This window comes from Ochotona princeps, chromosome 6 (genome assembly GCF_030435755.1).
Source record: "Ochotona princeps isolate mOchPri1 chromosome 6, mOchPri1.hap1, whole genome shotgun sequence".
NCBI classification, from domain to species: Eukaryota; Metazoa; Chordata; class Mammalia; order Lagomorpha; family Ochotonidae; genus Ochotona; species Ochotona princeps.
The window spans coordinates 46169142-46241230 of record NC_080837.1 but is presented as its reverse complement, the minus strand read 5'-3'; the positions used below and the strand labels follow the sequence as shown (position 1 = coordinate 46241230).

At 40.7% G+C, this 72089-nt stretch overlaps 1 pseudogene and 6 gene segments (V, D, J or C); all 7 read right to left on the bottom strand.

Moving 5' to 3' along the window:
* Positions 1 to 21029: 21029 nt before the first annotated feature.
* On the bottom strand, positions 21030 to 22021 carry LOC131480490 (T cell receptor delta variable 1-like). The segment is given in 2 exon segments: positions 21030 to 21370; positions 21924 to 22021. Coding segments are annotated over 2 exon segments (426 nt in total).
* A 7470-nt stretch (positions 22022 to 29491) lies between these two features.
* LOC118759228 (T cell receptor alpha variable 23/delta variable 6-like) lies at positions 29492 to 30162 on the bottom strand. The segment is given in 2 exon segments: positions 29492 to 29901; positions 30060 to 30162. Coding segments are annotated over 2 exon segments (462 nt in total).
* A 9069-nt stretch (positions 30163 to 39231) lies between these two features.
* LOC131480578 (T cell receptor alpha variable 22-like) lies at positions 39232 to 39875 on the bottom strand. The segment is given in 2 exon segments: positions 39232 to 39602; positions 39780 to 39875. Coding segments are annotated over 2 exon segments (357 nt in total).
* A 3042-nt stretch (positions 39876 to 42917) lies between these two features.
* Positions 42918 to 44460, bottom strand: LOC131480562 (T cell receptor alpha variable 8-4-like). The segment is given in 2 exon segments: positions 42918 to 44192; positions 44293 to 44460. Coding segments are annotated over 2 exon segments (636 nt in total).
* Positions 44461 to 53860: 9400 nt separating this feature from the next.
* LOC131480574 (T cell receptor alpha variable 20-like) lies at positions 53861 to 54836 on the bottom strand. The segment is given in 2 exon segments: positions 53861 to 54565; positions 54719 to 54836. Coding segments are annotated over 2 exon segments (393 nt in total).
* Positions 54837 to 62678: 7842 nt separating this feature from the next.
* LOC105941788 (chromobox protein homolog 3-like) lies at positions 62679 to 63218 on the bottom strand (annotated as a pseudogene).
* Positions 63219 to 63937: 719 nt separating this feature from the next.
* Positions 63938 to 64592, bottom strand: LOC131480489 (T cell receptor alpha variable 18-like). The segment is given in 2 exon segments: positions 63938 to 64335; positions 64444 to 64592. Coding segments are annotated over 2 exon segments (441 nt in total).
* Between the last annotated feature and the right edge of the window lie 7497 nt (positions 64593 to 72089).

Sequence of the window (72089 nt, the reverse complement as noted above, 5' to 3'; positions counted from 1 at the left end):
TTATGTTTTTATTTTCTCAGCCACTGTCCAGGAAAAATACCTACTCACTTTTATCCAAGGCTTAGATTATATTTCATCATTCCAAAAATACCCAACTCAATTTCAGTTGATATATACAAGTCAATTAGTAACTTTGCATAATCTAAAATTCATTAGATGACTACCCTGCAAAGAGCTTAATTCTGACATCAAAGCCTTAACATTCTTGGATGTTAGCAGGTCCTACAAATTAATTAACTGGTGTATGTTCCTGGTTAATTCATCAAAGTGACTTTCTTACTGAGACTGATTTGTGTAAATAACTTACCTTTTCACTGATTCAATCCTTGGCTATATTGTAATTTAGTAAATAACCCATTTCAAATATAGCTTGCATTTTACTTCACGCAACCAATAAGCCTCATCCCATTAGGTATGCAATGCTTGGCTAATTTCATATTATTTGATAGAAAAGATATATTTGCTTTATATATCTAACAAGATAACTTAGAAAAAAATGTTTGAGTGGTATACTAAGCAAATCCACCCACACATTGTAGAAAAGAAAGCCTTCCTGAGATTCCAGAGTACATACGGATAGATCAAAGTCAGACGTCAGTTTAGTTTTCCTGGGGACCCACAGAGAGGCGGGGAAGGGAAATGGTAAAATCTGGCAAAGGATGAAACGCTTGTGTAGATGTTATGGAAGAAACCGAAAGAGAAGTAACCATAAATGAAGAATTGGGGCTTTGATTTCTCTCCTCTCTTTGGCATGGGGAGATCAAGGACTCCACCCTCTGTTATTAGACAAGACAGTAGACAGGTATGTTTGGGATGGCTGAAGAACTTATAAACTTTTGTGCCTTTCTCACAGGGAACCCTGGATAAGCCAAAATAAGTGTGACTGTAGGCCATGACCCAGACCCTGTTGGTAAAAGTCTTTAACTTCAGTGCATAAAAATCCGAGCTGAGAACTCCAACATCTTCTACGTTTATTCTGTCCAACTATCTAGATGAAAATTCTCTAAAGTTCAGAATGGTTGAGGGACTTACACTTCAGGAGCAGAATCATTTATGTGATTGTGAAAATAATCCAAGACAAACTCCGTTCTTTGCTCACCAACTGCTCACCCACATCAGTTTGACCATAGATGGCAACAATAAGTCTTGTGTATGTTTTGTGTGTGTGTGTGTGTGTGTGTGTGTGTGTGTGTGAGGGAATACATGAAGATATTATCCAGTGTGTAATAAATTACTTCTGTTAGGTTTGTATTCCAAATAAAAGAATTCTTTCCTTTTTTTTTTTTTTCCCAGCTTGTGGAACTCCAAGAATATTTTGCAAGCCCAGGAAATCTTCCTACTCAACACATAGCCATCCCATTACTGGGTCTGATGAATTCTCAGTGTATTGTCAAGAAACAATATAGTGACCCCTGCTCCTCTTACAGGCAGAAAAGCATCTCTTCTTTCTGCCAAAGCCACTCTGTCCTGTTTCTTACTACAAAACATCTTCCACCTCCACTACTTCCACAAGTCCTATTCATTTCTGAATAAAACTTGATTTTCCCAAACTAATCAGATGACATAGCTTTTGCTACCACATTGAGGCACATCCACCACCTTCTTGAACCACAAGGAGTAATACAATGTAAAATAATGTAGCAAAATAGATCTATATATACTAGCATATGCTAGTATTCATGTGGACACAATGAAAGAGATGATAATGACAGATTTTAATATCATCATCATCATCATCATCATCATCATTGCTTGGTCACTAGATCAAGGAAGCACTTCCAACTTGTGCTTCCTGGTCAATAAAGGCATCCCAGCCTTGGGGAAGGGTTTTGTGTGCATTTCCTGCCACTGCACTCCCAGGCTGCCATCCTTGCCTCATCATGCTTACATAGGAACAGTGACATCTGTCACACTCATGTCTCTCAGAGCATAGCCACACAAAGCAGCAGCATCTCCCAGGGAAGGCTCAAGCTGTTGGGCTTTCCGTCTGGAACAGTTGACAGACTGTGTCATTTGTTATGAAAATTCTGTATCTGAATCTTTTGGAAATGATGCTCTCAGTCCGAGATCAGCCTTTTGTGAGTTGCTGACCTGTGGCTGTAAGATTCTGAGTGGCTGCTGTGAGAGACTGTAGGATCTGAATAATGACTCCCAAGGCCAGAGAGGGTTGTGATAGTGCCACAATGAATCTCGTACCTGGAAGAGGAGCAGAGTTGGGTCCTGGCTTCCCATTCACACCAGAATGGAAGCCAATGAGACCCACGGAACTTGTTCCCAGGGCAGTCTATGATCTAGAACGACTCATATCCTAAAATCTGTCACTTGATTAGGGAAAAGAAAGGACAGCCCTTTGGGGGAAATGAGATGTTTCATGGAGTCACCTACTGGGGAAGGAATATTCCAGTGTCAGTGGTATCCTCCAGTGTGCAATGCTATGCTCTGTTTTTCTGAAGGCCTCAAATGTTCTTTGTTGCACCTGCAGTACAGAACCTCCACACCAACCTTGGGGTATTCTTGAGCATCCAGTCTCATTTGTTTCCCTGTCTGTTATTTTTTAGCTCAGAAGGCATCGTTTTTCCTCCTGATTTTTGCTTCTATCAATGGCTTTTTCTGAAGATTTTTTTTTCCTGACCTACCCCGTCAATGTGTTAAGGGTAATATATTGTACACATCAATCCTTTTCTAATCCCATATTAAAACCTGCCAGGAAACAGTCAACTGAAATAGATTTGAACAGCGGGAGAGAGAGGAGTCATGAGAAGCTATTCTAGACTGAGGTTTTTAGGAAAGGAAATTCAAACATTATAGGAACTAATCGCCAGAACCTCACTTCATGTATCAAGAGTCCCACTCACTGAGTAATGTAACAATCTACCCATCTGTCACTTTTTGTACCAATTGAATTGTGTAGCATTGTTGAGGATAAAGAGAAACTCTACATAGTTGATGCCATAGCAAAAAGAAAGATGTTGTGGCCCCAGTTAATAATCAGGGATGTGTCAGCACAGAAGAGAAATGAGTTTCCATTTCATCAGTACAAGGAGAAATAGCCATAAAGAACATGACATTTATAACCCTGCAGAGAGCTGTGGACCAGAGGCAGGACAACAAATCAATCGAAGGTTAGACAACATTGTACTGATTCTCATCTATTGGCAGTCGGCAGCCCCCCAGACCCAGCAGGCATCGGGGAGCATCTCCATCTGAACAGTTCACTGTGTGAAGAGATCCCTGTTCTGTGATTCCAGAGTACTTTCCCTGATTACTCTTTTCTAAGCTGCCTTTCCTCCCCCCACCCCAAAATTATTTTTATTGGAAAGACAAATTTACAGCAAGAACGAAGCACAGAGCAAAAGATCTTCCATCTGCTGGTTCACTCCTCACGTGGCCATAATGGCTGGAGCTGAGCAGATCTGAAGCCAGGAGCCAAGAGCTTCTTCCAGGTCTCCTACATGGGTGCAGGGTGCAGGGTCCCAAGGTTTTGGGTCATCCTCTACTGCTTTCCCAGGCCACAAACAGAGCTGGATGGGAAATGGAGTAGTCAGGACATGAACCAGCACCCATACGGAATCCTGGCGCATGTAAGGCTAGGGTTTAGCGATTAGGCTACCAAGCCAAGCTCAGCTGCCTTTTTTCTATTCTTCCCATTCTTGCATCTCCATATACATGAGGATACCTTAACTTAAATTGTATAATCATGGATTCAAAACTCAGTCTTTGCAATAAGCTCACAGGAGGTATTATTTTTCTGAGTTTCTATTTATCTTACAGAATTTATTAAGTGTTACATGGTGATAAAATTTGAGCTAAAGTGATAAAAGATATTTTGTTTTTTGCCCATGAGAACGAATTCTTATGAGAAGGTTATAATGATGACAGTGGAGCATAGATGATAAGACTGAAATGTTGGTAACTATTTTTTTTAATAATATATCGATAACAGAGATGTAAGTTGTATACACGCCTACCCAATGGGTAAGCCTACTCTCTTGGATGATTTTCTATTAATTTACTTATCAGGAATTATTTCAAATTTCCACAGTACTATAATTAAATTGTTTAATATGTGTGTGTGTAAAAGCTTATGTAATGCATGCTGTGTACACAGCCAGACAGATACCAACAATAAAAATGAAAGCGTATAGACAGAACAGCAAAGTAAGAGAAGAAGTGAACAGGTCAGAGAAAATATTTTCTTTGAGATTATGTTCATAAAATTGATTTTTCCTTTTTATTTTTAGCTTTCATATTAAAATTGATTTTTGAAAACTTTACTAGACTTAACATCTCAGAGAGCTTTTGAGCTGACAGAAAATCTGGCAGAAAGTATGTAGAATATCCATATACCACTGTATCTGCCCACAGGAAAAAAATGATTTCTAGATTTTCACAGATCAAATAGCATTCAGAAATGCCAACTTCTTTAATGCCAAATGAGATATTAGTATGTTGCTATATACTTATACAATATAATGTGTTGTCATATTGTTATGTTGGGATGTATTCAGTGAAAAATAAGGAAAAAAGAAAGCAAGTGACAATGAGGAAGGACAAAACACTTCTCACAACCACTCCCTTCTGTACTTGGGACATATCACAGGCTAGTTCCAGCTAATGCGTAGCCTAGCCTGAGTTGTGGTTGTTTTCTGAGCCTTAATCATTTATTTTTAGATTTGACCCACTACATGAACTGAAAACTAAAACTTACCTCTTCAAAGGATAAGGGAAAGCACAGTATCATTTTAAAAGCACACACACACACTTACTTATTTTTATTTGAAAGGCACAGTTAAAGAAAGATGGAGAGACAGGGAGAGAGAGAGAACACACACTTTCATCTATTGGTTCGCTCCCCAGTTGGCTGAAATAGCCAGAGCTGAGCTGATCTGAAGCCACGAGCTAGAAGGCTTGTCTAGGACTCTCATGTGGGTGCAAGGGCCTAATGACTGCAGTCATCCTCTGCTTTCCCAGGCCATAAGCAGAGAGCTGGATAGGAAGAGGAGCAGCAGGACACCGCTGGTGGCCATATGGGATGCTGGCATCACAGACAGAGGATTAGCATGTTATGCCACCACCCTGGCTCCTATATCAGCTTCTTTTTTAACAATTAGCAATGTCACACCTGATGTGAAAATATATAGTAGCATTCATTTTGTAACATATTTTCATATAGCTCAGCAGTCCTTTGGAACTTTTTAAAGAAGAGTTCTGCTCAAAACAATTTTTTTCTAGCAATTGAGGACGTGTGATTTTGCCACATTTTTTTAAAAAAAGATTTATTTATTTTTATTGGAACATCAGATATACAGAGAGGAGGCCAGACAGAGAGGAAGAGCTTTCCATTCGCTGATTCACTCCCCCAGTGGCTAGAGGGAGCTGAGTTGATCCGAAGTCAGAAGCCAGGACCGTCTTCCTAGTTTCCCGCGAGGGTGCAGGGTCCCAGGGCTTTGGGCTGTCGACTGCTTTCCCAGGCCACAAGCAGGGAGCTAGATGGGAAGTGGGGCCGCTGGGGTTAAAACCAGCGCCAATATGGGATTCCTGCACGTGCAAGGCGAGGACTTTAGTCAGTAGGCTATTGTGGCGGGCTCTGATTTCGCTACATTTTATGTGTCATATTGCCGTGGGAGCGGAAGTCACAACTCGCAGTCATGTAGGCCACTATAAGGATCCTACTCTGAGAGAAAGGGGAAACCATTGCAAGGACTTGATCGGAGGTGTGGTTAGTGCTACAAGCACGCCGGAAGTGAGGTGAGCAGGGAAGACCAAAAGAGGAGCACTGGTTACTCTGTTTTAGAGTCCTGATCCTCTGGAATGCAGTATGTCTAGATGCGAGAGTATCCACAAAAGGCTCTCTGTTCCGTTTCTTGTTAGCAGAGAAAGGAGTGTGATGAAGTTCACTGCTTCTCAGAGGCGGAGCACTTCCCTGACTCTGCTCCAGCCCGCTTGCTTCCATCATAGGAACCCTTACTAAAACAAAGCGGGCCTGTGTGCCTGTCTCTGAGCACTCAGGTGCCTAAGGGAGTTTGCGTTCAGCTCCCCCTGCTGTCTCAGGCACTGTGCCACTCACAGCACAGAAGTACTGGGCTTCATCGCTCCACTGGGCTGACAGCTTCCTCAGGTGAAAAGAGGTTTCGCTCTTCTTAAATTCCGCCTCAAAACCGTTGGTGCCTTTCACCAAGGGCTCCCCTGTCATATACTTGAGGAGAAACTGGAGGCTTTGGCCGGGATATTGCACGTACCAGAAGAGATAAGGAGTTCCTCTGTAGGTATAGTTGCACCTCAGCTGGAAAGCCGCTCCTTCAGGGACAGTGATGCGACTGTCCAGTTGAGTCACAGACTGAGCTCCGCTTCCTCCTGCAACATCAACACTGTGTCAGTGAGACTCGGGGACGGCCCACTCGCGAGGAGATGGCGTTTCTGCTTACACTCTGACTGGGATAACACTCTTGTGGAGACAGAGGCGGGAACACAAGGTTACTCACTCATTGTGAATGGCAGTGCCAGCAGCAGAATGGTCATCAAGATCATGCCTGGGCAGGGAGGAAACCAGGTCTCTCCTGGAAAGTCGCTCTGAGCAGAAAAGAAGATCGAAGGATGCTACAAGAGGGGACAGCACCCGATTGGAGAGTTTCATATGTAGGCAAGGCCCAAAGATGACTGGGGAGAGGTGCTTGCTTGTGGTGTTGAAGCTACTGTGAATGTGCACCCTGGTGAGTTGTGAGGTAAGAAGCTCATTGGAGATCTGAGGCTTTGTAGAAGCAATTGCCAGTCAGTGTAAGAATGCCCTCTGGAGGTCAAAGGAAGAAATAAATTGAATCAGGATTTCTGTGCACCATTCTTTTCCCACTCCTATGTAGATTTGAATTTCTTAGCCCTACAGTCTGGTCAGAATGTTTTCAAGGGTAAGCCAATGTAAATGCATTACTAAGTGAATGCATTATTTTATCCTGTGAAGTGAATTACATGATCATGTTTATAAATGAGGAAACTGAAGCATGAAAGAGATGAAGCAATTTGCCGAAGGTCATGGTAAATAACAAAAATAGTTTGTTTAATTTATGTAATTCAAGAATCCACATTATTAACCACCAATAAGTTTGTACATTTTGCACTGGAGCTATTTACTTACACAGAAATCCAACTCTTTATGAAGTTAAATAATTCGGGTCATGTTTAGTCCCTTTTGGGCAGTGTTATCCATGATGTAGTACAATTGCATAAGAATTGTCATATTGCAAGACAAATGCTTAAAGTAAAATTCATAAACAAATACTGACTAAAGAAAACCCTCAAAGAACTCAAATACTTGAAAGGATACAAAATAGGGACAATACAAAAGAAATCTCAAGAAGAGACAACTGGCAAATCATAAATGGCTGATATTTTTAAAGAGAAGAAAAAAGAGTTTAAAGAAGAAGTGACCCACAGAGTAAATAAACTAAATAAATATGTAGCATGATGATGACTTCCGTGTCTACTGGGTTTTTTAACAGCACGTAGATCATGACCTTGATCATGACCTTGACCTAAGTCTTTCTGGAAGAAACAAAGCTTTAGTGAAATGAATCCTGGGATAAGACAACAAAGACCAAAATTTGAGTACAGATCTATGGACTGTCTGAAGGAAAAGAAAGAGACACAGCGTGACCTCAATTGGTGTGTGGAGGTGATCATGGTAGTTCTCCAAAGGTTGGGGTATAGTCAGTGTTAGAGGAAACAGTTGATGAGCAGTGGGTCAGAGTTCTGAGGGTGCAAATCACAAGCAGAGAATCAAATTCGGTGGGGGGAGGAATTATTTCCTTGCTTAACAGAATGAAGAAAGAGTTGGTTTAGGTATAAATAATTAGGCAGAAATTTCAAAAGATCTGTTGCTTTCTAATGGAATCTTTTTGGTCCTGATAATTTGAAATTCAGTGTTTCCCAAGAGAGTAAATATAGCATTTGGATTAGAAAATCTGAAATATGTGGTAAGGTTTGAATAGCCCCTACAGAAAATAAAAGTGAGAGATCATTATTGAGGAAAAAAGAAGTTTTTCTGGAAATACGAATTGTCTAGCTAACACTGAAGATAACAACATACTTCTGTGGTGCCAGTACACACACCAATACGATTAGCTTAAACCCTGTTTATCAGATAAGATACACATTATAAGAAGGGAAACATTGATCCATGGTTGGTGATAATAAGATCACTGGTATGACAGATTAGATTAAGAATAAGGTTAATGAGAAAAGATATAATGCAGTATGCCATGACATTTAAGTGTTATAGATAAGAAAATGGAAAAGGCATCTGAAAAATAAGATAACAATAAAGGAATCAAGGGGCTAAAGACCACATAAAGTCAAGTAACAGGTGCAGTGAAAGTAACTGGATGTGAAATTTGAGACTGGATGCAAGGTTTCAACGGTGGAGCAAGAAGAGACTGGTGAATCTGGTGAATCACCTGGTATTTAGGCTATTGTGGAATCTTTAATGAGTCAGACGTTTCCATACTCGAGAAGGAGTGTTGCCTGTTTATGAAGATGTCAGTGGTGAAATGGAGAGGGAGAAGACGGTGAAGAGCTAGCTTTGGAAAGTGCAGAGATAACAACCTGTTATACTGGGAGCAAAGAGTATGCTGTTGCTACCTTGGAACTTGAGGCCTTTTAAACAAGGAAGTAGAGTGAGCACAGCAGAAGGGAAACAACACTGGACAGAAACTAACTACAAATAGAAACTGGTTATACAGAGTTGAATTTTAATCGGAGCACTTGGAAGGAATTTTTGCAGGAACTGTAAGATTAGAGAGAGGGATAGTTAGATGGTGGATTTGCACTGTCCTGCTAACATAATTCTGATCTTTCAGTTTTTAATGTTTTTAGATAAAAGTAGATGTTTTCTTCAGGCTTTTGCCAAATATATCTACCGTATATCATGTTGCGAACAATAAGATATGAGTATCATGAGCCTTTTATTGTCACGTATTACTCCACAAACTTTTCAACTTTTTAATTAAAAAAACACAATTATGCTCCATGTAACTACAAATTCAGAATCAGAATTTCTATATTTGAAACCCAGATATAGAAAAACAGGATATTACCACACTTCTCATCTGTAATAGAGGATCAATTCAAAGTCATGTTTTTTTAGCAGATATGTTGTTATCAAACAGCTCAGGCACAACAAAGGAAATCTAGTAGGGCATTACCTAAAACTTCATGCTATTTAATAGATTATATAATTAATATGAGTCATTGTACAATTATAAAGCTTTCAATGGAGTATAATATATGTAATAAAGCATGCATCTATTGTAAGGTATAACAATCTTGTAACCAGTACAAGATTAAGAAATCAAAGCCTTGAGAGCTTGCCTTGTGCAACAGCAAATAGACTTTTTGCCTGTGACATAAAGCATTCCATACGAACTCACATCTCACCTGCTCCACTTCCAATCCAGCTCCCTGCTATTGGCCTGGAAAAGCAGTGGACGGTGGCCCAAGTCCTTGAGCTCCTGAAAATATGTTGGGGATGTGGAAGAAGTTCTTGGTTTTGGCTGGCTCAATCTTGGCCTATTGTGACCATTTGTGGTGTGAACCAACAAATAAGCTATTCCTCTCTCAGTCTCTATCTGTGACTCGGACCTTCAAATAAATCTCAAACAAGCCTTTTATAAAAGAAAGTCTAAGTAGCACTTTCAAGCCTCTTTCTGCTGTCAGTCCCATTGAAGCATAAGGAGCTCTGCCCTGACTTCTAACATACATGTTAGCTGTGTCTCCTTTTGTACTTTATAAAAATGGGTTGTGTGTTGACCATTTGAATATCTTCTTTAGAGGAAAACCAGTTCCTGTCTTCTTTATTCTTGTTCTCTCTCCCTCTCCCTCTCCTTCTCTTTCTAACAAGGTGGGCCATTGGGCAGCAATGTCTGCTGCAAGGATTTTCTGTTCACCGACTACCCTTTTAACTCTCTAAATTGAAAATTCACGCCACTTTAAGAGTGATGCAGTTTGGATGTTCACAAGTTTCTGTACACAGCCTGAGAAACACTTTTCAAATACAAAGCAATGCAAAATACCTTTTCTTCTAAACACTGTATGTTTTCTTCTCACATTCAAATCTGCATAATATCTGAACTTCTGTTTCTGCATTTGTGATAAAGGTTGATGAATGTTCTCTATGTGATAATTTAATCAATACTGCTTATCAAATAGACATGATATACTCTTGGAAGAGAGTGCAACTACCTCAATACTAATTTTAGTGTAGTATTTTAATCACATCTCCCTTTTTTATTATTATTTTACTTCAATTTCCCCTATTTTTAGATTTTTGTCCTTTCTCAGTCACCATTTTTCCATAAGTCACATTTAGTATCTTCTAGATACTAAACATTTTTCAAAAGCTTTCTCCCCATTCTGTGCCCAGGAAATTTCCTTTCCTGTGTTCCACATTTGTTTTCACAAAATTCTTATCTCTTATCTACTTGACTGGAAAGTTAATTAGAAAGTGACTTGATGGGGCTAACATCATAGCACATCAGGCTAAGCCTTTGCCTGTAGTGCCAGCATTCCATACAGGTGTGGTTTCAAGTCCTTGTGGCTCCACTTCCAATCTAGCTTCTTGCTATTGGCCTGGGAAGACAGTAAAAGGGGGTCCAAGTTCTTGGGCCCCTGATCCCATGTGGGAGACCTGGAAGAAACTCCAGGCTCCTTGACTAAGCCCTGACTGTTGTGGCCACTTGGGAAGCAAATCAGCATATGGAGGATCTGTTTCGCCTTCCCTCTCTGTTTTATGCAATTCTGGAGAAACAAATTGGATATTCTCCTAGCTTTAGATCAGCCTCTCAAAAACACTTCACAGAGTTTGTGAAACATTAGAATTGTTATTATGTACTGCTGAGTAGGAAAAGGTAGAAGAAAATATGCTTTGAAAGGATAAATATGAATGTGAGAGTCAAGGCTTTAGTAGGAGAGAAGAAGAAATATTTTTAAAAATATATTAATGTATGTATTTGTGTTGCAACTTTGTAATCACCTTGGGAATTTCATAGTGGATGAAAAACTTACCTAATAGTCAAATTTCTTTTAGAAATCATCCCACGTGCTTATTCCCATCAATGCATTTCTTTAATTAGTACATGTTTTTCAGGTGTATAAGCATTTAATGCTGTTTTGTATTTGTTCTTGTGATATACTACATCCAGTTCCTATGTAATAAACTAATGGCACGGCAACAGCGTGGCACCTGCCTTGCATCAGTGTGGGCATCTAGCTTGCTCCTAAGTGAGTGGGCTCATGGGGGCTGAGGGTGCAGACTTGTAGGGGGCCTGGGGGATTACACTGGGGGGAGGTTGTGCAGGGATCTTGGGGCTGTGCCCACGCAGGCTGACTGAGCCTGGGAATCTCTCCATATGCTTGGTCCTGGGTGGATAGAGGGTTTGGAGAGGGGAGAGCCCTAGGTTAGCATGCTGGGCTAGTGTAATGGTGGACCAGGCTTGGGGAATTGTGAATGTGCCTGGATCTTGCTGGAAGGATGGGTAGGGTCCCAGGCCAGCATGGGTGCCAAGAGCTTGGGTCCCTTGTGGGTGCGCAGAGCTCCAGGCCAGCATGTACTGCAGTTCCCACTGGTGTACATGAGGGCTGAGTGTATGGTAGACTGAATTGGGCTGGGCTGCTGCATTCATTGGTTTGTGTAAGAGATGGGACTGGAGACAGAACAGACCTGACAACTGCAACCACTCCTGTGTGAGTAGACTGAGTGGGGGACAGACTGAGCTATACCCCATACTGGCTAGCACACACAAGAGTCAGGTCTGGGGTCACCTCAGATGAGGTTTCTTTGGGAACTCACTCAACTGAACCTCTGGGCTCAGAACTCCAGCCATGGAGAGAATCACGAGGTCTGTAGTTTGACCATGGAGTGCATGTGCTAGAACTGGGCTTCCTCAGTTGCTAAAACATTAATGGCATACCCAAATGCACATGGAAAATGTGGCAGTCCATTGGGACCTGCAGAGAACATCTAGCACCATAGCAGAGAATGGAGGGCAGAACAAATTGGCCAACCACACCAGCCAGGCATTGATAGCAAATATCTGGGCAAATGGAGACTCTAAGGTGGACTACGTCAGTCAATGGACCTTGGAAAATTTTCCACATTCTTGAGGAATTAATTAACAGCATCTCAGAACTATTGAAACCACTTGAGCAGAAACTTTGGAGCATGCTTCACATCGAGGACCCTGGAATGATTTCAGGATGCCATTCTCCATCCCTGGGTACTGACATTTTTAGGACACTGGGTAGTTTTTCCTCTTCTCTCCCATCTTTCCCTGAATACAGGAGGAAGAAAAAGAAACTTGAAAACAATGGTCTCATCCATTTTCCCCTAATCCTTGACCCTTCCCACCTTAATCAGTGGTCCCACTGATTTACTCCCCAAGCGGCCACAATGGCCAGAGCTGTGCCAAACCGAAGTCAGGAGCCTGGAACCTCTTCTAGTTCTCCCACGCAGGTGCAGGGCCATCCTTGACTGCTTTCCCAGGCCACAAGCAGAGAGCTGGATGGGAAGCGGGGCTGCCAGAATTAGAGCTGGCATCCGTATGGGATCCTGGCACATACAATGTGAGGACTTTAGCCACTAGGCCACGGCGCCAGGCCCTTAATATAATATGATATGATTTCATGTGTTAGTGCAAATTGATTATGAACGGTGTTTGGTCCAATTAGCTGAAGGAACTGCAATTGCTGACATGCTTGTTTATCAATGCTTGGATAAGCTGGAAATCACAATTTCCTGGGATCACATTTTCCCCTTACACGTGGCTTTCTGTTGATGCTGTGTTCCACAGGGTTTGGGTACAGACTGCAGGGGCCTGAGAAGCATTGTGTCACGGCACAGAGGTACGTGGCTGAGTCTTCCAGCTGGGGTCCTTTGATGTACATATAGCTGTGACGCTCCTTAGTATTCAGTGTGACTCTTACTCGTCCCGCCTGCTTTTCATCTCCATTTAAACTCATGGCAAACATGAGCTTGGGGCTTTCTGCAGGTTTCCATTTGTACCAATACAAGCCATAAAAAGAATCAAGAGTGAAGATGCAGGTGAAATTAGTGCTCTCTCCCTCCTGAACATGCAGGGACTGAGGTCTTTGCTCCACATTCAACATGCTGCTTGCTCCTGTTTAGAAAGATAGTGTCACACACAGAAATGTTCTCTCTGCATAGTTCATAGTTGCTTCACGGAATCGCCATCTGTGGCCTCCTCCCAACTCACTGCCTCTCAGACTACCCAGAGTGCCTTCAGTAATCCTTGGACTTACCACCAAGATGAAACCACAGAAGCAGCAATGAGGCTGCCCAAGGATCCTTGTTCATTTGTCCTGCCCTTGTCTCCTCAACAGGGGGACAACTCTGCCATCAGATCTGGGGTTATCTGCTGCTTCAGAGAACAGGACTCTACATGCATATCATTTCCTGACCAATCAGAAATAAGCTCCTGTAATTGTTCTAGAAACACGCCAACCAGTTCTGCCCTAGATTCAGTTTCCTGTGGTTCTCAGAAAAGGAGCAAAGCCCATTTTCTTGAAGTCACCTTCCCCAATATTTAGAAAATTTGGAGCACAGAGATTAATGATGATCTTCCCGAAGTGGACTGGCTGATCTTGGATGGCTATCACCAAGTTGATAGGGAACTGCAGGATAAGTGGATATCTGTAGTGTGTAGGCTCGGAATCTTCTATACAAACTTTCAAAAATCACTTGAAGATATCCAAATCCCTCAAATTACAAGTGTGAAAACCTTCCATGTGAAAAATGATCTCTGAACTTTGTGCACCTTATTCTAAACAAAGAGTTGTGTAATATAGATTCACTATCCCAGACATTAAGAAATTTATTCTCAAGGGCAATTAACTGGTAGGTAGAATACTAAAAGCATATACCTGTCTGGATCTGGAGTCTGCTATGCTACCTACAGTTTCAATGCTGAGTAATTATTGAAAGTGTTAAATATGTTCCAAAAACAATGAGTGTCTAAGCTGTGGTTATTCTTTATAATGGTCTCAAAGGGAAAGCAACACAAATGCTTGCCAGCTGGAATGAATTTATGAATACATATCCAGGCAATGAGCTACTATTTATCAGTTTAAAAAAATTAAATGTGAATCCATGCTACACCATGCATGGAGCTCAAAAGCATTCTGTTAAGGAAAAACAAACAGATAAATGAGATCATATACCAAATGATCCAACAGAAATAAATGTTTGGAGGAGGAGCCTCTACAGAGACAAGAGACCGACCCACCTGAGGTAAGAAGTAGGATTACTAAATAACTGTAATTGGGCACAAAAGATCTCTGTGATAAAAAAAAAAAGATCTCTATGATTAAAATGTTTAAAATTAGATCTGTTTACAGATTCACCAATAGTTCATTTACTAAGATCTTGCATTGTCAAGTTCAAAATGGTTGCATATTCACAGTTTGCAAGTGATAGCCCAATGATTTTTCAAAAAGTTAGTTATTTTATATTTATTTGTTGGCAAGGCAGAGTAAAGAGAGAAACAGAAAAAGAGAAAGATCTTCATTTTGCTTGTTTGCTCCCCAGAAGACTGCAGCAGTGACCTGAAATCAGACCAAAGTCAGAAGCCAGGAACTCCATCTGGGTCTTCCGTGTAGGTAACAGGGTCCCAAGTGCTTCTATGGCTTTCCTAGGCATATTTGCAGGGAGCTGGAAGGAAGTGAAGCAGCCAGAACTTGAACGGATACTCATATTGGATGTTTAACCTGCTACATCACAGCACTGGTTCCCAAATAAAGTTTTATTAAAGTAAATAAGAATTATATTCTGTCTTGCCTATATAAGAGTTATATGGGTTTAGTTTGATTGAACAGTGACTGTGTATTTAGAGTTTCCCTAGGAACTATGAGTGATTAAAAGTTACAAAAGTTGTAGTCTCTGTTCCCTGAGGACTCAAAATACAATTGGGGAAATAAGACATGTCAAGGGACAAATGAACAGTCTAGGACAGCATGAATTGAAGTGTTTCTGACTTACCTCTGAAAAATGGGTAGCATGAATTAGACTTCAAAATCCTCTTTTTAATGAATCAATAAAATAAAAAAGGGAAACATCATGAAGTAGGGGCTTAAAAAAGCCAAAACTCGGGGGAAAAAATGCCTTCCATATGCACTTAAATCACATGAAAAAGGAAACAGAATCAGAAGGCATTTCAACAGGCTGCATTCCAGCTCTCCTTTGCAAGAAAGAAGATGCAGTTATGGTTAACAAAGGCAGTCCTGAATGACTTTAAAATGTCTCCTCATCTAGAAGAGTTGGGGATGGGCTGCTGTACAAGCTGAAGCCACTCTGAATCAAGTGCTTATACTCTTCAGATCATCTCTTTCAGATACTCAGTGATGGACAGTGACAGACTGTTGGTTGTTGAGACTTGTTTCTGGTAAGAATACTGACCACACATCGTTTTTCCCAAGAGACTTTTGCATTTCCTTTTTGTCACTCATGAGTTGATTACTCAGTGGTGTGTTTTTTCATGGTGCTGTAATTTGTCGTTGTTGTTGTTGTTGTTGTTGTTGTGGCTGTTCTATCTCATACCAGTTGTTGACCTTGTTTCATGACTTCTCAATTGTGGAAATGTATAGTGATGGATTATTGGGGTCTATCATATACAGATGTGGGGGAATAATGGAACATGCATCCCTGCTTTCAGATGAAAGATAGATTCCCAATGAAACTGTTGGACATGTGTAGACAATGGATGCAGAACTGCCTGGCATTGTCTGTATAAACAACGTCAGGGTACACTTAAATAAGGGACTAATAGAACTATGATTCCTTATGAAGGACTACACTATGGTAGTAAAATGAGGAAAATCCGTCAGGAGGTTGGAGTTTGCGGGGGAATCCCAGCCTATACGAAATTGTACCACATAATTCAGAATTCAATATAAAAATATATTTGAAAAAAAGAATACTGATCACGGATAAGTCCACCTGTAGTTGTCCAGACCAAGAAGGGCATCCCTTCCACACCAGGGAGCATCTTACCAGGGCAGACACCTGTAAACTTAACCAGAAATAGAGGTTGATCCCATGAACCATGAGATAAGCTAGTGCTTGTTAGCAAAACGACGAGAAATGAAAGTATCTTATTAGAGTGTGCTGGATCCTCATTTCTTTCCTTCCCCCCACTTTGTCTATAGAACCATTCAACCTTCAACCACAATCTTCACCATTACTTTCTTTAGACCTTAAAGTGACAAGGGAAGATTATAAATGTACCCACACAGGGATGGGAAACAAAATCAATGAACTTCTCTGTTTTGAAAAAGGATGAGTATGTGTGTGCATCTTATTTTTGAATATATGAAAATACACAGGCATGGGATCTTGAAAGGCTTTTACAATATAAAGGACCAGCCAGAAGCATGCACTGACAGAGAAAATGTCTTCAAGTCCCTTCTCCCTCAACTTTCTAGTGTATAAATTTAGGAATTTTTTATAGATAAAAATGTTAGCGAGATTATTTAGCAATCTCTTTGCAATATAAATAAAGCAACAAAACGAGTCAGGTAGTTCTTTAACTTTAACATTTGCATGTCTGACTCTTAAGTAACTAATCAACAATTTTTGGTAAATAACATTAAGATTAGTCCAACTCAATTCTTCAATATTAGTATTTGAATTGCAGGGGCCATAGAAATAAATTTGCCTCTTTCTCACTCACTGATCAACCAGTAGCTATGCCTTCTATATGCAAGGTCTTGTTTCAAATATAGAAGATTCATTAGGCCAGAGGGCAACAAAGGGCCTACACTATACTTGGGAGGCAGAAAGTCAGTGATATTTTTGAAAGGTAATTTCAGGTGGGCAGAAGCATTAGGAAGACAATGTATCTCTGTATTGAAATGAGGAGTTAGTCCTATCAAAAGGGAAGGTATAGGGAGAAGGCTTCACTCTGAAATATACTTGGCCAATAAGGCATGTATTTCATATATACACTTTTTTTAAAAAAAGATGTATTCATTTTACTTAAAAGTTAGAGAGAGAGACAGAAAGACAGAACTCTTCTATCTGCTGGTTCACTACTCAAATGGTTGCAAATTGGAGCTGAGATGATCTGAAATTGGGAGCCAGAAGCTTCTTCCAGGTCTCCCACATGAGTACCTTCTTCTGCTTTTTCAGGCAATTAGCAGGGAGCTGGATAGGGAGGGGAGCAGTAGGGACTCAAACCAGCATCCATATGGGACACCAGCGGTTGCAAGGGGAGAATTATACGATTGAGCCATTGCACTAGGCCCCATATACACAGCTTTAAAAACATAATGATAATTCTCACACTCCCTCCATTGCCTTCCTCTCTTTCTCTTTTTAAAATTATTGCAATGGCATGCTTTCGATTTACTTTATAATCACAAGTTTAATCCTCCACTGAATAAAACATTCAGCAAGTAGTGAGCTGTGCTCCCACACCTCAGGAAACCACCATCAAGGCCAAGCAGCGGACACACTTTCACTTCCAGAAAGTCCTCTTAGTTTATGCAACAAGGCCACAGTTGTATTTCCATGACATCCTACCACTTCCCAGCCCAAATCACTGCAGGAATTATGTCTTTCATTTGAAATCAATCGCTTTTGCATCCACTAGGGTGATAGACTGAAGATTAGAGAGTCCTGCTGAATCCTCGCCAGTGTGACACTCCAAAGGGAGGCTTATGGACTTTGGTTCAACAATGGCAGCTCCTGTTGGGCTTTAGGTTTCACAATTTGACTCATGAACAGTGGAGGGCAGCAAAGAGGTCAGTTTAGGTATTACCAAACATGCTAGGACACCAGGTGGCAGTGCCTCTGCAAGGAACTGCTTCAGTTCTCCATTCCTGGAGACCTTCTACAGCTTGAACATAAAAGAAAACAGAAAGGTTTATAAAAAGACTTTACAAAACGGCAACACTTGGGTAAAGATGTGCAGGAGGTGTAGGGGCCCACTGAATAGTAGTGGGGAGGCAACATTACAGGCAGAGATCTAAGGTGACTGGCAAAGGGGTTTATGAAATCATGCTCATAACTTGGGGTGGGCATTATGGTGCAGAAGCCTACACTGCCACTGGAGAACTCCCACATTCCATATTTCAGCGTTTGATTTGAGTCCCAGCTGCAGCATTTCAGATCCAGCTTCCTGCTAATGTGCCTCTGGCCAGCAGCAGTAATGGCTCAAGTACTTGGGTGCCTGTCACTGGAGTTGGAGACCCAGGTGGAGTTCCTGGCTCCTAGCTTTGTTCTGCCTTAATCTTAGCTGTTGTGGGCATTTGGGGAATGAATGATCAGATAAAAAGATCTCTCTCTTCTCTCCCCCTCTACTCTCTCCTCTTCTCAACTCTGTTCTCTGATCTCATTCCACGTCAAATAAATAAAACTTGTACACAATTTAAAAGAAATAATGTCTTTTCTTCTAACTCTGTTTCTTCCTAACAATGTAGCATTAAATGTAGAAGAGATTCACTCACACATTCAGGAGTTTTAGCTGGATTATTGAGGATGTCCTCATCTATTTATCCTGCGGCAACTTGTACCTGGACTTGCTTCTTCTCTAGTTCTCGTTGCATTCCAGCTGAAACCAGCAATGTCACCACAATGGACATGTATTTCTGAAGTGATTCTTCAAGCTTTTGTCATTTTACTGGCAGCTTTTTAATTGATCTTTATGAACTCTGAACATGTTGTGAACTTAAAGTCCCCTTCCAGAAATCTATATTATAAATATTTTCCAGTCCATGTTTTTGCTTTCCATTTTCTTGAAAGTGATTTTTAACACAGATAATTTTTGTAAAAAGCCTGCTCCATGTTCATAGGAAGCTAACTTGGAGATTTTAATTGTTTTTAAATTACTTAAATGCTTTTCCCTCTTCAACTTCTATTGTTTCTGATAAAAAGGCAGGCACGATTCTTATGGCCCCAGTTTCCAGAACACAGTGTGTCAGCCTTTTCTGGCCATTTGTAAGGGCTTTTTTTTTTTTTTTTTGCTTATTTGTTTTTAGGTTTGTTCACTTAAATAGACACTCCAAATATGGATTTGCTTTCTGTGCCTATAATTCTTCTGCTGAAAACAGCAGTGGTTGGGTTCACCAAAGCCCTCATCCAAGCTATGGCATTTCATACAGCACAGCTCCTGAGCCAAGGAATTCCTTCTCCAGAAAATCAAGGGTGCAAGTGAATTACAGTGCTGGTTGTGCTTAATGGAAGAACTACTTATAAAAACCAGTGTAACCATGTGATCATTTGTACAAAACAAAAATTTTATAATAGTTATCTTATAATAGCTATGAATTTTTCACTTATGTATTACCAATTTAATAATTTTCCTCCATTGTCCTACATGCATAAGATGTGACAGAATAAGTTAGTTTTATATCTCATTATAACTCAATAGTTCAAGTTACTGTAACAATATGGAGGAATTCAATATGGGGGAGAGCTTAGGGAAGGGTTGGGGGAATCCCAGAGCCTATGACACTGTGTCATAAAACGAAATTTTAGAAGTAGTAAAAAAAAAATATTTCAAGTACAGAGTGTCAATGGGAACATGAGACTCAATTTAAAAATTTTTTTTAAAAATTACACCCAGATGGATAGATGAAATGTATCTCCTTTTTAGGGGATAGGGTTGCCCTGTGTCTTTTGGCTATTGGAGGAAGATTTGCATCATATTAGCAGGAAACATAGTCTTTCTATTGCGTTTATTTGGTATAAAGATATTCACATTTCAAGTTGACAAAAAGATACAGTGGTAAAGCAGCTGTCTAAAGATTTTCCAGAATTCGCTTTTCTGTATTGTTCTAGGTTAGCCTTTGGCATAAGAGAACTTGTACAGTAGTCTGCAGGCTGGTACAGGTGTCTAGGCACTGTGGAAACCCACACATGTTGCTATTGATACTCTGGTTCATCTTACTGTTTCCTCACAACCTCTGCACTGTCACCGGATCTGCTCCTTCAACTATTATTTGTCTTGAGCCAAATGTACCTATGGCATAATGGTAAATGACACTACGTCTTCTGACCCACCTACCATAGGAGATCGCAGGATATGGGGAACAGGGGTATTTTACATGTTCTTGTGGCTCATTTGTCCTCAGAGATTCCACTACATTCTTATAAGTCGATACTCTGTCCATGTTTTTGCCCAATGTTTCCTTTCTAGACACCTAACCGACTCGATCAATTTGGGCTCAATATAAGACAAAAAGACAATAGCTTTGCATTGATTGCCACCAGTTCCAGTGAGTGTATGAGATCTAACCCATGTTATTAATTTCTTATTCTGTCTCACTTTCAGCAGTTCTATATCTCTGATTATCTGACACAAGTTCTAAGTGAAAGGGCAAAGGAAACAATTTTGCTGTTCCAGACACCTAGACTGAGAAATGGCCACTTTGAATTCTTGTAGTGGGAAAGTAGATGTTGAAGCACAGTGAGTGAAGCCACTGCTTTGGGAAGGCCACACTCCTTGTCAGGGTGCTGGAGTGCCCTTTGGAGTCCAGGCTATCCCATGCTTCCTGCTAATGTGCTGTGGAGCAGAGAATGAGGATCAAAATACTTCAGCTCCTGGACCCATGTGGGAGATGTGGATGGAGTTCCTGGCTCCTGGATTCAGCTAGCCCAGAGCAGCATTATAAGCATTTGGGGGAGTGAGCTAACGGATGTGGTTCTTTTCTTGTTTGTTTGTTTCTCTCTATCTGCCTGTCACCTTGTGTTTAAATACATAAATCTCTTTCAAATTCTAAAGGAGGAAATTTTCTACTGTATTACTTAACATGCTTTTTGGTCTATTTTAAGAATTCAAGACATTGTGTTAGAAGGAAGTTGCTGCAAAACATGTTTCCAAATGAGACAGAAGGAGGTTTTACTGATTATTCAATCTTCTGATCTAATCTGCAGATGAAGCAACCGCAGCCACTTCTTTCTTGTCTGGGAGCTGCAGGTGTAGCTTTCTGCTGGGCTTCTGCACCGGGATCTTTTCTCTTAGATTGCCCTAGGGTTTTTGTTCAGCTTCTGCTATCACTTCAAACACTGTGTGTTCCCAGAGAGCACAGAAATACTTCGATGAATCATCCAGCTGTAGGGCTGAGATGGTGAGGGTGATGGATTTAGCACCTTTCTGGAAGTTGATAGAATAACGACTGCTCTTTGCATTCTGGCCCGTGGAACTCTGACGAATAAGAAAAATCATCTCTCCACTGAAAAGTTGCTTGTACCATAAAAGGTAGTATGTGTTCAGACCTGTATCATACTGACAGGACAGGGTGACTTCTGATCCCTCCGACTTGAATATGTCTGGCTGGGTTTGAGTCACTGTCTGGGTCACGCTGGATCCTGTGGAAACAAGCAGAAAACAGAACTGATCCTCTGTCGTGGTGAATAAAATATATATATATATATATATATATTTTTTTTTTAAAGATTTATTCATTTTATTACAGCCAGGTATACACAGAGGAGGAGAGACAGAGAGGAGGATCTTCCGTCCGATGATTCACTTCCCAAGTGAACCACAACGGGCCGATGTGCGCCGATCCGAAGCCGGGAACCAGGAACCTCTTCCAGGTCTCCCACGCGGGTGCAGGGTCCCAATGCATTGGGCCGTCCTCGACTGCCTTCCCAGGCCACAAGCAGGGAGCTGGATGGGAAGTGGAGCTTCCGGGATTAGAACCGGTGCCCATATGGGATCCCGGGGCTTTCAAGGCGAGGACTTCAGCCGCTAGGCCACGCCGCCAGGCCCAAATAATAAAATATTTTAAGAATGCAACTAATTTAGCATCCAAGCTCAATCCAAACTCCAGTCACAGTGGTCTCACTTTTTCCAATCCTCCAAGTCTCCTTAAGTGCCTGTGAGGTATTCTAGACCCACATTTGGAACCCTGCATACCAGAGCAGAGGAAAAGCATGAATACCCAGGCCAGGCTGGAGAGCGGCATGTGGCACATTTCCTCTTGCACACAAGTAGGTTTCATTCAGCCTCAGACTTCAGAGTTTCTGAGAGCCTAGCCACCTGTATATGTAGTTCCTAAATTATGCTGCTGCGGCTCAACAGGAAGTGGTGTTTGATTGGTCCATAAATCTTATGAGTAAGGAAAGTCTGGTTTACCACAAAGCTTTTCACATCCACTTGCCTTTTTCTGTGAACTAAGTTAAGCAGGGTCTAGGAAACAGGTTTGGAAAAGAAATTTAGTATTGAGAATTGGGGCTGCAGGGAACTAAAGATTGAACTAATTAGCATACATGAATATTTTCAGTGGCATAATTCGGTACCCATTTAGATTTATTATGGGATCTGGGTTTTCTTTGTATTCTACTTTCTATGAAATTATAGCTATAAATATTCCATTTGGCTTTATCACTTGAGCACAAGTTAATATCAAACAATCAAAAGACAAATAAATAACTGGAAAAGTAAGTATAGAAGCTCCCCAATTTCTGATAGCATTAATTCCTATAAACCTATTGAAAGTGATTGTGCAAGTTAAAATGCATCTTATACATATAACCTACCTACCATCTATCAAAACTTAATGTAGTGTACCTTAGAGATGCTCAGAACATGTACCTCAACTTACAACTGGGCAAACTCATCTAACACAAAGTCTATTTTCATAATAAGTTGTTGAATAGTTCATATAGAGTATGGAGTACCTGTATACAAATGATGCTCACGTATTGGGGATTTACCATCACAGTCAGGTGACTGAATAGGAGGTGTGGCTCTCCAGGGTTTCCTGAGAAAAGTCAAAATTCAAAATTTGAAGTATGACTTCTATATCACTTTTGTATCATTGCAAAGTTCAAAAATCATCCAGCTGAACCAATGTAAGCTAGGGACCTGCTATAGACAAATTCTTTAGAACAATTCCGTTTTTGCTATTTTGTTTTGTTTTCTTTGTTTTGTAGCTGGTTGAAATAACAGGTCAATAAATAGTGTGAGAAAGAGAGCCTAATTACTTGAGATACCTGCTCCTCTTCCCTATTCCACCTCTGAGGCCTGCAAGCAGCTTTACAATTGGTTGTTATCAAGAAGCAAACAGAGACCAGGAGTAGCCCTTGCAGCCTGGGGAGCACCTGGACAGCAGGATTTTCCCTCCGATTCAAGAGTTCTACTTTATACTTTCGACAGTTCACACAGCTCCACGGCCCCTTGGTGACATGCAACTCCTGCCTCTGAAAGGTGGGTTTTGGATGAGTAGAGAATTTTTTGCTTTCCTACAAGAGATAGAGTGGAAATCATGACCTCTCTTTCTTCCTACTCACCCATAAAACCATGGGAACTGGTAACCTCACAGGTGTCTGCCCAAACTGATCTTGCAAAAGGTCTCTGAGTTCTACAGTGTCGGTACTCGTGGCTGCAGGGTTGATGGCAGTTGCAATGAAGTTCTATTATTTATCATATAATTCTGGGATTACTTTTATTAGATGTCCTGGGAGGGTAGAAATCATGGGTCCTCTGCATTCAAATATTATGTTATGTTGTAGCCATAAGTATACATATATTTGGTGCAATTCTTATAGTCACTAGTAAGACAGGATCTCTATTTTTTTATTAGAGAAAATATGCAAAACTACGAATAGAATGAATGTTCTTCAAAATGGTAAAAAAAATTCCCCTCTATGGATATGAAATAAAAATTCTTTTGATTTCATGACTTAAATTTATCTTGATAAAGGAGTTTATGTTAAATTTTTAAATTCCTCCAAATGCATCTTGTTCGATTGCTCCATAAGGAAATTCAAATGGAAAATTATCCTCAAACACTTTCTTGTCCCTTGGTAGAAACTCTGAGCTCACATTACTGTCTGAGGCTAGAGATCACTGTTGAGGTTCCCAGCCTGTTCCCATTCTCCTTCTCTTTTAATCCTTGATTACCATTCTTCTCTGATGTTGATTACAAATTCCAGCATAAGATCTGCATTCTGTTTTCACTATCGAATATTTCAAACCAATGAAAGTTACTCTACTCATACATAAATACTACAACTTTTTAAAAACCAGTGAGTTCTACAGATGTTTAACATTTTTTTAAAATTTTTATTTTTAGGGCTGATTTTATTTATTTGAAAGGCAGAGTTACAGAAAAAGAAAGAGAGGGATATTTTGTCTTCTGGTTCACTCTCCCAAAAGGCTACAAGAGTCAGGGCTGGACCAATCCAAAGCCAAGAGCCAGGAGTTTCATCCAGGTTTCCCATGTGAGGACAGAGGTCCAAGGACTTGGGCCATCCTCTCTTGCTTTCCCAGGCACACTAGCAGACAGCTGGATTGGAAATGAGCAGCCAGACTTAAGTTGGTACCAATATAAGATGCCACGGTACCAATGCTTCTTTACCTTTTCAAATCAGAGAAAATGATGTAAAACAAACTTTGGTAATCAGGGCAAATTCATTTACTAACATCTTGTATACTCATCTTCCATTGTTTAAGAGCCTATTACTGTGGCTCTGTTCTATTTTCTATTTTTGAATATTGAGAAAGTATGTATTGTGAACTGAGGGAAACAGCCTCTGGGTTGTTTATGACAGATTGAATATTTTGCTTCCTGTGTTACTGACTTATTTATTTATTTTTATATTTTATGGGCAAAATTCACTCTGTGAAATAAATAGTCCTTAAGTACAGAGTTGGGGCTGTCATGATGACATAATAGGCTAATCCTCCACCTGCAAGCACCAGCATCTGGTTTGTGTCCCAGCTGCTCCACTTTCAATCTGAATCCCTGATTATGGCCTGGGAAGGCCGCAGAGGATGGCCAAAGTCTTTAGGTCTCAGCACCATCATGGGAAACCCACAAGAAGCTCCTAGCCCCCAGCTTTGGATCAGCTCAGCTCTGACTGCTGCAGTTATTTGCAGAGTGAGTAACACGTGAAAGACTTTTCTCTGTCTTTCCTCTCTCTATAAAAATCTACCTTTCAAATAAAAAATAAATCTTTTTGTTAAGTACAGCATTAGAGGAGTTTTAAAAAAAAAACAAACATCTTTATAATGCTTACCTACCCCTAAGAAACACAATATTTAACTCCCTGAAGATCCCTTGAGGGGGATCCCTGGTTAAGCCATGGATTCGAATGCCCAAGTCTCTCATCAGAGCCCTTGAGATGAAGTCTAGGCTCTGTCTCTGATTCTAGATTCCTGCTGCTGCAAACCCTTGGAAGCAGCAATTGCAACTCAAGTAGTTGGGATTCTGTCACCCACAAAGGAAACATGGAGTAAGTTCCTGGCTCCTAACTTTGATCCTCCAGCTGTTGTGGGCATTTGGGGAACGAACCAGCATATGGACATTCATGCATTCTCTCTCTCTTTCTCTCAAATAAAGATTGTTTCAAATGATTTAAAAAAAAATTTCATTGGGTCAGCATCATGTCATAGTAGGCTAATCCTCCACCTGTAGTGTCCATATCCCATATGAATGTGGGTTCTAGTTCCACTTGCTCTACTTTTAATCGAGTTCCCTACTAATGGCCTGGGAAAGCAATAGAAGATGGCCCAAGGCCTTGGGTGACTGTACCCATGTGGCGGACCTGAAAGAAACTCCTGGCTCTTGACTTTGAATCAGCCCAGATCTGGTCCTTGCAGATACTTGGAGATGAAATCAGCAGATGAAAGATATCTCTGTGTGTGTCTCTCTCTGTCTATAACTCTTTCAAGTAAAACAAATAATGGGAGATGGAAGAGATGGAAGATCCCTTTCTCCCCTCTCTTTCTGTCACTCGGCCTCTTAAATAAAAGAAAAAAAACAATAATTCTCATTCTCCAGCCACATAATTCACAATGATTATTGCCACTGTTCTGTTTCGTTTCATCACGGAGTTGTTTATTATTTTAGAATTTTACGTATATGAAATTAAACAGTTTGTACTCTTGACGCTGAGAAGATTGCTAGATATTATATAATTGATTTGTTTATATACCTACCATGGGTTCAGTAGAATTTATCATTGCTTAGCATTCCATTGAGTGCATAGGAGGACTTCAACACATTCGTTGAGAAATAAGATTTAAATATAAATATAAAAACACAAAATTTATTTCTCAACATAAGCTGCATTAACTTCCAGACACTTTCATAAACATTGATACGAGTCAATTAGTCCATTCCTTAAAAAAAAAAAAAAAGAAAGAAAGAAAGCAAAGAAAACAAGCAAGCAAGCAAAGCTGGCAGTAATGGGAATCTAGCCATGTCAATGCAATCTCTTTTACATTACTAATTCATGAAAAGTAAGCTCCCATCAAAGAATTTTTAAGATTAGGAAACAAAAAGTGGCTAGGAGCCAAATCAAGACTGGAAAGTGAATGTCTAATGATTTTTCATAAAACTCTTACTGGATGTCCTTTGCTTGGTTAGTAGAATGAGCAGGAGCATTGTCACGATGAAGAACAACTCTGGTAAACTTTTCTTGGGAGATTTTCTTGTAAAACATGGGCCAACTTTCTCAAAATACCTTTTCAATAAGCAAACTCTGTCATTCTTTAGTTGTCTTGAAAAGTCAAACAAAATGCCCTGAGTGTTGGAAAATTGTCCTCATGGCTCTTACTTATGAATAGTTTGCTTTTTTGTCCAATATGCTTGCTTGTCAAATATATATAATCATCTGTGTCTCTATTACAATATATAAACATATTTTATATATTATGTTTTATGTATATAAATATATATAACTTTATATAAAAACATATATAAATTGTATAATAGAGACCAGCATACTGGGAAGAGAAGATTTGTCACAATATGCATCTTATTTTCCAATAAAAGGAGGACTCCCAATGAAACTTTTAAATGTACCTTGACAACACTATACTAGACTATCTACCATTTCTATACCTACAATGCCATGATATACTACATAGCAGAATGTTGGACTTGTGACTGTTGCTGAAGGACTGTACTATTGTAACAGTATGGGAAAAACAATAGGGGAGTGATGGGGGAGTGGAGAGTGAAATCCCTGTGCCTATGGAACCATATCACTAAATAATAATAGTAATAACAATAATAAATTGAGAATAAAAAGATTTGTTTACATATTTGAAACTCAGAGAGATATTTTCTATTCACTGATTCACTCCTGAAGTAGCCACAGTGGCCGAGGCTGAGCAAGGCCAAAATCAGGAGCCAGGAGCTTCTCCCAGATCTCGCATGCCAGTGACAGGGGCTGAAACACGTGAGCTGTCTTCTGCTGCTTTCCCCAGGCCACTCAGAGGGAACTGGAAGCGGAGACCCTTGGCACTCTGTTGGATTCAAATTTCACGGGCGGCGGCTTTAGTTGCTGTGCCACAAAGCCAACTTGTTCTTGCTTGCTTTGACTCTCCCCCTTCCGTCTCTTGGTAGTCATTGTTCGATTGTGCTTTCTCTTTAGGATCCCACTGGTGAGGCCTTGTTTAACCTCCTGGTGCAGTTCTTCAAAGAAATGCTTCTGGATATTGTTTAAGAATTCCCCTGGAATCTTTCCCCAGTGTTTTCTGCATATCTGGTCACAACAACTTTGACAGTCATGGAGCAGAAAACTTGCTCAGTTTAACTTTTCACTCAGAACTGTGTAAGCCTAACAATATGAGCTGTCCATAATGTTCGCTGTTGTTGTTTCTGTCCTAACAGGGCATAAGCAAGATTTACTTTTTCCTCACAAATTGGTGTGGATGGTCTGCTACTACAGGTTTTATGTCCTAAATAGTCTCATCCCCTTTTAAAATGAGCTGTCCCTTTCCACTTATTTCTCTGGGGACATGGTTCTCATACATTTTTCATGAAGCATCAGTGATCTCAGCATTTTGCATACAAATGTCTCTGTGATTTTGATACTTGGTCTTACTTTTGTGTCGGGTGAATGTTTCTGTGACAGGAGCTCTTTCTAACAGATGTCTTATCTTCCTTTGCTCCAAACTAGATCCTTTTCAGATATGCAATTGCAACATAAAATGAGTGTATTTTGATGGAAAGCATTTTTGAAGTCCATACATATTTTTGGTACACTTTTCATGAACAATTTTCATGAACAATAATAAGATCTATTTAACCTCTTATCTACCAATATTTTTCTCTAGCTTACTGCCGTTAAGAATAAATCGGCTATGAATATGCTTGTCAATATAGGTTTTCATTTCACTTAGATAAATGAAAAAGAATTATGGGGTCACAGTAAGTGTGTGTTTACTGTTTTGAACAACTGACAAAGCGATTGTCTTGTTTACATCCTAATCATCACAGTCAGGAATATTGTTGGGGTCAGCTCTATAGCTTAATGGGTTAAACCTCCACCTGTGCGGTTGACATTTCATATGGACCCTGGTTCTGGACCCAGCTGCTCCATTTCTGATCCTGCTCTCTGCAGCAGCAGATGTTCCAAGTGCTTGGATCCCTGCACCTACATAAGAGACCTAGTGAAAACTGGGATCCTGACTTTGCTCTGACCCAGCCCCAGCCATTGAGGCCATTTCTAGAGAGATCCAGCAGGCAGAAGGGCTCTTTCTCTCTCATTCTCTCTTTCACTCACTCTCTCTTCCTGCTCCTCTCTTTGTGCTTTTCAAATAGTTAAAGTGTTTTTAAATTTTAAAATGTCAGGGCCTGGCGTGATAGCCTAACGGCTAAAGTCCTCTCCTTGAATGCCCCGGGATTCCATATGGGCACCAGTTCTAATCCCTGTGGCCCTGCTTCCCATCCAGCTCCCTGCATGTCTCCTGGGAAAGCAGTCGAGGATGGCCCAATTCTTTGGGACCCTGCACTGGTGTGGGAGACCCGGAAGAAGCTCCTGATTCCTGGCTTCAGATTGGCTCAGCTCCAGCCGTTGCGGCTGCTTAGGGAGTGAACCATCGGAGGGAAGATCTTCCTCTCTGTCTCTTCTCCTCTCTTTATATCTGCCTTTCCAATAAAAATTAAATAAATCTCTACAAAAATTTTAAAAAGACAAAATAATATGATTGCTGCATATGGTTACTTTTAATTTTTGAAATAGTTTAGATTGAGACAATTCATTCAGAATTCCTTTGCACATTTCATTTAGCTTTCTATATATGAGAGAATATTACATTTTCACAATTATATGCCATTACCTAAACCATGAAATTGATGTTGATACAGTGCACTTACTGAATGAGGGATCTTATATTCTGATTTGCTAAGTTTTGCATGCATTCTTTTCCTTTTTATTTTCTCTGAGATTCTACTACCTGTATGTTAGCACCACTGTAGTCAGGGTGACTGTTTCATTACCCTAAAGAAACTCGTTAAGTATACCTTCCCTTTCCATAATGGCCAGCAACTATTGACTCTTCCCTCATCCCTCTAATTTTTCCCGTTTGAAAATGTCACATAAAGGGAGTCTTGCATTGTAAGATGCTCAAGACTGATGTGTTTTCACTCAGCATTATGTCCTTGAGATTCACCCAAGTTGCTGTATCAATAGTTAATTACTCTAGTGTGGCTGTGTTTATTTGATCATGTAGAAATGAGGTGTACTCTAAGCCTCTGGCAGGATAAGCCCCCAGAGCAGAGATGGCTGAGGCCTGAGTGGCAGGTTTGTGTTCAGGCTGCAGGTGCCTAAAGAACACTGTGTGCTTGCCGCACACAAGTAGGTGGCTGAGTCTCCAGGTTGTGAAGCCTTTATATGCAAGGAGAACTGTTTGTCATTTTTGTTGAAAAAAGCTATGAATCTTCCCATTTCCTTCTTACTCTCAACAGAACGAATGGCTATCAAGAGTTCAGGGCCTTTTCCAGGGTATTGCCGGTACCATGGGAAGTAGTCAAATGCACTGTTCTCATATGTACAGTTCAGGATGGAAACCGCTCCTTCCTGGGATGTCAGAGAAGGAGGACTTTGTTTCACCTGCTGCTGGTCACTTTTCTTCCCCTGTTGGCCACTCACCCCTGCTGAGCAAAAAAAAAAAAAAAGGTCATTAGAGTCTCCTAATTTGTATTTCATTCTTAAAGTTTTTAACTACATGAATTTGAACCCAAATTTTCTCACTATCCACACTGCCACACACACACACGAATGACATATCCTGGGATTTTCCTCCACAGCTTACCGCCTTGTTGAAGCCATAGGATTAAAAATGATGCCCCCAGGAGTTTGTCCATGCCTCCTGTCACCAGACTCAGGTGGTGTTGTCTTCTCAGCCAGCTGGGACCGGGACTCCAGATTCACACCCGCTTTGCTTCTTGCAACAGGCTCCACCCTCAACACATGCTTTCACTCTGAGCTAATTCTGTCACAGGAAACACTTCACTGGTTTGTTACAACAGTCAAAAATGGATTCACTTGGAATAGAATAACCCCTCTTTAAACATGAATAAGGATCATGTCACAGTTTCTCTCTCTCAGACATTCCCTTCTTCTTCCTCGCATCTCCAAGAATAGTGAGAGCCACACACTGGGACGACTGAGTGTGTCAGTAGAACATGCCGGTTTTGTGACGAGGGGAGAGAGAGAATTCCTGAAACTGCAAGATCAGCATGAAGAGGGGCACTGCACTTTCATCACAAAACTAAGAAAGTTGTTAAGGATACACGATGGGCAAGCTGTCCTACAACAAAGTAAAACCACGCATTAGAAAATACAGAATATATGCTGCTTCATCCTACAGAAATTTAAATTGTATTATAATCTTCCAGATTCATCCATATTTTATATGACCATAGGAATTACTAGAAAATAATGAAATCAATTCTACAGTCCTAAATATTATATAATATATATAGAGAGAAATTGATGAGTAAATTAATATTCCTAATATAAGTTCAGCCTGGCCATCATGGACATTACAGGGAGTGAACGAGTAAATGGGGAGCTTTCTCCCTCACCTCTTTCTCTCTCCCTCTCTCTCTCTCTCTCTCTCTCTCTCTCTCTTTCTGTATATATGTATGTCTTTGCCTCTTGGGTGAGTATACAAATATTTTAAAGAGAATCTGGGCAAGAAATCATGTTTCTAGAATATGTGTCAAAGGAAAAAGTGGTTAATGCTGCTTCTGGGCCACGTTGGAGAGGAGTTTTGATGGTGTCTGAGATGCTTCATTGTACCTTAAGGCCTGAGTCGCTTTTCTAGCAAGAAGAATAATTTGGCCAAAGATTGGGTTGTGTAGAGGTGAAAATATAAATTTGGAATAGAGATGTTAAAGTGTCTTTGGAAATCACATGCATCATTCAAAGAAACATTTACTTCCAAAGTCATATTTTTCAATGCTGGTAGACCAGAATGAAAGCAAATATCATTATTTAGGTAGGTGGATAAATAGACTCTTAGCTATGTGGATTTCACACATATATATTTTCAGAGGAGATTATTATTGACTAGATTTTTTTTAAGTTTATCGCTGGCTACTTGCTTAGACACATTTCAGTCTTCTCTGAAGGAACATTGCCCTCTTGTGGTCACATCGAGAGGTTGCAGTGAACCGTTCTTGCTGCTTTTTAACATCGTTTCAGGCACTCCTGCACCAAGCGGAGCCCTGAAACAAGTAGCTAAGTCTTTCCCACGGAGTAGTAATTTCTCCAGACAGAAGGAGATGTTTCCATTGCTTGGGCAGGCTATGAAGCTTCTGTGGCTGTCTACTGACATGTGTCTCCAGTGGATTTGGAGGAAGTGGCTGGGATCCTGCACATAGGATCAGGGGTACTGAAACAGGAATATGTGCCACACTTGCCACAAGATGCCCTCAGAGGTGGACTTTGGTTCTCGGGATAAATGACTGTGTGGATTCTCCTTTCCATAGCAGCGACATCAGAAGCAGAAACCCCTTCAAGAATGAAGAAATGGGGCCGGTGCCATGGTCTAGTATGTTTGGCCTCTGTCGGCAGAGCTGGCATACCATATGATTACCTACTTGAGTCCTGGCTGCTCTACTTCTGATCCGGCTCCCTGCTAATGATCTGGGAAAGCAACGGAGAACGGCTTAAGTGCTTGGGCCTTTGCTTCCATGTGGAAGACCTAGAGAAAACTCCTGACTCCTTGGTTCAGATTGGCCCAACTCCTGCCATTGTGGCCATCTGGGGAGTGAATCAGCAGATGGAGTGTCTCTCTCACTCTGTCTCTCCTGGTCAATGTGATTATACCTTTCAAACAAAAATAAATATTTTTTTAAAAAGACAAAGTATGCTTGTCCCAAATACAGTCTTAGTTAAAATTTTTCTTTCTTTCTTTTCCACTGCTTGATATAATTATCATTTCTGCTTGTTGCCAACATAACGGGTGTGTAGTGGTTTCTTAGTGTGGAGCTAACTTGCTTAGCCCAGGTGATGTAGAAAAGGGGTCAGCAAATATTGTCCATTAAGAACTGAACAGTGAACACTTCAGCTTTGGGGGGCATTCCATCTCTGCTACAGTCATTCACCTCTGCCATTGCAACATGATTCAAGACAGCTGATAAAACAAAGAAATGAGCATTGATGTCAAAGATCGGTTTTAGAAAGGGGAGAAAATGGTTAGATGTGGCTCCAGAACCATGGATTTATTGACCCCCTGAAGTAGACTGTCCTTCCATATGCCTACTGGTCACACACATAGTGATGATAAAGAGTTTGCTCAAATATTTTACCTATTTTAGAATCGGGCCATTGATTTTCTTGTATTAAGTTGTAAGAGCTCTTTGCACATGTGTTTCACAAATCCAATGAAAGATATGTGTGTTTCAAATATTTCTCTCCTAATTGGCGGATTTGGGTTTTGGTTTTGTTTTGTTAAAGAAGTCCAAGACTTCTACACTGAAAATTTCAGAACAAAATTGAAAAAAAATCCATGACTAATGAATGGAAATTCAAGCTCATAAATTAGGAGACTCAATAGGGGCCAACGCTGCGGCATAGCGGATAAAGTCACTGCAAGGCAAGTAACTTGTATGTGTGCTGGTTTGAGTGCCAGCTGCTCCATTTTCCAACTACTGTACCTGGGAAGGGAGTAGAAAACGGCCCAACTGCATGAGCCCCTGCCGGCCACACGGGAGATCTAGGAGACTCCTGGTTTTAGCAAGGCTTAGCTCTGTCTGTTCTAGCCATTAGAGGAGGAAACCAAGGGATAGAAGAGTTCTATCTGTGTCTTCCCTTTCTCTGCAAAGCTCTTTCAAGTCAAATAAAAAAGTAAATCTTAAAAAAAAATAAAAGACTCAATGGTTAGCTTAAGATGGAAGTTCTCAAATTCTATAAACTCAAAACAGTATCACTCAAAACTCTGCAGGCTTTTTCTGTAGAAATTGATGAACTAATTCTAAAATGTACATGAAAATGCAAAGAACCTAGAATAACAAACCGATTTTTTTTTGTTAAAGAAAAGAGCCATTTTGGAGTACTCACACCCATGCATGACTTAAAGACTTACTGAAGAAACAGTGATAAAAATAGTTTGGTATTAGTGAATATAGGAACAAAAAGGAATAAAAATAAGGAACATGACAGATATTACATAAATAAACTCACATGTACACATTAAATTAATTTTCTAAAAAGAATTAAAGATACTTCGGTGAAGAAAAAAAAAACACTTTTGAGAAATGATCATTGATCATTTAAGGCCTGTAAGCACATATACAATCACTGGCCTTCACCTGGCCCATTTTCATTTGGATTGCATACTAAATCAAAATGGATTGCATACTAAATCAAAAGCTAAAACTCTCAAACTTCCAGAAGAAAGTATAATGAAAACCTTTGCATAACAAAGGTAAGTATACTTTTCTTAGAACAGAAAAAGCTTGATGAGACATGAGCATTTGTCTCATTGACACATTTGGTTTCATTAAATTAATGCAGAGTGAAACACTTTTTTTTCCACAAAAGATTTATTTACTTATTTTTAGTGGAAAGGCAAATCCACAGAAAGAAGGAGAGACAAAGATCTTTCATCCACTGGTTCACTCCACAACAGCCTCAATGGCTGGAGCTGAGCTGGTCTGAAGCCAGGAGCCAGGAGATTTTTTCAGATCTCCCACGTGGGTGCGGTGTCCCAAGGTTCTGGACCATCATCCACTGCTTTCCCAGGCCAGAAGCAAGGAGCTGAATGGGAAGTAAAGCAGCTGGGACACTAGCCAGCTTCCATAGGGGATTTTGGCACTTCCAAGGGGAGGATTAGCCAATTGAGCTATTGTGGCGGGCCCCACATATTCTCTTTTTCTCTGTGTTTTAAATAAATGAATCTTTGAAAAAGTCTTTATAGCTTATCCTATCTTCAATATTTTAGGTTAAATTCTGAATGATTAATTAAGAGTTTAACCAACTCTTGCAGGAACTGTCTGGAGTGTTTCTTACTCGTGTTTGTATTATGTTTATGAATAGCAACATCTTGCACCTACTGCTGCCTCTTCTGCAATTTCCAAGCCTCTTGGTGATAAGTACTTTATCCCTATACAGTCAGGGATACAGGGACGTTTAGCGTTCAGGACAGTGACTGTCCTGGAGTCAGCTGACTGTTGTGCTCATGGCCACCTCTCCAACCCAAACACCACCTTGTCTCTCCAAGCTTTGTGCAAAACTGTGAGCCCAGTATAGATGCTAGGTTTTGTAGTTTTTAAAGATTTATTTTATTTTTATTGGAAAGGCAGAGTTATGAGAGAAGGTGAGACAGAGAGAGCTTCCATCCACTGCTTCACTCTCTAAATGACAGGCCCACTGTGAAGCCAGGAGCCAGGAGCTTCTTCCAGGTCTCCCACACGCGTGCAGTGGCTCACGGCCAACCTCCAGCACAGGGACAATATTTTCTATGCCAATATAGAGTGTGCATTTGTTTAGTTATGTTGTTTTTTTTCTTTTCTTTTCTTTTTGCTTTGGTTGCTTTGCTTATATTTAATTTTAAATGAAATAACATTTGTGTTAAATTATTTTCTTGTTTTATGCTTAATACTTTTATTTTGAAGTATTCTGAAATGTCCATCAAATTGAAAATGAGCAAAATTCCCAAAAAGGTCCCCCCTTTCATAATTTTTATAAATGAAAATCTATTTTTATACCTGATATTTCAGCAGTGCCATCAATATAAAAACTTTTCCTTTGAAAGGAACAGAGTTATTATTTAGAGAATGCAGAATAGCTGTTACTTTGAATTTTATTATCAACTTTGATGTTCTAAATCTAAGAAAATGACTTATCTAATCAGTATTAAATTTGCATAACATGCCTCAAAGTAATAATTTTAATCTGATTAAGAGAACATTCTGTCAGTAAGTGATTTCTTTTCTTTCTTTTTTCTTTTGGTAACCAGAACACCTACATAGACGATAAGACATGTCTTTAAGACAAAACATAGTAGCTTCATATTCCCTCAAAAGTTTCAAACATCATTGGTATAATGGGGGTTGGGGAGATAAAAATAAAATTGACAGAGAATTTGGAATCATGTAGTGTGTGTGTGTGTGTGTGTAATATGGATATCTTAAATCATGTACAGTAAGCTATATACATATACACACATGTGCATATTTCTTTATATCTGTATGTATATATAGAACTAAATTAGAGTAGGACTCATATAGCTGCCGCCCAACATAAGTGCAAATATGGAAGTGAGCTAAACAAATCCACTTAGAAAATGAAGGTAACTCACCAAAGCTAGGAGAGAAAGTGGACAACAAAGCCCAGCAAGTATTGGTGGTGAATGCTATCCCTTCTTAACGTCAAATCTGTAAATAAAGCTGTGACCTTAATTTTTCTTGGGGAAAAAAGTAAAATACTTCAAGGGATTTTACTAATCTAGAGCAAAAACAATTCTATTTTTCTTAATAAAAATGAGTGCAATTGAACTTCAAACAGAGCCCCAGGTCAAGTGTTGGCATTGCCACACTAAAAATAAACAGAGCATCTGCAGAGACATTCACTACAGTTGTCAGCATTTCACTGGAGGTCAGCAGATCCATTCACCTTAAGCAGCTCTCTTGGGCCAGTAATGATATGATAGGATTCTTCTGTGATTTCCAGCCAAATATTACTTCTTTGAGGAAAGCTTATGCTTGGAGGAAAAAAAAATGTGTATACTTTATATATGTATGTGTATATACAAATTTGTATATGTATATGTAAGTGTGCATATATATATATTCTGGGTAAACATAGTTGTTAATGCATACTCATTGATACATATTGAAAGGGTCTTACTGTACTATGATACTGATAATAGGAAGAAAGTAAAATTACTTGGGACTGGTACAATAGCTCTACTAGCTAATCTTTAGCCTGCAAATGCTGGTATCAATTATGGGTGCTGGTTGGTGTCCCAGCTGGTTCACTTCCCATTCAACTCTCTGTTGAGAAAGCCTTGGGGCTCTGCACCCGTGTGAGAAATCCTGAAGAAGTTCCTGACTTCTGGCTTCAAATTGGCTCAGCTCCAGCCATTGTGACCATTTAGGAAGTAACCCAGCCGATGAAAGACTGCCTGCTCTTTATAAATCTGTGTTAATAATAATAATAGTAACTAAGAAAGTAACATTATTTGTAGGAATATGTGAAATTCTCCTTTTTACATATACATACTGATGCTTGGGAGACTGTTTAGAGAAGGAGTCCTACAATTAGAAAGAAGAATTGGCTAGTTAAAAATAGAAACTATACATACACATATATAGTCATTAGATGCAGGTGTAAATAATCACATAAAAACTTATGCTGGAATACTTGGTATCTTACATGAAACTAGAAGAAATAGTTCTGCTACAGAAACTTTTTAAAAGTGCCTCTTCTTGTTGCAATGAAGAATCTTATTGCTATATAGTGTGATACACAGCTGGTTTGGAATTCAATCACTTCACAGATGTGCAGAGCAATAAACATCACAAATCTGATTGGAACGAACTGCAAAGGTAAATTTATTTTCCCATAACTGTAAATGTTGATGATCTTGTAAGTTCTGATGCCATGTCAATGACTTCTTCTGATTCTGAGTTTCAAGTAAGAATGGAAACGTTGGGTGTTAGATTGCTGTGAGTTAGGGAAAAAAGTAGTAAGAAAAATTGTTCAAGATCAATTTCCCGGTAGACAATGCTCACTGATAGCTTTCAAAGGGTGAGACCACCATCCAGGGTCTGATCTAAAAGGGGAAGCTGAATTTCTTGCTACAATACTAAGGGAGAAGCATGGAAATTAGACACAATGAGCTCAACATAGATGAATATGTTTATGGGAAGCACAGGGTTGAGGAGAAGCACAGATTGCAGACGGCAAGGGTCATCTGAAGAGGATGCTCACAAGGCTGTCGAGTGGCTGGCACTCAGGGCTGCAATGACCGGGACAAGCCCTTGCCTGGTTGGCCAACTTTCAGAAGCCAAGGACTGACACTGATTGGCAAAGGCCTGTCCACTGAGCTGAGTTGTTACTCAACCAACCAGATGTACAACTACTTACAGGGTTATGAAGTTTTTTTCTAAGCTGGAAGGAATTTTGTCAAATTTCTTCCTCTCCCATGTGTGCCCCACTGCTCTGTTTAGTTAAATCTATAGAAGAAACATTCAAAGATTGTCCAGATCTCTCCTGCTATTTTTGACTGCTTATTATTTATTTATGTTTACATTTTTGTCTTTTTGAAATTTGAGTTTTTTGGGTTTTTTGTTTTGTTTTGTTTTGGTCATTGGTAAGTACAAGTTTATCGGGTTTTTATCTTTGGATTATTTGTGTAATTCATTGAGACAGTAATTACATGAAACTTTAAAAAAAATAAATGTGTTTATTTAAAAGACAGAATTAGGGTGTGGGAGAGAGACAGAGAGAAAGAAAATGAAAGATCTTCCATCCACGGGTTCACTCCACAATGGCCACACTGGTCAGAGATGAGTCAGTTCAAAGCCAGCACCCAGAACCCAGGAGCCTCTTCTGTGTCTCCCATGGGAATACAGAAGTCAAAACACTTAGGCCATCTTCTGTTGCTCTCCTATGCACATTATCAGGGAGCTGGATCATAAGTGGAGCAGCCAGGGCTTAAACCAGTGCCCATAGGGGTGCTGGCACTGCAGGTAGCAGCTTAACTCACTAAAGCACAGCACCAGCCCCTGCACAAGAGCTTTTAAAAATCCGACAGACAGTAAACCAAATGAGTAAATCATGAAGCATTATAAAATAATATCATAAAATGTATTGTAAGATAGTTTGATATTTCCTAGGACTGATTAACAACCCGTTTTTTAGTCTATTTTGGATAACTGGGTTGCTTTGCTCATTTATCTATCTTTGTACCTTTGTTTAAATTGCTTTTATTCACTGTAGACCTGACGCTCCTCTCTGATTTTTCCATTAAGCACCCTCTTCTGTGTAATGTCTTTTTAAGCCTCCAAATGTACCTGAGATACTCAACTAAGCTGAATCACTGTTGAATAACATTTTCATTACGTTATTTTTCTTCATCTTTTCTTCCTTTTATTTTCTGCCCTTTTGGAACCCAGCGTACTGTAGCTTAAATATTTATTTAGATTCTGCTGTCCCAGCAGCTACTTTGCTAGTTTCAACATTAGACATCTGTATTTCAGAAGATTAGGTAGATTTCTAAAATATTTATTCATTTATCTGTTTGAAAGACTGAGCGACAGAGAGGGACATACACTGACAAATACACACACAGAAAAGGGAGGTGTCTTGGGTTATGAGTTCACTACCCAAAACTTACAATCTCCAGGACTGGGCCAAGAGGGTGCTAGGATCCAAGAACAACATCGAGTTTTCCCAAATGTGTGGCAGGGACTCAACCACTTGAGTCATCAGCTGCCTTCCTAGGTGCATTAGCAGGAAACCAGATCCAAAGCAGAGCAGCCAGGACTCTAACCAGTGCTTTCACTTTTTGTGCCTAATGGTGATGCAAAGTGAGAATGAAGGAGCAGAAGCCAAATGTCAAAACTATGGGGCCAAAAAGCATCTGTGGTTAAAACTCAGCCAAGTGGGCGCTTGCACAGTGGCACGGCAGGCTAATCCCCCTCCCTGTTATGGGCATCCCATATGGGCCCTAGTACCCCGCTGCTCCACTTCTGGTCCAGCTCTTTGCTAACGTTTGGGGAAAGCAGCAGGAAGATGGCCCAAGTCCCTGGACCTATACGCACACAGAAGACTGGAGAGAAGCTCCTGGTTTCCGATTGTCCTCTTCTCTAGCAGTTGCAGCCATCTGGGGATTGAACCAGCAGATAAAAGATCATTCTCTATCTCTTTCTCTCTCTCTGTAAAATCTACCTTACAAATAACAATAAAATCTAAACAAAACAAGCAAGCAAACCCTTAACCAATGTAGGTCAGGATTACTGGGTATGCAAAGGCTTGTGGGCTAGCCTCTTGATATGCTTGAGATGGAGGGTTTGTCTAGAGGTTTGTGTAGGGGCGACAGGTGCTCAGGGAACACTGTGGCTGGCAGCACAAAGATAAGTGGCTGAGTCTGTGGTCTGGGAAGAGGAAATGTGCAATGAGCTGCGGCGTTCCTGAGTGACTGTGGTGGAGCTTAGTCTTCCATGCTGCTTTGTTCCCACAGGAACATAAAACAGGTTGACGAGGCGTCCGCCAGGAGTTTGACGAAACCACTGCACTGAGGTCACGGAGGCAGAGAAATTGCATTGCAGTGTGGAACTGGCGCCCTCTTGGTTACTCAGCGTTGGAGGCCTCTGCTCCACCTGGAACCCTGTCACACCTGGTCAAAAACAGAGGTAACAGTAACAGGCGCTGGTAGCTGTAAGACCCACACAACCTAGAAAATGCCCCCAGGCGTGGTGAGCACAAACTTGTGAGTTCCTTGCTTCCCTCCCGCCACAGCTCTGCAGCTGCTGAATGCGGTCCAGTTCCCTGGCTGAGGAGAAGCCCAACTTACAGCAGGTCAGGGCACACAGAAGCCCCAGCAGAGAGCCAAACAGCCTCTTCAGGACCCTTTGCATGGTGGCATGAGTTTGAGATGTAACCGAACTGTGGCGTGCTGGAGGAGGCCCTCCTCCGCCCCCCTCCGCATGCCAGACACTGCTGAACTCCAATCACCACTCCCAACAGGCAGCCCCTCCCACCAGCCTAAGACTGGCTGAGAATTGGGGTCAGGAGCTGAGGGACGTTTCCTCACCACGCGGGACCCAGGAAGATGTGTGAGAGGGGGCTCTGAGAAGGAAGAGGAGGCCCCTCCCCGAAGGAAACCATGCCTGAGTCTCCTCATCAGAGCCTGTGGCAGAAGGTCCACACTGCTGATCTCAGACAGCAGGCAGGCGCTCTGACCAGAGGGTCTTTGGTGAGCCTATAGACTTAGGTTATGTGCAGGTCATTGAAGGCCTAAGAACATGTTAATGTATTGCATACAGAATTCATTCCTATTGCTGCAATATGTAAAATCTGTGAAAGGGAATCCTCTGGAAAGGCCAAGATTTGTGGCAGAAATTGTTATAAGAAATAAAACCCTGTTAAGGCCTAATTGTGTGGAGAAAATTGGATTTATTTACCATGCCTGCGTATTACTTGGGCTGGACAACGCGTTTTGTGATTCGGATTCTTGGCCTGTCAGAGCTCACTGCGGCTCTGGCTTTTGGTCCAATCCAGTTCACCTGCTTTTCTGCGCAATTCCTCTACCTTTGTCTCCCTCTTTTCCTCCCAGTTTCCCTTGTCCGCAGGTTTTGGTTTCTGCATTCTTCTCCTTATGCTTCTTATTTTCTCTCTCCTGTTTTTTTCCCTTTTCTATTTGATGTACCCCCCCCCCTTATTTTGTAGATAGTGGGAAAAAATGGAAGGAATATTGAGTAAAAAGTACCACAAGCTTTGAAATAATTTTGAAATATGAAGTTCAGATTTTTCTGTTGCCCATAAAAATTTTATGTAGAAAAAGTTTAAGCATCAGGAAAGTCTGCTTGGTATTCTTTCAAATTCTCCAGCTTTTTTTTAAAACATGATTTTTCTTTTTCAGCCAAGAATCTTATGTCAAAAATACGAGAGAATAGTATATATAAAAATTATGATCACTATACATACATACACGTATACATGTAGATACATACATATGCATGACAGTGATAAGCGAAAACATTTTTGTATCTGAATCAGGGAAAAGTCCTCTGGCTCAACAATTGATGGGCCTTATTTTTGAAGGCAGGGATACTCACTGAAAGGAATATTCAACAAAAAGCGGGTTGCTGATGCAGCCACGGAGCTTCCCTCCTCCAACAAACAGCTGTTCTCCCGCTCAGCTCTTTGTTGTTCTTTGGGCCTCATCACACACAGAGAGTTTCACAAGCCTTTGAACCGCTCTTTGTAACTAACACACTCAAAGCAGTCCCTCATGGGAAGAAATGGATTGTGGTGCCTCCTGGCGAGCCAGCCCTCTGAGAAAGGCAACTTCTCCAGGCAGACACAGCCAACTCAGCCAGCTGTCCTTCTGCAGGTCTGCAGCTGCTCGTGACCTGATGGGCAGCAGCCCATTCAAGACCATGAGAACCTTTGTATGACAATATGCATTTTTAAGTTATGTACTTTTATGTAATGTTACATTAACAGTCCATAATTGTTACCCAGGAACTGAAAAAACAAGAAAAACAAAGATAAAACAAAACGAAAAAACAAAAAGAAACCCTCTGATGCGATTCAATCAAGCTAAGCAATATATTTAACGGTTTTCCAGCCCTGAGGAAATGCTAGTGAATTAGACACTACATCTTCCTTCAGGGAACTTGCAGCATATCGGGGAAGACAAACAACTTCATAAATGTAATAAAGGCCTGAAGGATGCCGTGATAAAAGCACTCAATAAACACAGCCTGAGAATGGAAATAACAACATCTCCTTCAAGCCTGTTACAGGGCATGACTGAGCAGAGGGTGTGATGCTGTATGTCTTTCCTCAGGATGACCACAGTGTACAGCAACAAAAACTGGGATGGGCGAGCTTTGGAAGGTGGCTTTTTAAATATGAGCAACTGAGAAAAAGATGAGCAAGGATGTGTACAGTACCATTCTTGTTGGGGTGGGCGTGTCACAAAGTGGATTAAGCCATTCCTTGAGACATTCTATATTGGCATTAAGTTTCAACTTTGCTTTCAATCCTACTTCCTGCTAATGCTCCTGGGAGGCAACAGATTTGGTCCCAGGCACTTCAAATTCCTGCCACCTGCAAAGAAATGTTCTTGAAGGAGTCCTGCCTCTTGGCTTCTGCATGGCATTTAGAGTGTTGAATTGGTGGATGGAAGATCTCTCTCTCTGAACACCTTCTCTGTCCTCTGACTCTTTCAAGTAAATAAATAAGTCTTATTAATAAAGAACAAAATAAAGATCAAAACCCTCTGCCACTCAGGCTGGGGATGGGGGGAATCTGTAACTTAAACAACTAATAATACTGTTCGTCCTCAGGAAAAAGCTCAACCACTTTGTGATTCTTGTCCTTGAAGCTCCATTTGAGTACCAGTACATCTTGGTGGGTTGTGATGCTGTTACCACAGCAGGCATGCTCTGATTTGGAATTTGGCAGCCCTAGTGCTGGAGAGGAACTTTAAGAAAGAGAAGGGAGTGCCAACTAGCCCAGTCCTCCTCTCAAATAGTGTGGGTTCATGGATGCTTACATAATTAAACAGTGGTTCCCAGGAGGGCAGAGGATCTGTTTGCTGGCATCTTTTGCATATGAAGTTGTGGTTTTGAAGCAGAATCTTGAACTTGAACAAGCAGAGTATTTTGAGCAGGTCTGCACAATGGCTGGATTTCTTTTTCTTTCTTTTTTTTTGCTATATTAATTATACTTTAAAATTGCATGTATTTATACATTGAGCCTGCATAAAAAGTGATGTTGATTATGTTGATTATTTACTTTAGCTTCCAAGTAGACATTGGAGTAAGAAAATTAGTGGCTTTATTTGGATAAAAGTACAATTAGCCTTAATATTTCAAAATAAAGTTCAATTTTATTTGATTGCATTTTATTAAAATTGTAGATTTGGGGGAAAGTTATGCTTTGTATTTTGATTTTCAGTTTTTATAGATTTTGAAAATGTTTTATAAGGAAAATGAATGTTTGGGGGAAATAAATGAAAGTGATTTCTTTTGTGATCTTGTCCCAGGCTGTATGCAATAATGATGGTATGTGAATGGATTTGGGTAGAAAGTGGAGACCCTTCTATTGTCCCTGAATTAGAAAGTAAAGTCACCCACAAACACTGAAGATGAGCTGAATTGTTCAAGTTCTCAAAAGCCTACTTTTGGCACTTTGAAGAAGAATGCAGGAAAATAAGTAATCATGATTACAGAATCACTAACTGATATTGGATATTCTACAGGTATTAGAGAAATTGGATTAGAAGGGAGAAAAAGGAGAAGTGAGATAACCTGGTGGGTCTGATTAAAAAAACTAAAAGGCCGTTCTGGCAGGACCTTGGGTTTGATTTGGAATGCTGCTGACTGGGGTCCGCTGCATCCAGGTCCTTCTCCTTCCCCATCATGTTGGTTTTGAGAGATAGACTTGCAGGCATGTCCAGGTTCCAGGTTTAGTTACTTCTCCCAATCTCAAACACCTCCAACACTTTTCCTCAGAGAATTTCAAATCACAGAAGTCAGGATGCTGAGTATAAACAACCTGTAGAAAATGCAGCCTGTTAGAAAAAATAAATGAAACACTTGTCTTGGATTTTCTGGTTGCTTGAGAGATGAGATTAATAATACAAATCAAGTCTCTGGTTTGCCTTACATCCTCTTGTAAGGTCAACTTCAAGCCATCTTCAAGCCACCACTACCTCCAAAGAAAAAGAAGCAAGAAAGAGCTTTCTGCAACTTGTTGAACGTCCCATAACTCATTCTAGGATCCTGACCCGTGAGATGCACTGCGCTTTGGAACAGGAGAGTCCTTTGCAAAAAGGCTGACATCAAACACACCAAAGCAAACAAGCTCCCTGCAGGATCACAGAGGATGAGATCCCTCAGTTGCGTGCGTGCCCACGGTGGTTTGGGTACAGCTCCCCCTGGAGTTCCTCGCACTGTGGTAGTCAGGGCACAGAAGTACTCAGCAGAATCGCTCCAGTGGGCAGAGGGCTTTCTCAGGTGGAAGGAGTTTTCGTTCTTCCTGAATTCAGCCTCAAAACCTTTCATGCCTGAAACCAGCTCGCTCCCTGACGTACTCCTCAAGAGAAACTGGAGACCTTGGCCGGCGTACCGCACGTACCAGAAGAGATAGGGCGGCAAAGAAGATGAATAGTTGCACTTCAGCTCCAGAGGGGATCCCTCAGGTACAGCAAGGTGGCCATCTAGCTGGGTTACCGACTGCGCTCTGCCTCCTCCTGCAACATAAATGCTGTGACATTGAACTCGGCTGACAGTCTCCTTTCAGAGTTACAACCGGAGTTCCACTACTGGAGGGTACAATGGAAAGGTACTCACTCGGGAGCAGGAGCACCTCAATCATCGAGACGCACACCAGGGTGACGACCAAGTGTTGACGAGACCGCATGGTCCTTTCTGAGAAATCCCCGCAAATAAAAGCTGATAACTGGAGGACGGGAACCCAGTTTGCTCTGAGGTCTAGAAAGAGAAGCAAAGCTAGATTTTTTTTTTTTTCTTCGTAGAGACTGATGGAAAGAGATGCCCTATGCTAGAAGTTGGCTTTTTCTGGCACCCGAGATTCTTAAGTCGTCATGTACAAAAAAAAAAAAAAAAAAAAAAAAAAAGAAAAGAAAAGAAAAGAAAAAGAAAAAAGAAAAGTCACAACACCTGCTAAAGCTATAGGGAGGGAAGGCTTTTCTGAGCGTTTTGATCTTGTCTACAAAGCTTCCCAGTTTAGGCAAGAGCGCCCTCTAGGAGCCGGTTCTGGTGAACTTTCTGCGTCTTTCCAGAAAGTTCAGGACTGAATTTCGAATCTTTTGTGATTGTGCATAGAAAGATTTATGTTTTGTAGGCACTGACATATAAGGTTGGGGGATTTTAAAATAAAAAAAAACCAAAATAGTGAGTTGAAAATGAGAGAATAAGTTTTAGAGTGAATAAGAATCGCAATAAATTTTCAAAAACCAAGTAGTACAAAATCATACAAGTCAGAAAAGTCATGATATTGTTTACTTATTTCCCTAACAAATTTCTGTTGTACTTTTGGTTTCAAAATTTTTTTGTTTTATGGTTCTTAATAGACTATCCCTATTACCATATATTTGTAATATATACAATAGACAGAAACAGAAGATAACACAATCCTTGCTATCTGCTTTGCCTCTTAGATGTTTAATGCATCTTGATAATGTTATGGAAAATTTTATTAATATTGGAAAATTTGGCAAAATGTCTACCAAGCTGCTTTGTGCCAGGACATTTTATTACAAGTTTTCCTTTGCTGTAACAAATGATATTCACTAACCAGCTTATTAGGTGTGTGCTAGTTTCCTATTGCTGTGCAAAAAATCATCACAAACTTGGCAACTTCAAAAACGCCCATTTATTGCTCTCTTCTGTTTGTAGGTCCAGCAGCTGGGCACAGCTAAGCTGAAGCTCACAAGGCTGTGATCAAGCAATCAGCTAAGGCTTTGGTCTTGCTTTCTGCTGGAGGAGCCTCTTTCAAGCTCGTGTGGTTGCTGGCAGAGTTAATGCGTGAACAGGCATGGAACTCATGCCTAGCTTGCTTTCTCTAGGAGACTGATTACAGGGAAGGTATAAACTCTAACTTTAAAAAAACAGATTTCTTTTATGTATTTGAAAGGTAGACTGGAGAAACACAGAGAGGAAGAAATCTTCCACCTTCTGGCTCACTTCTGAAATGACTATGATACCCAAGGCTGGGTGAAGCTGAAGCCAGGAGCCAAGAACTCCATCTGGATCTCCCACACGGGTCTCAGGGGTCCAAGCACTTGACCACTTTCCCTTTGCTTTCCCAGGTACATTAACAGGGAAAACTGAACAGCCAGGACCCTAAACAGCACTTTGATATGAAATGACAGCATTGTACACAGTGGCTTAATGCACTGTGCCACAATTCCAGCGTCCTAAACTCCTTAGTACACAAACCAGCTGATTAAATAAAACCTACCAAGGAAAACCTCCCATTTCTTGAACTCAAAGTCATATTAACTGGGGAGCTTAATTACTTCTGCAAAAATCACTTCACCTTTGCCATGCAAGATAGCCTAATCACGGCAACACCAATCATCCTATTCTAGATCCTGTCGATACTCGTGTGAAGGAAATGATTCAAAGTGTGTACACCAGGGGGCATACATTTTGGATATAATTTTAGAATTCTGAATTATGTCCTTGGTGCGCTGGAGTTTATGAGCCAACAGAAAGAAGTTAATCAAACCCTTAAGACTGTGATTCGGCAAGATCATTTCATGGCCAAGGCAGAATGAAAGCAAAGGTTAGTACTGTGGCTTGTGCAGCATGAGCCAGTGTGAGGAAGGAGAAATAGAAACACGAGGTACAAACCTATAAAAGTGGAGGACAGGGCCGAGCACGGTAGCCTAGTGGCTAAAGTCCTTACCTTCCATGTGCCAGATCCCATATGGACAATGGTTCATGTCCCAGCTGCTCCACTTCCCTTCCAGCTTTCTACTTGTGACCTGGGAAAGCAGTCAAGGACTGCCCAAAGCCTTGGGACCTTGCACCCATGTGGGAGACCCAAAGGAGACTCCTGACACCTGGCTTCAGATTGGCTTAGCTCCGACTGTTGGGGCCACTTGGAGAGTGAACCAGTGAATGGAAGATCTTTCTCTGTCTCTCCTTCTCTCTGTAAATCTGACTTCCCAATGAGAATAATTTTGTTTAAAGTGGGAGGACAGACTTTTCCCATCTACAAAAGAGAGAGGTGCTCTATTGAGCATTTCCTAGTAGTTTTATTTTCTTAGTTGTGGTAGCATTCCCATTTCCATGGCTAACTAGGCCTTGTGGCCACCAGTAGATCATCAGGTAGCCAGAGGAAGGCAGAGAACAGGATTCCTCGCAGAGCACACAAGCTCCTTCAATTTGTTATCTTAGGAATGACATCTGCACTTGAGGGTATTGGTCTTTGGCCATATGCTGCTTTACATGAAAACATCCTGGTAGAATCTGTTCACTAAATTCAGGCCTATCTCACTCCTTCTCAGATTGTTGATATCTGCTCAGAATGGAATCCTGCAATAAAGAATGCAGTTTTGATGGAATGGGGTGAACAGATATGGTAGCAGTAGGCATATCCAGTGTATTGGATCCAGTTAGGTGGCTGGGGTATAGTTTCACATGTTGGACAGTGGCTGATGATAGATCACAATGCCTTTGAGTTAAGGAACCGAGGACATGTTAATAAATCACTAACAAAGGAAAGGAAAAATTGCATAATTTAAAAATGATTAATATCAGTGCCAAATTTTTGTTTGTAGCCTATCAGTTCTTGCCTATGACTGTGAATCATATAAATAAGCCCAACTAAATCCAAACTAAATGCACCCATAATTAAATTTTAACTTAGCCAGAATCCAAATGTGCTTAGAGCCACTTTATCACCACGTAACAAACTTAGATATGTAACAGAACGAAATTTGAAAAATAAAGTCTCAAGTAGTTGTAGCTAGAATATTCTAATTTTTGAAAAACATGCAAAATATATGACAATATATTTTCAAGAGCTTTCCAATAGCTTTGAAAGAGACCCATTCGAGGAAGCGCCCTGAACTGCAGCTTTATTAATCTCATCACACATAAAAATTTTCTCCAATTACAAGTAAAGTATGTTGGAATTATTCATTAGCTATATGCTCCATAGGGAATACCTTAATGTAATATCTATCATTTTAGCAACTTATTACTATTCATTTTACATAGAAATAAAACTGTCTTTAGAGGTTCTTTATATTATACAAGACCACAATGTTCTTAAGTGACCCAACATGCATTAAAACCCAACTCTCTCTAATACTTAGTTCAATCTTACCAACTCTCTTCCACTTGGGCTGCTTGAATGATAATGGAAATCACTTGGGTACATGAAATTTCCCAGGAACAGAGTTCAAATTGATCAGAAAATGGCTACAGTAATAGGAATGCTAACAGTGGGAATGATCGATAAAATATAGCCTAAGGCAGAAAAATGGACATTATCAGAAGCCTATAAAGAAGAAGAAAAAAATAGGACTGAAAATATTGAAGGACATAATTTCTGGAAACTCTAAAATTTATAAATAGCCATGAAACTACAGACTCAAAAAGTTGAGAGCTGAAACTCACGACAAGTCACAACATAACAAAATATGAAAACTTACAGAAAAAGTCTTGGAAAAGTTAGCACAGCAAATGATACTGAGTGAGGAAACAATCCCAATGATAGTGAATGACTGCCAGAGACCAAGGAGTTATGAAGGAAGTCACATGATAGTTTTCTAGAGCTGAAAGGGAACTACCAAATCAGAATCATATAAATATTAAATTAGCCTTTGGGTTTGAAGAGAGCATCAAGACATTCTCATGTCAATGAAAACTGAGGAAATCTGTCCCCAGCATGCCTATCCTAGAAGAATATCTGAAGGAGACACTGAAGATGGATAAAGTGGCAGACAGGGATCCTACAACACCAGAAAAGCAGACACAACACAGTATGAGAACTGCACTAGGCTTTTTTTTTCCTCTTGAGTTTCCTAAATTATGTTTGATGAATCAAGGCAAAGTTACAATACTGTCTGACAAAATTATAAACATATATTGGGGAAAACACAAAACTGTGCTATACGTAGAGGAGGGCAAACGGATGTAAAGTGAAAATGTTTACATCTCATTGAAGTTGGTGACATGATATCATCAGTATACCGTGTTTCCTATAAAAAATAAGTAGAACAAAAGGAAGCTTACAAGGTGATACATCCAAAACCTTACAAATAAATTGAACTGAAATTGTAGAAGATATTGAATAACCTGCAGGAAGCTGCCTCCCTCTTTGACAACCAGGTAGGACTCTGCTGCACCTGCTGCTCGCTGTTCACCCCTATCCAGGTACAGAATCACAGAGAAGATTGGTTAGTGGTTAGCGACTCTGAAAAACAGATTTAAATTCCATGTTTTCTTCTGCACAGAAACTCCAAGAAAATTTCATAATACAACTTGGTCTCTTTTCCGAAGAAAATGGCCTGTATTTTCCCGGCCCTTTTCCTGCTTTCATGTTAACTCACAGTCTAGTTGCAGCCAGAGGATGAGCAGACCCAGGTGGTTCCTCATTGCTTCTGTTACTTAGACACACTGAGAACTGATTTCTTGTGCCTGAAATATTGACAGTGGCTCGCAAGCCAAAGATGTGCCTTGCTATCTCACCTGTTCAAACAGCAAACACTTGAACCAGGTTGATGTGTACACACACACACACACACACACACACACACACACACACACATCTGATCTGTCAGTGGGAGGTGGAAGTGAAAACACTGTCATCTCAGGGCCAAAGCCAGTGCTGCCAGAAAAAAAACCTTCTCTCTCCTGCTCTGCTACTTTCCCCTCTTTCTGAATAAGAATGTATATATACATATATATGTATTATATATATAATATAATGCAGCCAAATTGGCCCATAGAGACAAATTCATAGCCTCGATGTTTGCAAGAGAAAAGAAGGAACCAATGTCACAACACGCCTTTGAGTTCTGTGACGGCTCTCTTCTGTTGCCACAACCAGCCTTTAGGCACCAGTCTCTCTTAACTCATACTTTTATGTGGGAAGCCCCTTTCTGTCAATTCTTAGTCACCAAGTTGCAAAAATAGTTAAGAATGATAATATCAATATTCAGTATTTTTATGATATCAGGACATAGGCACTTCATATCCTGTTAAAATATAAATTGGTAAAATTTATAAGATTTCTTTTTACATGTTGTGGACTCATAAGTTTTAGTAGCTGGAAATTTTTTCTTTTAAAATACCCTTATACAGTCCTATATAAAATTATACATCTGGTATCTGGTAGCAAACAAGTTGAAAAAAATTAAATATCCTTTAATAGAAACAACTGCTATATTAAGATTCACCTATAATAAAATGTTGCAACAAAGAAAGAATAAGGAAAATTAAATTTTATGAATTGCAAAGATTTCTCTGACTTAAATCACAACAATTACATGCAGTATAATTGCATTTATATTTTCAAAAACATGCTGTGATTTTTATATCGACAATAGAAATGTGATCATGAAGTCTTAACAGTAATTGAAAGCTTATAAGGGAACAACCAACGAAATATCACTTTTATCCTCCATTTAAACAATGAAAGTTCTATTTATAATTTGATTAATAATAAAAGTAGAGGGCCTGGCAGCGTGGCCTAGTGGCTAAAGTCCTCACCTTGAATGTTCTGGGATCCCATATGGACGCCGGTTCTAATCCCAGAAGCTCCACTTCCCATCCAGCTCCCTGCTGTGGCCTGGGAAAGCAGTCCAGGATGGCCCAGATACTTGGGACCCTGCACCCGTGTGGGAGACCCGGGAGAGGTTCCTGGTTCCCGGCTTCGGATTGGCGCAGCACCGGCTGATGTGGCTCCAGCCATTGGGGAAGTGAATCATCGGACGGAAGATCTTCCTCTCTGTCTCTCCTCCTCTGTGTATATCTGACTTTGTAATAAAAATAAATAAATCTTTAAATAATAATAATAATAATAATAATAATAAAATAGAACAGAGTATTTAATGGTCACATAAAAGCCAAGGACAAAAATTGAAGGAATACAAGATAACTGTGTATCTTGAGTAAATTTTCAAGATTTTACTTGTTTCTCAAATACATACAATATAATTGAAGAAAAAATAAAGAGGACCCAGATATTTCTCAGGAGAATAAAATTTAATCAATGAAGGGCACAGTTAGCAAGAATGAAACATTGGATTGGTAAAAGAACAATATTTCGGCTTTTCTTTTCCCTTATGTTTTCTTTCCTGGCCTACTTCTTAATTCCATGTACTTTCCCCTTATTTTCCCTTTCTTCCTAGATCTTCCTCTTTTTTCCACCGAACCCCCAGGCTCTGTGTAATGCCTCTTTCAGGAGGCTGTCTCCCTTCCCATAAAGGAGATGATGTGGCCCAATCTACTCCATGCACACCTCCCCCAGCATCCTCCAGAGGGATTCTGTGCAGGTCCGGGAATTGCACTGTCCATCCACAGGGATGGGCAGAAAGCCATGTGATTGTTCATACTGTTCCTTAAACTTTAAATCAAACACTGCAGGCCCTTGCTGTAATATCAGATTGCACATTCGTATCCGGTGGTGACGTGGGGCCAGGCATGTTCACTTGCTGTCTTTCAGCACTGTGCAAGGTGTTGGGCTGAGTGGTCTTATTGTGCATAATCCCTCCACAAGGGCTAGGGGAGAGATACACAAATCAAGGTTGATTCTTGAGGTTTAGGTATTGTACCTGTAGTACATTTCTCATCTGTGTTTTTTCGTTTTCATTCTATAGAAAGAGCCCAAGGTACCTGGAGTTACCTGGACTCTCGGACAGTCAAGAGAGGAGACTCCATTGATCTTGCATTCAGTGACATAGAGATCTCTTTACAGGGGTGAACGCTTTCAGTCCTTTTACTGAAGGTCAAGGGCTGAACGTGTCCCACTCAAACTCATGTGTTTAAATTTGAACCCCAAGCACCTCAGAACATGACTCTTTGGGAGACAGGGACTTTCCAAAAGTCATCAAATCAAAATGATGTTCCCAAAGCTGGATCCAAACCAATAGTAAAGGGCAAACTTGGACTCAGACACCATTGCCTAGGGTCAGGAGCACAGTTGCCTCTATTATCAATCCCAGAGTTCAAGTAGATACAAGAACCCAGTGCCTATAGCTCACCTCTGTGACTGAACCTGGGCTGAAAGAGGCAACCATGGTTAGATCCATCAGCCGAGTTTTCCCCAGCCCAGCCCCTTATTTACAGGCAATCCCTACTTGAGCCATTAATGGTACAGCAGTTCCTTAGCTGAGAATCCACCTCAGGCTTGGTCATGTCCATGAAAAGAGGATTACAAAGAAACAGCCATCACTTCCAACTCAGTGGCGCCTTGGGGAGCACTTAGGACTTCTCTATTATAAACACAAACCTTAAGAATTCCTTATCTGATCAATTTTTCATAATCCAATAGAAATGATGTATTGTGTTGACGATTTGATCCCCAATAATCCCTAAAACATTTTTGTGTGTGTGTGTGTGTTTAGGGAAACCGCGCCCAGCCTTGTGTAGTGATGAGAGGGTGGAGTTCTAGAGGTTCAGGCACAGGCAATGATTGTCAAAGTGATTGGGCATGTAAGAGTTGATCTCGAGCCCAAGTTCCACAAACCCGTGATTAGTTTTTGTTCTCCTAAAATGACTTTAGATGTTGGGTGTCTCCAGGAGGATATATAGGGTTGAGAAGTCTGGGTGTAAAGGAAAAAGAGCCATGGGGTGGAGCCTATCCTTACTCTCCGCAAGCCTGATTTCTAATCCATCTTCTCCATTCTCCATGTGTGCCAAGTGGTGGCACACACAAGTCCTGACATGTGTAAAAGAGAAAGGAGAGGAGGCTGTTGTGAGAAGAAAGCAAGGAGGGCCCAGTGCCATGGCTCAATTGGCGAATCCTCCCCCTTCAATTGTCAGGATCCCATATCGGCAAGCAGTTTGTGTCCTGGTTGCTCCACTTCTCTCCCCATAACAAAACATGATTTTCTCCACCATTCTAAGAAGAGACCAAAAAAGATCAACTGATCTTGAAAGCTGCCCAGAGACTTCCTGCCTCCCTCTTCCTGTTTCACCCTATTTTGAGTGAAGCAAAACATGTCATGATGGATTAGGACAAGGCCAGGAATTATTAAATGTTGGAAGCTGTGCACAGACTGCTCAGTTTAGAACAAAGGAAATACAGCCTATCATTTGTCACAGTTTCTGCACAACTTCAGGACTGCCTGGGAGCCAAACCCTCTCTCCCTAACCCAACAGAGATTTTATTGACAGGCACAAAGTTCCCTCTTGTGACTAACTGCCTCGATACTTTCAGATCCCAGACAAGTCTGCCAACTTGCTTTTGTAATTTACTTTATGAATATGGAGAACAGCCTCAGGGTACTCATGATGGTCCAGAAAAGATTTAACCAATCCTGGTCATTTGTGGCTTCAGAAAGATCACCATGTGTGACAAGGTCCCTTAGCACTATGAACAGAGTTTTTGCTTTTTATTTTGTTTTTCCATTTTGGCTTTTACTTCAATCAGTTATGTGACTCTCTGGTCATCACTTCCAAGAAAAGAGGTACAGCCAGAAAAAGACAACAAAGTAGTTAGTCCTACTATTCTCTTTCAAGAGTTTCAGCACCATAGGCAAATGAAAGAATCTGGCTCAACCGTAGCTTAGATTATAGTACACGTTTAACTTGTATAAAGAATAAATATCTCCTTTGGACACAGGCTGCACTTTATTTCTTTATAGATGTCTGAGAAGGAAAACCACAAAATTGCTGGACCACTTTCAGTTATTAAACACATTTACATAAAGTATTAGATCTCTGTGCAGGCCAGGCAAAATTCAATCCTCACCTCTACTGTCTTTGGCGAAGTTCCACCCACCTTTTCTTTTATTTGGGTATAGAATGGAAGCTTGTTTGAGTATAGAATGGAAAAGAAAGATCAAAGAGGAATCATTCTTACCTATCTGTATGTAGCCTTGGTGTTGTAGGTCCCTGGTGACCCCTGAGAGGGAGCACCCAGGTCACCTGTGGGCCCCTGAGAGCTGGAGTCTCCCTTCCCACCAGCCGTCACCAGGAGCGCCCTCCACAGCCTATGGCCTCTCCTAGGGGAAGACCCGGCAGGACAACTTTGGCCTGCTGTCTTCACTGGCATGATCAAAACCAAAGCCACTTTTGCCTAAATGAAAGTGTCTCTTGAGGTGAAGCAACAGAGGTCAGATTCAAGTAGGGGTATAGAGTGAGAAGAAAGGAGATGAAGAGGGTGGATATGATCATTCTTTCCAGTAATTTAATCATGACGAGAAGGTAAACATAGTGAAGTGGCTGGTGAAGATGATGCAGCCTTCGTGAAGATGATTTAAAATGGACAGTTTCACTGGCAGTCATGTGGGCAGCTCATGATGAGAAAACATACACAACTTTTTTCATGGAAGAGTGTGCAACTGTGCAATTTCCTTTCATGTGACCCATCAGGCCTCTCCACAAGACAGCTGTCCCTTTGTGTGAGAGAGCTGTGGGCAGTTACCAAGATCAGAGTGACCCATGAACACACACGAGGGCAACTAGGGAACCTGGGCAGGAGGAATAATTACTTCTGCCCTCTAGCTGGGTCCCAGGGCTGCTGGGAAAGGGCTCCTGGGTGCTGGCCACACACTCAGAGATGACTGTGCCCCCTCTCAGGCCCCAGCTGCAGGGTTTTGACACGAGCTGCAGGTGTCTGCAGAACACTGTGCACCCACTGCACAGAAGTAGGTGCCCGCGTCTTCGGGTGTAGCGGCTGAGATGTACAGAACACTCGCATCGCTGGATAGTGTAGCTCTTAGTCCAGCGTTGTGCTTCACATCCCCATTTGAATACAGGATGAAGAGGAGCTTGGGACCTTTCTCAGGAGCTTGCCTGTACCACGACAGTGCCCCAAACCTGCTGACTTTGTAGCTGCAGTTGAAGCTGCCGCTGCGTCCTGCCTGGAGCACCAGGGTCTGAGGCTTCTGCTCCACCTGGTCTTCTCCATGCAAGCCTGTTGGTGAAAACAGGAACAGAGATGGTATGGAGACTTTAAATGATCAGGTATGAAATCCAATATAGGATGATGACAAATTCCTATCTCTCTTCTGTAACTGATGAACACGTGTCATGGTTCGTGGTTCTCATCTCTTTACCTCCTACTTACAGCCAAGCTGAAGCCACAGGACTATGACTACATATCCCAGCACTTGCTCCATCCTGATACTGCAGATTTGAGATGAACTTGCAATGATCCAAACCTTCTCAGAAGAGCTGCTTCTGTGTCTTAGTGCTTGTGCTTTGAGGCTGACTCAGCCAATCCAATGCCTACCTAGTCCTCCAGTGGCTTTCAAGCTTTCCACCATCATAGGACTCCTGGAAGAAGGAAAGGGCGCTGCTGCCACCTGGTGGCCACAAATGCAATCTCACGATACCCACTTCATGCCACCTGCTAAGAGACCATTTTAAGGCATTCTTCGTATTTTGTTAGCATATTATGTATGAGGTTTACCATAGCGGCTGAAAAGGCTTTCTATGTACTTTTGAAAATTAAACTTAAAGTTCTAGCAGACAATATAAATGTACTTTTTAAAATTTTAGGTAAGTTTTATTGGATGGAACGTGCGAACAACGAAATTTTCTATGAGGACGTATAATTATAATCTATTTTATATATAAAAGAATTATTTAATTATATGGTCTTAGTGAACTCTTAAGCTCCAGAAATAATATTTATCCTATGATTTTCCTGTATAATATAAGTAAACAAATGGCTGGATTAATTTCCCATGGAGTTATTTTTACCAGCCTTATGAAGCTGTAGCTGACAAATATTATATAGATAATGCAGAATGCGATGCTTTCTATGCGTATACACTGTGACATGGTTACCACAATCAAGCTAGTTTAACATTCATCTCATCACACGGTTACCCCTTTTCTACAGTGAGAACACTTAAGATCTCTTCTCATAGAAAGGTCCAAGTAACCAACATGTTACCAACTGTGATCGTCATGGTTCACGCTAGGTCTCCAGAACTCACCTATCTTACAGCTCAAAGTTTATATAAACCCCTTGGCATAAATCTCCCCATTCCTATCTCTCCCCAACACCTGACAAGTACGTATCAATTCAGCTCTTTGAGAATCCACATGTAAGTGAGATCATGAAATTGGTTTCCCATCTATAGCCTATTCCACTTAGCACAATATTCACATTCTTCCATGTTATCATAAATGATGGGATTTCCTTCTTCATATTCTTGGCATTCCAGTACATACATGCAAACCACACATTCATTTATCCATCAACAAACAGGCTAATTCTACAGCTTGACTATTGTAAATAGTGTTGTAATGAACAAGGCAATGAAGATATCGCTTCAAGAGACTGATTTCATTTTTTAAAGATTTGTTTATTTTTATTGTAAAGTCAGATATACCGAGAGGAGGAGAGACAGAGAGGAAGATCTGTCCCATGATTCACTCCCCAATGGCTGGAGCTGCACCCATCCGAAGCCAGGAGCAAGGAGCTTCTTCTAGGTCTCCCATGCGGGTGCAGGGTCCCAAGGCTTTCAGCTGTCCTAGATTGCTTTCCCAGGCCACAAGCAGGCAGTTGGATGGGAAGCAGGGCTGCCGGGATTAGAACTGGCACCCATATGGGATGCTGGCGCATTCAAGGAGAGGAATTTAGCCACTAGGCTACTGCACCAGGCCCACTGATTTCATTTTCTTTGGGTATAACCCAGAAGCAAGGTTGCCACATCATCTGTCATTTCTATTTTGATCTCTATTTTTGAGAGACCTCCATTATTATTTCATCATTCTTAGAGTGGCCTTTGAAGCTAAGCTGCTACCAGTTAAGTAAGAGTTGAACCGGGTGACAGGTGTAATGAATTATGTTTTACTCTGCAATACACAAGAACCTTAGCAGGTGAAACCTTATGACTAGAACTCTGGGGAAAAAAATCACAGTGCAATTGAATACATTTGAATATGTCCCATAATGAAACTTTTCTGATATATTTGATACAATGTGCAGAAAATTGAGAACCCAAGTTAAGAAATCAATTTCTTCTAATCATGCTATTGATGGTTACAAAACCCAAGACTGACTCTGACTAAAACTTAAATCATAAACTGAACAGATCTTCAGAAAGAGAGGTGACCATAATAGAAAGAAAAAAGGTCATTCCATTCATTGCAGATTTTGTTTGAATTTCCCTTATGACTAGTAATTTTAATTATATTTGCACATGTATATTTTCCAGTTATATGTTCTCTGGTAAAATATCTGAAACTGTGGCCCATTTTCCAGTCAATGGCTTGGCTTTTTCTGTTGTCTGCTTTAAAAAGATTTGTTTTATTTATCTGAGAGACAGATTTACAGGCAGACAGCGCGAAAGGGAGGAGAAGAGAGAAAGAGAGATCTACCATCTGCTTTTTCTCTCCCCAAATGGTTATGGTGGGCAAAGCCGGGCCGGGCTGAAGCCAAGAACCTGGAACTCCATGCTGTTCTCCCTCGTGGTTGGCAGGGGCCCAAGTGTTTAGATCATCAACTGCTGCTTTCCCAGGCACTTTAGGCAGAGCTGCAATGGAAGGGGAGACTCTAGGTTTCTGGCAGGTGCGCATACAGAATGCCAAAAATGCAAGTGGCGGCTGCGCCATCACGCTGGTGCCGACCACTGAGTTTTGATAGTTGTTTTCATATTCAAATACAAGTTCTGTGTTGGATACATAATTTGAAAATATTACTTGTATTCTGCAGTGTGTCTTTTAATCTGCTGAAATGGGTGTTTTGCAAAAACAATTGCTTTGAAATTTGCTGAAGTTTCCACTGGATCTTCACACACGTGCTCACACACACCGTGCGTGTGTTGCACCAAGCTTGTGCTTGCTGTCAGATCTAAGACTCCTTTACCCAGCTCCACGTCCTCAATATTGCTTTCTAGTTTTCTTAAAACGCCACAGTTTTGCACTGAAGTCCAGGATTTGAGGTAGTTGTTGTGATGCTTCTGTGAAGCCTTTCAAAGAGGAACGTGTGGTTATCATTGTTTTAAATTTGCACTATCCACCATGATCAAGCAATTCATTACTTCAGAGTAACCCAATCCAAATGTAGACTTCGGGCTTTCCATGGAGCAGTTTAAAAATGTGCACCTTTAGCCAAACAAACAAACAAACAAAAACCTTTGTATTTTTGCTATGGTTTTAAGCAATTTTATCTTAAAAAACAGACTTTTTCTTAACCCGTCTCCCATTCAAATTCCCTACGATACATTACTGGTCAGTTTTGTATTGTGGATTTAGAAAATGGTTACCTATCCTATGATCAAGGGTAACTGTAATCTCCCCTAACAATCACATTCATTTAAAGTTCAAGATTGCTTAGGACAAACGGCTGGCCATCTTTAGTCATCAGCTTGAGCTAAAATGAAGATCCTCTACCTTATCTAACAAATCGGCACATGTTTCTTAAAGAGTAATCCTTCTCAAATTGTCTCAAGATTGAGAAAACTTTTTTGTTATTGTGTCTTGCTAAAATTACATACTTTCGTCAACCTGTTTTGACAATCACAGTTGCAAATAGCTCAGCTTCCCACCATGTAACCAGATGTCTTCAGGCCATCCCAGAAACGGTCCCGTTTTCCCTCTTGTGGGTGGATTTTGAAAATCAGCAGTTATAACTGAGGCTACTTCCTTCTTGGGGTCTTCCTAAGGACTACTCACAGCCCAGGCCCTGTAAAAAGCTCTTTGATAGAAATGAAGCATGGGTCCGGCACCATAGCCTGGTGGCTAAAGTCCTAACCTTGCATGCACAAGGAACCCATATGGGCACCATCCAAGTCCCAGTGGCCCTGCTTCCTATCCAGCTCCTTGCTTGTGGCCTGCAAAGGCAGTCAAGGACGGCCCAAAGCCTTGGGACCCTGCATCCATGTGGGAGACCTGGAAGAAGTTTCTGGCTCCTGGCTTTGGATAGGTGCAGCTCCGGCCATTGCGGCCACTTTGGAATGAATCGTTGGACAGAAGATCTTTCTCTCTGTCTCTCCTCCTCTCTATATGTCTGCGTTCCAAATAAATCTTTTTTTTTTTTTAAGAAATGAACCAGCCTTTGGGCCCAAATCAGGAAATTAGAAACACAAGCTCATTTTCTGTAATTGGGAACTAGGACTTCCAACGGTAGGAACACCTTCCCAAAAGGCAAGTAAATTAATTGAGTCAAAATGTATGAAAGAAAAAGAAAAAAAGTATCTATCTATCTATCTATCTATCTAGCTATGTATAATACATGTATATATACACACATACACACATATATACACGCACATATATATCCATATAATATATATGAATACTGCCATATCCAACAAAAATCAAGTCATATATATATATATATATATATATATAAAATGGGGCCAGTCATGGTGATGATACAATCAATCTGACCCCATCTAGAGAAGGGAAGATATCTTCTACATCCTTTCATTTGTACCCCAGAAATTAAGATGGGAAGAGAAAGTTTGGGGACATCATGAGAAGGGAGAAAACTATCTTCTTCCAATCCGGTCGCACGGGCATTCCTCTCTTCACAGGGCTCATATCTCTACCACAGCAAGTGAATTTACAAAAAAAGATTTATGTATTTAAAAGCCACACACACACACACATGGGGAGGGGGAGGGGAAGGGGGAGAGGAGTGTACGAGTGTGATGGAGTTGGGAGAACTCACATACTGCTGGATCTGATTGCCCTGCCCACTCCGCTACTCCCCTAAACTCTACCAGAAAACACCAGCCTGCCTGTCCCTCGGCAGGGGGGTAGCAAGGGAAAGCTCTTCCTCTGAGTGTCTAGTGCCCTGTTTAAGGTTCAAGTCTGCGGGTCAGGATTGTACCTACAAGAGCATGCGCATATTCCCTGTCCTGGAAGGTGTGTCTGCATTAGAGCAGGAAATGCAACTTGCTGGTACTAATTTGTCTGGGTCATGCAATGTGTCTTTTGGACATAGATAGATAATAGTATCATCCTATTTGGTCTTACTGTAATTTAATGGACAACACTTATATTCCATGTATTATTATATATGAACATAAATTAAGTCAAGGAACGTCAATGATTCAGTCATATGCTATATTCAATCTTGTATCTAAGACAGGTTTTCTAAGAAGTACAATTTATTATGAGTTATGATGAGTGGTGAGAGTAAATTATCATCCATCTTTTTACAGTTTGTGCTTTTTTGTCCCCAGCTAGAATCTACAGTGAAATATCTTCACAGATTTTCCTTTCAGACAGAAAGATAAAACTATTCACTCTCAATCATCATGACTTTTATTTCTGGCACTCAAAGGCATTGGATTCTGGGAAATTTTATACTGGGTGAAGCTTGTTGTTTGATTAATGGAATTAGAGAAGTTTCCTGATTGGTACAATTTGTATAGTTGCCGTATCCAACAAAAATCAACAGCAAATCTGCACTGGGAAAAGCATAGATCTGACTGCTGTTGCCTATGATTAAAATGAGTAGTCAAGCTAGCTGGACCTTGGATGCACTGTTTTTGAAAATCAGGAGCCAAGAGCTCCATTCTGTTCTGCTACACGGGTGGCAGGGACCCAAGTACTTGAGCAAGATTCTCCTGCCTTCCCAGGTACAGTGGCAGGAAGCTGAATCAGAAACTGAGCAGCCAGGACTCAAACATGCACTCCAATAAGGCTTGCCAGTGTTGCAAGAAGCACCTAACCTTACTTTTAGCACAAGCCCAGGGGAGAAAGAGAGAGAGATTCTCCACACCCTTACATTTTCACAATGACCATGGTTGGGCTGGGCTGAGGGTGGGAACTGACCTCAATCCAAAGCCTCCCACATGTGTGGCAGGAGTTTGCACTTGAACTGTCACTTTTGCTTCCCAGAGCAGGAGGCTGGAATTATGTGCAAGAGTCAAGTATTGAATCTTGGAACTCCAGTGTGGGACACAAGGTCTTAACCAGTATCCTAAATGGTAGGCTATATATTAACCCCTGGCCTAAGATGATTTATTTTCAAAATGAAGTAATTGGAAAACTCCAAGACCACTGCTGCATCTGTTTATTCTGTGGTGAGAGACCCTCCTTCTTCATTTCAATGCTATTACACCTCAAACTGGAGATCAGATCATAGAGTTAGATAACCTACCCATTTTCCTGCATCACAAACAGGCAGCGTATACAATGTGTACCTATCCTGCTCTTTAAACACACAAACCTGCGTGTTGTTTGTGAATGGCATTCATGGCCTTTCCATCTGTATCTTTCCTGCCTTACAGAAAAATGTAAATAGTATTGAAATATTTGAACTTAAATTTATGTTTTCTGAAGAGTCAGATGAGACAGAATCCTGGCTTCTTTCTTCTTATTCCAGATGAATTGCCAGAGAGCCTCAAGACACTGAGCGTAAAGAGGGAGGGCTCTAGGACAGAGCCTTGCCTGGCTGGGCTGCCTCTCACTGGGCTGCTTCTACCCACGTAGGAGAACACTTAGTGAGGCCAGAGGTAGGATTTGCAGCTCCGGAGTGTTTCCATGGCTGTGTTTTCTGAGCGGCCTCACGGAATGAAGGCTGGGTTGAACTTTGTATGTCGAGAGAAGGGAAGTCCAGTCTCAGTTGTAGACACCCAGGTAGGCTAATAAAGAACAGATTCTTTGCCCGCTAGGTGGCTTCCTCAGTGCCTCCCTGGAGCACAAAACACTCCTGGAGGTTTAAAATAGTCAGCTTGGGGCGAGTGCTGCAGCACACTGAGTTATGCCACCACTTCCGATCATGTATCTGAGTACTGGTTTGAGACCTGGATGTTCCACTTCCCATCCAGCTTCCTGCTAACAAAGGAGCTTGGAAAGACAGTGGAATATAACCCAAGTACTTGGATCGCTGCCATGCATTTTGGAGAGACCCATTTGGAGTTCCTGGGTCTGGCTTCAGCTTGGCCTAGACCTACCTATTATAGTCATCTAGGGAACGAATCAGCAGACAGAAGAGCTCTCTACTTTCTTCTCTCTCTCTCTCCCTGTGCTTTTCAGGTAAATTACTTAGTTAATTAACATTTTGAAAGGAAAATAAAATTATTTGTTGACTACTGTTCACCAATATTTATAATAATAAAGTGAATAGCATCCACTTGGGTAACATTCTGATTGCTACAAGGTTTTTGTTTTTCCTGGCATCTGCTGACCCTGTAACCCAAATACTGCAAAGACTGAGCCTACATGTCAGAAATGAGATGCAACAAAGTGAAAATGCGCAGGTCAATAATTTAGATTACAACAGCTTGATTATCCGCTTGCGACAGTGAGTCCTTAAACTGCCAGTGTCTCTAACCGGGTTTGCAGGAGCCAAGCCTGAGAAATGCCATGAATCATGACATCTTAGTCAACATAGCACAGGGATTTTGACTTTTATAAAGTAATGTCTTACTAGAAGAAATTGCTGAATGTCCATTTATCTTGCTTAGTTTGTTAGAGCACAACAGGATGTCTACTTTACTCACCTGGGTGGAGAGACTATTGGTAAACAATAAAGCTTTTATGAGCCACTGCGTTTGTCTCTGTAGATTTAGACACAGATTCTGATATGGCTTCTTTTAAATTATTTGTTTCGACCTGTCCAAATCACTTCGAAGCATTGTTTAATTTAAAAAGTGATGGCTTCACAGGCATTTTCAGGGACTTATGTCTTGGGTTGCTCAGAATGATGACATCTCAGAGGCATGGCTGTTTTCCCATGACAGAGGAAAGATGGAATTTTAAAACAAAGAAAGCCATTTATAGGAGTATTTTATGTCCTCACACACAACCCAGAATGGTCCTGGGGCATGAGTTAAGAATGAAGTTCTGATTGAATAATGACTGTCCTTTAATGCAGCAAGTACTGTTTTCTGACAAAGGAAACAGCTACAGAAAGGTTTTGTCAGAAGTAACCTGTGCTATTGATGCAAAACAAAATAAAATACAAACTCCTTCAATAGTAACTTCAAAATCAATGTATCAAATTTGATTTTCATTAAAATGTAATTGTTATTTCATAACAGTAAACCAAATACCAAGACACACACACACACACACACACACACACACACACACACACACACATACACACACGACTACTGAGCTTCATCTTTGGGACAAGAATGCCAAGTTAGTGTCTCTTCACAGAAAGCCATTACAATCCAAGGACAGTTCCTATGTGCCTCTTCAGTCAGCATCAAGCCAGCCTCATTTGAATCTTTCCATTTCATGACAAACATCAGTTCTCCACGGCTGTCTGAGACACCAATTATTCATCCTGCAAAGCCTCTCGATTTGTCAGCAGTATCCCTTTTCTTCTTTGATTTGCCACTATCAGACTCACTGTCAGATAACGGGTTTATTTTTGTACCGTCGTTTTCTTTATCAACCTTTTGAGAATTCAGAGATGCTTCAACTAGCCTTGGACAATCTTAACTTTCTTCAGGTGCCCAAGTGCTGTCAGCACCTGTATGTCCCTTCTGCTTAAGGAACCACTGCACCTTCCCATTCATTACATATCGGTCTGATATTTTCTCCACCACAAACTCTTCAGGCTCTGCCTCTTTGACCTTTTTCCACTCTGCTTCTTGCCCAGTTTGTTGTTGTTGTTGCAGTATAATGGCACTGGGGACCATTTTTATTTCAGCCTTGAAGAGCTATTATTCACGGCTCCAAGCTGCCCCAGGTTGCAGGTCAACAGTGTCTCAATCTCCAGCCACGTCGCAAGCAGGTAGGGGATAAATAAATGTCTTAAGATGTGGTCAAATACGGCCCGATGTGGTAGCCTATTGGCTAAAGCCCTTGCCTTACATGCGCCGGGATCCAATGTGAGCGCCGGTTCATGTCCCAGCGGCCCTGCTTCCCATCCAGCTCCCTGCTTGTGGCCTAGGAAGGCAGTTGAGGACAGCCCAAAGCCTTGGGACCCTACACCCACGTGGGAGTCCTGGAAGAAGCTCCTGGCTCCTGGATTTGAACTGACTCAGCTCTGGCCATTGCAGCCTCTTGGGGAGTGAATAGGAGAACAGAGGATCTTCCTCTCTGTCTCTCCTTCTCTCTGTACAGCTGACTTTCCAATAAAAACAAATAAATCTTTACAAAAACTAGTTAAATAGTAAAACATCTTGCTAAAGATTAACCTGATGTCATATTCCTGTTAGATTTTCCCGTGAGAGGTAGCATAGAGTGGAGCACAGAAGTCTTTCTGACTGAACTCTCAAGTCCCAAAATGAGTTCTCCTTTCACCGCTAACACCCATCTTCCCTCACCGACAGAGCAAGCCATGACTTCCTAAACTCACTAGAAATTTGGTTTGCAGTAGGCTCATACTCTTGAAGCAAGCCTGAGTAAACACAGCCTAGGGGAGAGTAGGACTCCCCCCTCCCAGGGCTGCCCAGCTGCAGGTCTCCTGGGGCCCTCTGGGTTTGTGCTCAGTGGCATCTGTGGTTTCTCTCACTGTGGCACTCAGAGCGCAGTAGTACACAGCCGAGTCTGATCTCTGGAGTGTAGATTTCTGCAAGTGGAAGGAGCTGTTCCGCTTCATGAGGGTAGCCTCGAAGCCTTGACTCTCTACCTTCTGGTTGTCGTTTATGCTCTTCAGGAGGATCTGAGGGCCTTTCCTGGGGTACTGGATGTACCAAAATAAGTAAGGACTCAAGTATGAGGTCTGGTAAGTGCAGTTCAGGAACAGGTCTGCCCCCTCGGATAAAGTAACCAGGCCTTCTGTCTGGGTCACTGAGTCCCCGCTGGTCTTTCCTAAAAACAAAAACAACAAAAGCATCGATCATATCGGAATACGGATGAAAGCTACCATGGCTAAAGGAAAATGGAATGTAATTAATGTTTAGATAAAGTGTTACTTACTGAATATCAAGATCACAAGAGCAGAACAGATGACAGGATGCATTCTTGCAGAAGGAGACAATCTTTGCTTCTCACAGCACACGAGGTCTATTAAGTCTAGTCTCCAGTGAGACCCCACAGGAGCTCTTCGCACAGGAGCTGAGAGCCCCTTTCTGCACCCCTGTCTCCCCACTTCAAAGAAACAGGAGTGCCTAACCATCACTGAACCACAGCTAACAGTAGCAGTGCCCTCCAGTGGACGTTCTGTAAATTGCAACATCATGTTGGTTCTTCCTAAAGACTGTGATGTGTCAAATAACATAAATATTATGTATATAAAATACGTATATAATATATATCCAAAATGAAAATAAATACAGAAAAATAGCAAATATAAAATGGAAGGTAAATAAAGATTCAAAGTTCTGAAGATATAAATTAATGAAATAATTAAAGTGAGAAATGAATTGGATTAACAGGAAGTAGAAGAGAAACCACAAAAGGAAAGTTTAGTGAAGAATCAATAAATTATCCAAAGTCAAGTGAGGAAAGAAAACACTGGGAAATACACACATGAGCTATGGTATAAAATCAAGTGGCAGCATGAATATTTGCAACCGAAGGCTCAGAACAAAAGAGAAAAGGGAAAACATATTTAACAACAGCAACAGCAACAACAAAAAACAGATGAGAAGTTTCCAAGTTTAATTATAAACCATAAGATACAAGGGAAACATAATATGAGTGTAATTATTCCAAGGTTAATGTAGCCAAGTTTCTGAAAACCAACAAGAAAGAGACAAGGTAGCTGGGGTGATGGGGAGAAGGGTGGTAAAGGATACATTCCACATTGAGGGTCAAAGCTAGGACCACAGCCAAATGCTCCTCAGAAATGATAACTTGTGAGAAGTCATTCATCAGGACACAACTCAAAAGAGCCGGAACACAGAAAAAGTCATAGAAAAACACCTTTAAGGAAAAAGCAGTAAGACTGCATTATGGCGCTTTTACAAAGAATAAGGGGTGACCTTAGTCGTACAAAGGATGGGAGATATAAGTTTCTTGCACTGTGTTGGTAAGATACTTGAAGTCAGATTGTGATGAATTAGTCGTATATCCCCGTGAACCACTAATTCTCAAACTTCTCAGAATCCCTTTATAGTCTTACACAGACACTCCAAGAAGACTCACATAGTTTTTGTTCACGTGGAAGACAGAGACAGAGTGATAAACACACTGTGACAGAGTAGACATGTGAACATTCATATACAGATGCATTCACATATACACACATACATACGTGTGCACAGAAACATACACGTAAGTTCTATTAGGCATCACAGTGATGTCATCATCACACTTCACGCAGATTTTAGAAAACTGCTGTACATAATTGTGAGACTATGCCAGTGAAGAATGGTAAAACATTATCCACGTATCTTGAGCATCCAGACTTCTGAACAGGTCGGCACAGGGTTCCCTGGGCTGCATTTGGAAAAGAGTAGCCCTACACTTTCAGCTTTGTGAGAGACAGAAAGAAAGACAGGCAGAGGGAGAGGGAGAAGCAGGGAGCGGGGCGAGAGAGAGAGAGAGAGAGAGAGAGAGAGAGAGAGAGAGAGAGAGAGAGAGAGAGAAAGAGAGAGAGAGAGAGAGGAGGGGGAGAATGAGAAAGAACTCTGCTTTGGCACCTTGGCCCTTGAAATACCATCTTTTTACCTTTTCTCATGTCATGATTTAATTCAGGTAAGGATTTTTCTTTTAGAATGCCGGATTTTAGGTCCCACTTGCCAGAATGTCTTCATTATAGAACCATTTATGAAGCATTTGTCTTGTCTCCTACTTGCTTTATTGAGGGTTTAAGCAATCTGAGTTGGAGAAACAGCTTATATACTCTATCGGCCTCTTGGTCTAGTTCCTTTGTAATTACTTCTGGTAGTGAAGTTAGTTCAGTAGAAGATTTAAAAGAACCATTCTCAGAGGTCATTATTTCTCTGAAATTGGATTTGCTTTCCATGAGGTATGATTATATTACACTAAGCAGTCAAAATGCAGTTCCCTGCTCACATAAAACATCCTAGAGCACTGAGACTAATATTGCAGGCAGCTATGGTATTTCCTTACACTGAGGGGGGCCAGTGCTGTCTACATAATAAAAATAGCTTTGAGTAAGATCAGTTAGATATGAGATTAATCTTCATGTGGTAAGTATTTATCCTGAGTAGATTTTCTTGCCAAATAAGATACTTCGTACTGTTTCGGTCTTAGTAAATTCATGCATTCAGGACAGTTCCTGTGCTAGCAAGAGTCTCTGGCCATGCAGCTCACTTGACTGGCCACTTTGGAACCACTGTCTGTGCTCAGAATTACTGGTCTCACTTCAGAAGAGAGTTTTGTCTGCTTTCACTCAGGGAAATCTGTGGAATCGGTTCCATATAGAGTATATAGCAAGTGCGTTTGTTCTCATTGCAGTGTTGCTTTCTATTATCATAGCTGACATACCCTTGGACCTGCTATGGATCCCTGGGATATTTTCCAGCTTAGAGCACTTCCATATCTGATTAAATACATGTTCCTATTCTTGCATAGGTTTTGTGAATGTATGCCACCCTTTTGGTTGGGTCACAGGGAAGGCAGATATTAAGCTTCAGTGCACATTGCTGTTTTCAAAGCTATACCACACACGTTCCCTTCAACAATGGGAATTTCTGCTGCTCAATGTTGTCATCAACACTTTGTGTTAGCTGTATTTTTGCTTCAAACATGCTGCCCAGGATACAGTTATGGATAGGACTTTCCACAATCATAAGACAAAGAATCAAGTGATAATTAACAAAGGTTTAAAAAGGTTAAAGAGTGATTGGGAAGTTTAGGGGAGGAACATCATGTCTGTTGTACTTTCGGGTCAGGAAATCTGTCTTACACCATAGAGGTCCCATACAATATTAACTACATAGTCTCCAGAGCATTCTGAATTTTGATAGTTGTGCTTGTAAACCATAAAATGACAGTCATTTGGGTCACGATTCTAAGACTACCAAGGAACAAAACAGATACATGTCTTCATGCTCCGGGCTCTCCCTTTTCTTCCTGGAGAATGTGATCCTCGGAGGTTTAGACACGCAGGGGCCTGCGGAGATAAGAGAGGTTACTCTGTCCAGTGGAAACAGACCAGTGACCCGGCCAAGTGGCCTTGTCCCCGGCACAGAGCAGAAGAGTGAGGGTGTATTTGTGCCTTGGGTGTTGATAATGTCTTCTCCGCACTTCCTGCCTCAGGATATAAATCTCATTTGATTCCTAAGACAGCTTGTGTTTAACCTGGAAACAGGATGAGAATAGCTCCTCTGCAAAGAATTGCTTTGTCTCAGGGAAGACATTAATACAGCAATCTGTCCTATCTCCAGAGTATTGAAAAAGTGCTCATTTACTCTTAAGAGAGAGAAATACCTCCATAACTTACTAAGATTGTTGTCTAACCTCTCGTCTAATAGTTGTCTATTTGTTCATGGAAAAAGGTGCCATTTCTTTGTTGGGTGTTATCTTGACACACGGAACATTTGGGGTTATTTTTTTTAATGGCGTGAAAGGCTTAAACAAAATCAGTTTGAACACTGATTTGATCATCAGTCATGTCTAAGAGCATTTCTACTTGGCTCTGTTGGCAACTGCAAAAAACGGTATCTGAAGTTACCTACTTGGGGGCCAGAAGACCAAAGCAGGCCACTGTCTTCAACCTCAGCCATCTGCTTCTCTGTCAGGGCCTGAGACTTCTCAGGGTGTGGGGACTGGCACATGGAAATATTTACTAGCAGGTATTTTCCTCTGCCAGGATAATTTTTCAAACAGTGCCAAGATGTCTCTGTCTTATCAGGCAACTTGGGATCCTTTCTTTGAAAAACACTTCAAGAGGCACTATAGTGAGCATGATGATAACCTGCTGGAGGCCCTGAACCAATTCTGCGCTTTATTCTGATAAATATATCAATATATGTACATGTAATATATGCTGTGTGTGTGTATATATATCAATAAACATACCCATAGATACTATATACACAGGTATAGTATATGTTTCATATATACTACATACACACACATATATTATATATCATGATTCAGGTCACTACTATGTAAATGTACATGCTGGATACTAGCAATTTAATTAACATTTTATATATATTTATATATAATTTGGTTTAATTTTCAACTCAGCATCATAAAGAAGGTGCTATTATTATTTTACAAATGAGGAAACTGGGGCACTGAAATATTAAAATCATGCCTCTTTCAGTTTGTAATTAATCTGTAAATCTCTGTTTTATTCTTTATACTCATTTGGTGGAAAATTCAGACTCCTTGCCTGTAGAGTTCTCATTATTTTTCATTTTGCTTATTATATGTGCTATATTTTATTTTAAAAGGTTTATTTATTTCATTGGAAAGGCAGATTTACGAAGAGAAGGAGAGATAGAAGGATCTTCCATCTGCAGATTCACTCCCCAAATGGTGCTGATGGCCACAGCTGTGCCAATCCAAAGCCAGAAACTAGGAGCTTCTTCCAGGTCTCCCAAATGGGTGTAGGGGCCCAAGGACTTGAACTGTCTGCTGCTGCTTTTTCAGGCCATAAGCAAGGAGCTGAATCAGGACTAGAACCAGCACCCAAATGGGATGCCAGTGCAGCAGACACTGGATTTTCCTGCTATATACCATACAAGCCCCTTTTCATAGGCTTTTTAAAAATTGTTTTATTTATTTGAAAGGCAGAGAGACAAGAGAGAGGACTTTTGTTCTCTGGTTCATTCCCCAAATTGTAGCAATAACCAGGACTGGGCCAGGCTTAAGAAAGGGGACAGGAAATTCTTCCAGGTCTCCCATGTGAGAACAGTAACTCAAGCACTTGGGCCATAATCTGCTGCTTTCCCAGGCATGTTAGCAGAGAACGAGATCAGAAACAGAGCAACCAGGTCTCAAAGTAGTGCCTAGATGATTCTGCTGGTAGTGGGTCTGCAGGGGTGGTTAAACATGTTATACCACAAATGCTGGCCCCTATAATATGATTTTTTAAAAAAGATTTTATTTACTTGTTTTGAAACTCAGAGTAACACAGCAAGGGAAAGAAGGGAAAAAGGAGGGAAGGAAAGGGAGGTTTCATTAATCCGACTGGTTCCCTCCCACACTATCGGTGCTGGGCCAGGTAGAGTCAGAAGCTTCATCCAGGAGTCAAATACTTACGCCATACTCTGCTGCTTTTCTCAGACCATTGACAGAGAACTGTACTGGGAGTGTTGGAAGTAGGGCAGATAGGACCTGAAGGGGTGCCCTGTTGGGATGCTAGCCGCATAGATTGTGGGTTTATCCACCATGCCACAATGCCAGCCCCTGTCATATGCCTTTGGTAGTTTTAATATGATACTCCATCCTTTGTACATACTGTAAATTAACAATTGTATTTAAGGATAATGTCTTTTTAAATCAAGTCTTTAAAAAACTAAGTTTTTTTCACTTCTCTTGGAAACCCTTTGAATTTACAATTCCAAATCCAGCTGCTTTTGTTTCCCTCTTTGAAGAAATGTTGAACCTGAAGAAAACAGAGTAACACTGGAGTGAAATGATAGGAATTCCACGCTACTGGGGAGGAGACTGAATGTTTGACAGTGCTCACTTCCAAGGATATCTGAGTCTGGTAGGCAGGTTTTTTTTCTCTTTTTATAAGGCAACCATTTTTGAAAAACTGCAATACAAAAATGAATAAAAACTTTGTTAACAGGTAATTCATTGAAGAAGATATTGAGATAATGGATAAATGTATGGAAGGAGCTCAACTTAAATAGTCATCACAGAAATGCAAATTAAAATTATGAAAATACTCACAAAAATGACTGGAGTGGAAAAGAGAGATGATACCAACAACTGGTGAGAATGTAAAGCTACTGGAACACTATTGGTGAGAATATGAGTTGCAACACAAGTCTGCCGAAAATGAATACTTATGCAAGCTCAGGGCTAGTGAGTCCATCCCTAATCCTAAACATGTATGTGTTCACGAGAAACATGCACACACACATGCTAGTACCAACCTTACATTCCCACAATGCCCCTTCTGCGAACAATTCAAGATACTCACCAAAACTAACATGGGTGAATGTGTTGTAATGTACATTTCTATATCTGTACACATACAACATTCTGCACAATAAGAACAAATAATGTTTCCCTAGATCAACTAATTTCCCATATATAGAAAAATATTCAGGAAAATATTTCCCAAATGTGGAAAAATACTTTCCAAATATGGAAAAATAAACCAAAATGATTTATTAAAAATTAGTTCTGCATTATTTCATCCTCACAGATCTCACGAAAAGGTGAAATTTTTTTCATGGAGCTGGAAGGTAGGACAGTGGTTACTGTTGGAAGGAGGGAGGGGTTGTTACAGAGTTTTGACTGTTTTATGACCCCATGTGTTCACTTGGAGAAATTCATAGGATCTACACCTTTATGATTTGTGTGTTTTACTTTTTTCCTTTTTTTTTTTTTACTAATTTATTGCTTAAAAAGTTTTATAACATGTAGTACTTACCTACTGTATATTATAGGTGTAATATTTCAATATGTATGCACAACACAAACTGATTGAAGCAGATATTTATTCTTTGTATTTGAAGCTGCCTATCTGCTCCTCTTTCAGTTCTTTACACAAGATATAATACATCAGTGTGGAGCAAATGTAGTTAGAAATCCTGTGTAAAGATATGTATAGGTTCTGTCTTGTGTGAGGGTGGTCACTAAACTTTTATTGCTGCATTGTCTGGAAGAAGATAGAATAAACATAACAAATGATGTAGGTAATAGGGTGCAAGAGACCAAACGAAAGGCAACTGCAACATGTAGAACACCAAATGCGGATAATAGATAAGACCCAGAGTTTCTCTGTGTCACACGTTACATGTACCTGATATTTAGTTTCCTCCTGTCTTAAAAAAAAAGAAGAAGAAAAGAAAAATTCATGAGAGTGAATTGCGTCCAGGGTAGAAGTTGTGTAGTGTGAGGAGATCAGGACCCTGGACAGTTCAATGAATCATGGAGTAGTTTTCTTTGTATTTTGGCTGTCACTTTCCTTTGCTTGGATTTAGTGTCCATCTCTAACCCAGAGATCCTGAGACAACTCTGGGTGGATATGTTGCATTTTGTGTATGTTGTTGGATTGAAAGGAGACTAATTTCAAGAAAACCTGCAAAAGAAAATGATCATTGGGAAATAAAAGAGCCTGGAGCTTTATGATAATTGTCATCCAATAGGCCTTGGCCCATGCGGACTGTGATAACTTCACAACCTGAAATCAACTGTGTTATAATTCCTGTGCACAGACCTATCCACATTTCATAATCCTGCAGTCTGACTTGGTTGGGACTCCAGGGGCAAAGGGACAAATCTCTAATATTTGGATAACCTCTCAGGTCACTCTCTTCACTCAGGTCACTCTCTTCACTTTGGAGAAAGATTGTTTCTCGTATCATTTTCTTTAATCCCTTGGTTTATGGTCCTATGCCAGGTGACACGTCATTGGGACTGAAGCTTCTTAAAAACATATAAATGACTACATTCGCCATGTTTTTATTCTGTTTTTGGCACTTGAGAGCTTTTGCCTTTGAAACCCAGCTCTGAGCTGT